We start from the raw sequence: 58,336 nt of genomic DNA, 5'->3' as shown, positions 1-58,336 counted from the left end.
AAGGCAGGGGTTGGGGGGCTGGAAGCCGGGGGGGGGGGGAAACACAGCAACCCCCAGCTCAGCAGCTGCAACCGAAGCCAAATCCCTCCGTCCCAAAAAACATGACCTGCCGCGTTCAGTCTCGCCCAGGAGGTCCCACGTGCGGTTGGGGTGGGCTCAGCCTCTCCTGGTGCCGGGCTTGGAGGGGCCGGGGCAGGTAGGACCAGCTCGGCAGAAAGCCTGGCCCCCCCCCAGGGATGTGCCTCAATCGGGGTGACTAATCCTGGCCCTTCGGCCCGGCTGATTGCTCAACGGGAGTGACAGGAGCCAAAGTGTCACCTCCCTCAGCCCAGGGAGCCTCGGTGAGGCCGTCCCCTCCCAACGTGGGGACGTGTGGGTGCAGGAGCCGGCTGGATTTTGCACCCGTGGTCTGCGGCCGTCCCTGCCCACTGCAGAGCCATTTTCTGCTTCGCCCTGACTGGGAGCAGCGAGCATCGTCCCTGCTGAGCTGCGGGTCCCAATTCAGCCCCTGCTTTCCAAACCCAGGCTGCGAAGAGCCCCTTGGTGCGAAAACGCTGCACATCCTTTCAGGCTGTAGCTCTTTTAGACCTCAGCATTTCTTGGCTCGGACACGGCAGAAGATCCCTGAGCTGAGAGGTTTCTCTCACCTTTGATTTCCATTTTCTCCAGCACCGGCACAGCGCGGCGAGGCTGAGGCTGCAGATACTGCCTGGGTATTAAAATAAAAAAGCCGAACAGCCACAAAAGCTTTGATGGCTCTTGCATAACCCCAGCTTGACCTGACAATACCCTTTTAAGTCACCAAATCTCTCAAAGCCATGAAAAAGCTGCCATAAAATTCACATTTTTTATGATCACGTCTTCCATCCCTTTACAGCAACTACAGGGCTCAAAGATGACCGGGACATGTCCACAAGACCACAAGGCAAGGATGGAGTTTCAGCTCCGGTTACGGTTACATTGGCTTCCAGACCTTCAGCCCCAGGTAGCACTGAAATGCAGCCGCCGGGTTTCAGCCAGGAATACCCAGGGAAGTCCCTTGGGAAAAGAGCTCAGGCACTGACAGCAGACAGGAATTTGACTTTTATATTTGAAATGTCGGCGCAGTCTTTCACTGTGAACTGATCTGGTTAAAGCACAAGCGTGCGTGTGTGTGTGTGTGCACGCACATGGAAGCGTGCGCCTCTGCCCTCCTTCTCCCCCTGAGCTCCTCCTTGTCTCCAAATCCTGGCCACAACGCTGTGAGATGCAGGGAAATTTAGTTTTAATTCCCCGCCTAGCTGCAGTCCCCGCTAAGCAAGACCCCCCTTGCATTTAGATTCACTGAGGCGGTGGTCTGCAACCGCTCTGCTAAGGGCCAAACCGTCCTGAGAGGAAGAGCTGTCTTATTTTATGCAAGGTCTTGGGCAAGACACGATGCTGAGTCTGCACACCGAGCTGGGAGCCGGGAGTTTCGCCCGCTCCCATCCTACGGGCGGCTGCGTAAGCTGCCGGGAGGCACTCGGAGGGCCGCTCGGTGCGGACGCCTTGCTTTTTTCATCGCCCCAGCCTTCCCGATTCACGGCACTGACGGACCCAAGCCGCTGTCTGCAGCGGGGACGGAGAAGGTGGCACGTGAAGCTGGGAAGCTGCTGCCGGCACCGTCGGGAGCTGCAGCCAGCTGGCGAGAGGGAATTACACGGGGAGGAGGGGGAGCCCCGGGATTTGGGATCTGGAGAAGGTACCGGAGAAAGCAAGCCCAGAAAAAAGGAAGGTGGATGAGGGCAGACAAGCCAGCTGCTGGGAAAGGTCCTACATGCAAATGATGTGCTCCAACCTCCCGCTGAGTCACACAGGGTCTTTCTTAATCAAAAGCCTGCAAAAGCCGAGCTTGCAGTTTGCGCGTCGCTGTCAGCGCGCTGCGTGCGCGCCAACCGCCAGCGTTCAGCCCCTGGATAAGGGCGCACGAGGAGTGACCTGCTTTCAGGTCCCACAGTCGCTCTTCCTCACTCCCTCCAGCAAACGCTTTGTCTGTTCTCAGGTAGATCACAGAGGAAGACGACGTCGCAAACACGGAGCCTTTCTGCAAAGCACACAACGCACCAGCTGCTGTGACGTTCCCACCAGAGGCTTTTTAGCCTCGGGCTTTGTAGCACTCTAGGTTTTATTTATTCAGGTTCAGCAAACTCACAAGATGAAAGCGAGACGAAGGAGTGTTTTATTAAGAAAGAGTCCATCATTATTTAAAAAAACCAAAGAAAAACAACCATCTTTCTGTCCTCCTTGAGACAGATCGGAGGCTTCTCAGCCTGGATACTCCTCCGAGCACGAGGCCCAGGCATGCTCCTCCTATGCAGTAAACCCAGAACTTTTGTCTCGAGTCTCACTGCAGAAGAGACAGCTCAAACTGCTTTTTCTTTCTCTGGATCTATCTTGGTCGTGATGGGGAGGAGGAGACTTGGCAAAGGTCAGCCTCCTTTATCTTGCTTCTCTTCTCTTGCTAACCATGCCTTCATCTGGCTAAATCTCTCTTGTTCCTAAGGAAAGACCCGGCTTGCCTTGCACTCAGCCGTCGCCTTTCTGCAAAAACGCTGCTCTGTGCAGCGGGGCTGAAGCACGAGAGGTCAAACCCTTACAGAGAAGGGAGTCCAGCAGCCAGATCTCTGCCTGGACAGGCTTTCACTCGGTCTGAGTCACACCACGCAGAGATGCCTCAAGCTCCTGGTAGGAAAAGGAGAGGTGTCAAAACAGAGAGCAGCTGGGGAAGAGGTGGGTGTGTTACAGATCCATCACTTCTTCTTCCACGGCTTTGTCCTGAGATTGCACATACTTCTCCTGCACTGCAAGCGTGCTGATAACGCAGTAATTAAGGAAAACAAGGGGCTGGGCTCAAACACTCCCTTCTGCAAGGAGCTCTTAACGTTCTCAGCAAGGAACCAGCCCCACATTAGCCTGAAGGCTGGCAGGAACACGGCAGTACTGGCAGCAGCACGCACCACCTGAGTTATTTCTGGCTCTGGCTGATCCCAGACCCGACAAGTACAGGAGAATCAATTGTATGGTTTGGACGAGGTGGAAAGAACCAGTCCAAGTGAGTGTGAGAGAGAGGAAAGTTGTCAAAAGATTCCTCCCACATTCACAGTATCAATTAGCAACAAACGTGGCGGCTTTGGTGTGGACAACCGTCTGCTAAGGTCTGGGCTGAGCCCTACCCACTCCCTACATGCGTATCGCCAAACAGCATCAGATGATGTCAGTAACTGCCAGCCCCACCTCCAGCCTCTCTTCCCCAAGGAAGGAGAAATTAAAACTCAACACAACAGAGGATCGGCGGCGAAGGATACGAAGTAAAGTGGAAATCGGCTCCCACTGCTGCCGACATCAGAGCTTCCAGGCTCCTGTGCTCCTGGTCTCCGAAGGAATAGCCGTTGGCTTTGTCCACCGCCTGCATCACCTGCCGCATGCTCTCCTTATCCTGAAAGGGAGGGAGATGATGCACAGGGAATCCGGTCCTTCCCCGGAAGCAAGAGCTCGCACCGGGCTTCACCACGGATTTTCTCCGAGGCTCTGGGCCACCCACACAGCGCCCAACGCCCCGAGGATGCTGCCGGCCTCCCCGAGCCCAGGGGGGCCACAGGAGAAAGAGGGGCACCCGCTGCGGAGCCCGAATACATGACGGGCTGACACCCTCCACCCTCTTGCTCCCTTTCATCGCCTCTTGTCTCAGCCCATTTACCTTTGTTGAACACTTCTGCCAACTACCAGACTAACGTTTTTTCAGCCCTTCCTCCCAAATGTAGTCCTCCCAATCTTCTAATTATTTTGCGCTCCCTAATTTAACAACGTTTTACGTAGTAATTTGCCCAGATTTGAAATGCAGGCACAGAAGAGCTGAATGAAGGGGGAGTCTTAATTCCCCACCCCAGGACACAAGGCCCACGTAGCCCCAAGCTCACTAGCCTTTTCTTATCTGGCTGCCACAGAAAGTTTACAGGTCTGGGTGTGTTTCACTGTCCTCCTCCATCCCAGAGCCTCTTCACAGCCGAGGTTTTCAGCCCTCACAGCTCTAAGCAGACGTAACTTAGCTGCTACCAAACGTGCTGACTACATATCCGACACTCCCTGTTCTCTCTGCCCCACTCCTGCTGCGTTACCTGGACGTTGAGCGGAACGAAGGACACCAGGCTGTAGTCCTCGATCACCTCCACCAGCTTCTCATTGAGGCGGCGGTAATTTCTGAAGAAGGGGTCGGAAGCTAAATGGTCAACCAAGTAAGAGAGGTCCAGGACCTCTGTGTAATAATCCAGGTTGAAAGCTGCAGGGAAACACCAAGAAGCTCTGAAGGCAATTTGTAAATTGAAAAACCCAGTGAGACGTACACCAGTTCCCCGACCATCTCCCAGCAACACATCCCCGTACCCGAACAGCTAATTTGCAGCCGATGCAGCCCAATTCCACGCGTCTCTCTCGCAAAGCCTCTTACCCAGCTTGCCGTATTGCTCGATCAGGTCCATCTTGGAGAGGACGTTGACGTGGGGCAGTTCCACGTGCAGCATGGTGGCGAGCGAGGTGCAGAGAACAGAGATGAACTTGCCGGGGTCCGTGCAGTAGTGCGAATCCACCAAATGCACCGCAGCCAGCTGGACGGCAAAGGCACAAAGGGACAGCACAAGGTCAGACCCGTGACAAGTCCAACCGCTTGCTTTTGCGACAGCGTGAGAGGTGGCTACAGGACAATCTGTTCAGACCTGACTATAACCACATAGAGTCCCACATAGGGAAAGTTACCACCTACGTTCTAGCTCCTGCATATAAAACATCCTCATATATGAGCACACGTATATATATAGAAGTATATATCGCCACATTCACAGCCATGGACCACCTCGGGGATTCAGGACCCAGGGTGCTGGTGCACAGAAAGGGCTGTGGGGAGGCTTATAGGGGTGCTGAGCTCCACCAGCAGTACTGAAAGACACTTAAACCTGCAACCTGCTCTCCCTTTTCTCAGGGCTTCGTTCTCTGCGGACGAAGTTTCCACGCTTGTCTGAACTCTGCAGGTTTTTTGGGGGTGGGAGGTGGGGTTAACTCTCCTTCCGAACGACACGACTGCCTCCAGATCTCCACCTTCCCCACAGGAACGCTCACGCGCAGCGTACACTCAGGAGCAGTAACTGCAGCACACCACGCTCTGCTGGGAGCACCTATTGTCATGCGGTTTGAAATAATAATTAATAATTAAATTAATGAGCAGTTTGATTCCCTGTGTTTTGTGCAGCTGTAACAATGTGGTCCGAGATCTGTGTTAAGTTACTGCCTGTTACACAATGTTACTCAAAGTCAGGGCTCTATAGTCAAGTGTGGTTGAGTCACAGCTATGCTTCTGCAGCAAAAAAAGCCAGTTTAAAGCTCACAGGCAGGTGTAAGCACTCAAGCGAGCATCAAAACAGCCGTGTAACTATCTTTTTTTAGTAACTACAATTTCATGTACATTTATTTGAATAAAAATAATCTCTAATGTGCAGATTCTCAAGCAAATGACCCTGCCCTTCTTGCTCACACCATCCATGGTTTGCACATTCATGGTTTGGCCCAAATGCAAAACAAATGCAATGTAAGCAAGTCATGGTTATGGGACTCTTCTCACCTGCGCTTCCTCATTTACATCTTCCATTGTGCAAGAAAGCACAGAGCACGTACTACAACGTGCAGAGCGATTCGGCTTGGCTGCAGGAGAGCCAGGTAGGGCCTGAGACGATGCCTGAATTTCTCACAGCGCAGTGCAAAGGGTCCCCGCTCGCCCAGCGCACACGTCTACCTCCCCGCTCCGAAATACAGCACCCGCTCGGATAAAACACACAAGGTCTGCGGAGAGGACGCTGGAGCACAGCGAGAGTGGGTAAGGAAGGAATCCATGTTTCTGTTCATGATAATCCCACTGTGTTAAATGCCCTGAACAAGCCACTCTCTTGCCAATCCCGCCGAGCATAAAATGGGGCAAAATTCCCCCCCTTCCCTGATAAAGCCGTTCTGCATGAAAGGCCAAACAGGTTAGTAAAGAAAACAGTCATTAGTACGCACAATCAAAAGCTCTGACCATGCGGCGTACAGCTCCCGAGCCCCTTGCACAAGCACGCGGGGTGCCAGGTGCCGATCCCAGCTCCCTGCGGAGCCCCAAACCTACCCGGAAATTCCACTTGGCCAACTGTGCAAAGACGTTCTTCAGGGCGTCGTGGTGGGTGTAGAGCTCCACCTGCCCCGGGCAGTCAAACAAGTAGTAGTGACCCCTGAAGGCAGCCAGCTTCTCCTGCAGCCAGTCGAAGTTGGCCTCCAGGTACTCCATGCAGTAGATCAACCCCCCGTTGGGCCCCAGCTTCAAGTTCTCCATCGCGTCGGGCAGGGTGATGAGCTCGGCGATGTCCACGGCACACTGGTAGGGCATCGCCTCGTTGGCGGGGTCCAGGTTCACCACCGTCACCTTGCGCCCGATCCTGCCCATGAACTCCTGCATGCCGTGGCAGTAGGTCGTCTTCCCGGAGCCCGGAGGCCCGATTACCACCTGGCCGAAGGCCAGCGAGCTCCCCTTGCTGCCCTCAGACATGTCGGCTCATTTCCTTCTCCTTCTGTTGGCTGAGAAAGGAAAAACTCCCATTTACCATTTTATTTGCATTTATACGAATGCGATCTGCTGGAATTCACACCCAGGGAGCGGGCGGAGAGGAAGGGAAAGTGCCATGGTGTAACTGCTGCCTCCCGTCACTCCTTGCACAGCCGAGCCGCACACCGGGGCGGACGTCACCCTGTCACCCCCCAGCTGGTGACGCCGGGGCTGAAAAGAGGCGCAAACCCCCAACCAGACCCACGGGGCTGTGCCTGCGGGACGCCGATCCCTACTCCTGCCCGCGTGCGGGGCGAGTTTTACCCTAGTTGGGTCCTTCCTGATGTGGCAGCGCCCACACGTTCCCTCCCTCGCCCCAGCACGTCCCCATGTCCTCCCCTCCGTTTCTCCATGTCCCTTTTCTCCTTCATGTCCCCTCTCCTCCCCGTGTTAACCCCCGCGTTCCCACTCTCCACATACCCTCCCTTCTCCCCACACCAGCCTATGTCCCCTCTCCCACACGCTCCTTCCCCCGCCCCATATCCCCTCTCCCCTCATGTCCCACATCTCCCGTGCCTCCTTTTCCTGCCATGTCCCCTCTCCCCCCATCTTCCATGCCCCCTCTTCCTCCATCCCCCTTCTTTGCCTGCATCCCCTCTTTTCCCCATATCCCCTCTTCTCCCCATAACCCCCTTTCTCCCCATGTCCCCTCTTCTCCCCATAACCCCCTTTCCACCTACATCCCCTCTTCTCCCCATATCCCCTCATGTTCCCCTTTCCCCCATGTCCCTTCTTCTCCCCCATGACACCCTTTACCCCCACAGCCCCCCCTTTATCCCCATATCCCCCCTTCCCCCCATGCTTCCCTTTCCCCCATGCTTCCCTTTCCCCCATGTCCCCTCTTCTCCCCTACGACCCCCGCTCCCCCATGCCCCCCTTCTCCCTCACATCTCCCCCCTCCTCCTTGCCCAGGTCCCGTTATCCCTTATATCCCCCCCCATCTCCCTCATAACCCCCCGATCCCGGTAGGCCACCCCCGATCCCGGTAGGCCGCTCACCGCCTGCCGCTGCCGGTGTCCCCGGCGTTAGGTCCGGGTCGCTGTGGGCCCCGAGCGCCGCGTTCCGGGCAAGGAAAGGGACACCGTCACCACGGCTCCCCCTGGCGGTCGGAGGGATGCGCAACTCCTCCATCGCCGGGACTCGAACCCGGGACCCGGACCCCGGAATCGGGGTCCGGGTCCCGGGTTCGAGTCCCGGCGCCGGCCCTTGTCCCTCCAGCACAACCCCATTCCCAGTTCTGTCTCCAAAAGAAGGGGAAATTATTCCCTGTATTCCCCCCTGACACAGTGATAGCCTTCAGAAAGGTGCACGGGGCCAAGCCGGAGCCGGCCAGCAGAGCGTTCACCAATTCCCATTTAACCCTCCAGTACTGGGTCACTGGGACGAAGGCTCTTCCCCCCCCCCCTTCCACCCAGAAGAGTGCCTGCGTCAGGAAAACGGGGCAGAGCATGTCGGAGAGCCGTGGAAGGAAGCACCCGCTACGCCCGACCGCAGGGAAACGCCTCCCGCAGAATTCCTCCGGAGGCTGCCAGGACGAGTCTTTCATCCCAACGAGTTTCTCCCAGGAGTGTGGGATCGTCACGCCCAAGCAACGCGAAGCTGCGGGCCAGCGGCGAGCTTTTGGCAGGACAGTTACCGGTGCCACGGCTGGCCCTGTCTGTACTTGTCCTTCCCTGGGTCTCAGGCAGCCATGAACTACGAGTTCTGGTTTTTTAGGCTGACCTAGCACACAAGCTTGGTTGATCCAGGCAGTAGTATCGGCTTTAAACCGCCAGTCAGAAACGCAACACCTTTCCCCATTCCCACTGAACAAACAGGACCAGCACTATTTCCCCGCATTTGAATGGTTCAGTTAAGGGAAAAAAACCCACTGAGGCAATTTTTGTTACAAGTCTATGTTTCTTCCAAAAATAAATATGTGAACACCCTGCTCCCAACCCGAGACCAGGAGCCAGCCTGTGCTCGACAGGAGCAGGACCAGTACAAAGGCTCTGTGACAGTCTCTGCTCAGCGTGACTGGGCACTGAAGCTTCCCAGAGCACCGTGTGACGCCCGGACAAACGCCATGTCCTGCCTGTACTTCATAGCAGTGGGTGGCTGGCGCCTGAGCAGTTGGTCACCGCTGTCCTTTGGGTCAGGGTCATCATAGATGGTCGAGATGAGGATGGGAGCGTCCCGCCGGGGCTTTTTCACCTTGCTGAAAGTTGGCAGTTTCTCCCCGTGGTACCTAGAGGGAAGCAGGAAACGTTTGGTCCAACATTGCTGAGGCAGTCGGACACCTCTGTGCATCCCAGCTCATTTCCTTCACATGCCGCAGGGGAGAAGTGCACCAATACAGGGCAATAAGGATTCTTGTCCCATTCCTGGCTGTGAGATTGCTCTAGAACAAGAGCCAGCCCTCACCGTGAAACACAGCACTGCACAAAGCCTCCAAAAACACCCCCAGAGAAGGTAGGGGTGAGGTGCACAGCTACAGCTCAGATCACTTGGGCTTTCCCACCAGAATACCGTAGCAGAGGTGACCCTCAGTCCTCAAGCACAGCTCTCCCTCTGTGTTCGCGTGCTGCATGAACCTGCAAATGGTTCCAGCCCTACTCTAACACCACAAGCTCCTCTAAGGAGCACTGGACAGTCAGGAAGAGCAGCGTATTTAGCTCTGAAGCGCTGCGGCAGGCCCTGCCACCAGCTGCGCAGAGAAAGGCAGATCCCCGGGACAGCCTTACAGTTCTGGTTCGCACTCCGCTCCTTTTGCAGCCAGTTGGCTGCTGCGTCAGCCCAGAGAGCCCGGGCAGAGGCTCTGAACAGAGGCTGGCAGGGCAGGGTTGGGTACTCACCCCAGCCCCCTCTTGCATCTGGGGTTCTGACCCTCGTTGTCCAGAGCTTCGGCCATTCCAGAGTTGCTGCTCCCCAGCCCCAGCCCCTCCGTCCAGCCCTGCTGCTCCAGCACCTTCCTGCCAAAGCCCTGGGAGAGGGGAAAAAACGTCACAGAGTTGCCGGACAAAGCCCATCCTCATCTTCCCAGAACCTTCTGCCCCCTCCCCACATCCAAGACCTCTCCTCCCCCTAACCCACATCCTCTGAGCACCGCCACCGCAGCCTTTCCTGTCCTGCCCCATCCTCTCCCGAGCACGTATCCAGCGCTCACCTTGGTGTATCTCTCGAAGGTGCCAATCTGTTGCCCTGAAACAGACCCGTCCTCCAAGCCGTCCCGCAGTCGCTGTTCCAGCCACATCTGGACCGAGTCCCGAGCATCCTTATCACCTCCATCTAGGGAGAAAGAAGCAAGAGTCAGAGCAGCGCAGCTCAGGAAAGCCGTTCGCTACCGTCATTTCCCCCAGAGCACCACACAACAAGGAGGCAGAACCTGTTCTTTTTGGCAACTCTCACTGCCAGACAAGAAAAACGTTGTTTCAAGTACACTGACGTCTTGGACGCTTTCAAAGGATGACAGAGCCGAAGAGTTCCCCACTGCAGAGATTCTGCAGGGTCAGAATTTCCCGACCTCCCTGGTCTCCTGGGGTGGGGGGTTCAGCTCAGATACCTTTGTCATAGTAGATGCTCATGTCCACATCCCAGTCATCCGCAGTCTGCTCATCAAAGTCTGCCAAGAGAAGGAGAGCGACAGTTTTGGTGCCAGTTGTGGAAGTCTGACACAGAAGAGCTATTTGCTGGTGGCCCAGCTCCCTATTTTCTCTAACAAAATGGGAAGGAAACGGTATTAGAGACCCTGCAAACCACAGCGCTTACGCAACAGGCTGCCAGTAGGACCACTGGGGTCTCTGGCGACTGGATTGAACCACTGCAGGTTTTGTGATCAAGGGAAGGTTTAAAAAGCGAGGCAAGACGCCCATATCTGTCGCTGATCTGGAATATTCGTATGGGGTTATACCTGATTTACCCGCAGGGCTGGGCCCCCCGGCTCGTGGTGGTTAGTTTGTGGCTCAGCGACACAAACACCAACGTTACCTCCATTCTTCTCCTGCCAGTACTGAGCATCCGTGTAGAAGACAAGGCCAGAGCCGCCTTTCTCCCACTTCAGCTCAATCTCCTCTTCAAAGAGCCGCTCCTCCACACGGTCCTGCTTGGTCACGTCCTCGTGCAGAGCCTCGTGTCGCTCCCACTCCTCGCAGGTATCATTGTCCTGCAAAGGAGCCGGTGAAAGGTGGGAGACACCAACAGCACCCAGCCTCCTCCCTGTTTCCCTGACCCTCGCGGCCCATCACAACGCCTTCCCTACGAAACAGCTTTGTCGACAGAGCTCGTCTCAGCCTGCCGTTTTCAGGCACTAACATGACCGGCACTGATGACCTCATTCCCCTGACTAATGCCATCTTCAGAGTCAGCAGACAGAAGTGGTGAAAAATACCACATCACACCCACTTCACAGCATGCTTTCAGCAGCGTACCCAATCTGTAACGCAAAGATGCCCATTTAAGGAGCAGGTGTGTTGTACGTAAAGTCAGCACTAGCAACAAATTAATTCCACCGAGGTTGATCCCTAAAGAGATTGTGTCGGTTCCAGTGAAGCAGCTTGCTGGCACAGACACAGATCAGACTGACAGCTTTACTGCCGCCTGCCCAGTTCTGGGCAGAGCCCTCCGAGGAAGACATTAACCAACTAAGGAACAGCCAAAAGGATGACTAGAGATCCAGGAAACAGAGCCTGTGAGAAACGGCTAGAGGAGTCTGTTTAGTCTGGAGAAGAAAAGACTGAATAAAAAGTCTGTAAAGGAGGGAACAAAGCATTCTCTGTGTCCGCTGTTGCTAGGAGAACCTAATGGGATAAAATTGCAGGAAAGATTTGGCATCTACATTAATTCTGGTACAGCAAAGAACGGGAATGGCTTGCCTCAGGATTGTGCTGCCTCTGTAATGACAGAGGTTTGTGAGAACAGGCTAGACAGGCGTCTGTCAGGTGGAGGGACCGAGATAATCTCCGGAGAGCCTGTCCAGTCCAGTTCTCTAGGAGTCTTTGTCACGAAAGCCATTTTTCTCAGAATGGCTAACTTCAATCACAGGAGCATTCAAGGTCAATCATTCGTACAGCTCCGCGTGTCATTTCCAGCACACGAATGTGCTCCTGAATCTCCGGTCACCTCATTTACAAGCAACAGCAGAGCCGGGCCAATCTGCCATGCAGCAGGGCAGAGATCTGCTCCCGCAGCACCGGCCTCCGCCTATGCTTGCTCCTCCGGACCAAACCCTTTAGGCTCAAGCCCAACCAAACCCTTTGGGCTCAACTCCTACCACCGGGCTCAAGCCCAACCAAACCCTTTGGGCTCAACTCCTACAACCGGCTTGATTTGGACAAGCAGTTTTGGCGGCGTTAACGTCCACGCCGTTCATGCGCCAAGGGGCTCAGTGCACCAAGATGTGAACAACCGTATTTTAACACCGTTTTTAGACAAGCGATTTATACAATACAGTCAAAAGATTAAAAATGAGCTCTGCGAGATTTATATCGGCCCTCCCAGCTTCGCAGCTACAATAGCGAACCTTGGACGGTGCTGGAAAAATCCACTTACGTCATCCGAGTGCGACTCCTCTTCCTCCTTCTCCTGCCCCTCCTCATCTTCCTCAGCACTGGCTGGGTGAGTCACCTCGGATCTTGCCACAGGCCCCTCTTCCTCTGTGATCTCATCCCCTGTAGCAGTGTAAACTCTTTCTTCTATAACTGTCTCAGTGTCCTGGTATTCAAAAGGCACATTCCCATACCTACGGGATGAGCCTGTCTTTGGAAAATCCAGCTGCAATTTCTTGATAATCCGGGGAGGCAGCCTGCAGGCCCGGATCAGCTCCAGAAAAACTTTCAGGGGGGTGCCCACGTTCCCGTAAGGCATGAAGGAAGGGGGGTTGAACTCGGGCAGCCGCTTCAAGTCCGCTTCTGCGACAGATTCGCCTGTGGCCGTCTTGTCCCCGCCGCAGGGCAACGTCTCCGTGCCTGGAGGAGAGAAGGAATGGTTTTGGGGGGGAACTCACGCTCCCCCAGAGAGGGGTAAATCAGGGCCCTCCCGCGCAGGAGGGGGATGAGCAGACCCCAAACCGACTCTTCTTGCCTTATTATGGATTTAAGGCATTAAGGAAAATCCACGAGGGGTTTTAACCACCCGGTGCCCTCACGTCGGCTACTGGGACCCGCAGGGGTGGGATCCGGCGCCCAACGGGTCCTCTGGACCCTTCCAGGCCCATGAAGGGAGGTGAGACCCGGCTCCCCCCCCCGCCCCCCGGTGCCCGGTCGTACCTGTCCCGGGGCTGAGGCGGACCGTGCGGATGAGGCAGCGGCCGGGCAGCGAGGCGCCGCCGGGCCCGACCCAGCGCTTGCCCGAGTACATGCGGACGAGGCGGCGGGCGCGGCCGGGCTGCACGGCCACCAGGCAGGAGCAAGTGCGCGGCGCCGCGGCCTCCTCGCCGCCGCCCGCCGGCGGGCGCTCGGGGCGGTGACGGTAGTGGAAGCAGAGGAAGCCGCCGGCCTCCACGAACTGGCTGAAGTAGGCGCGGAGCTGCGCGGAGCGCAGCGCGGCCGGGATACCGCTCACCAGGCAGTAGCGGGCGGCTACGACGCCGCCATTACCGGCGCTACAACTGGGCGCCGCCATCTTGCCCTAGCGGGACGGCGCGTTACGGCGGCTGGACGCGAGGTGATGACGTCGGCTGCGAGTGGGCGCCTCCTGGTGGCGGGGGAGCGCCCTGCAGCCCGGTGGGGGCGCGGGGGGGGGGGTCCTGGGGGTGGCCGGGCCCCGGGGGGGGGGTGTCACAGGCCTTGGGGGTGGCCAGGCCCCGGGAGGGGGGGTCACAGGCCCTGGGGGTGGCCAGGCTGGGAGGGGGGCGTCACAGGCCCTGGGGGTGGCCAGGCCCCGGGAGGGGGGGGTCACAGGCCTTGGGGTGGCCAGGCTGGGAGGGGGGGTCACAGGCCCTGGGGGTGGCCAGGCCCCGGGAGGGGGGGGTCACAGGCCTTGGGGGTGGCCAGGCTGGGAGGGGGGGGTCACAGGCCCTGGGGGTGGCCAGGCCCCGGGAGGGGGGGTCACAGGCCTTGGGGGTGGCCAGGCCCCGGGAGGGGGGGGTCACAGGCCCTGGGGGTGTCAGGGCGCTGGGGGTGTCCAGGCCCCCCGTGCCATGCAGCGTACCCCTATGCAAGGGGTCCTGGCCTTGCCCTCTTGGCAAAGTCCCCCATGGTGTGTCCCATGATGGAGGGGTGGCCCTGAGGTGTCAGCCCTGCCTCACGGGCAGCGACACCAGTGGGTGCCACGCCGGACAGGGGAGCCCACAGCGATCCCCTGTCCCCAGGGGCTGGTGGGGACCGGTGGCAGGATGGAGACGCCGGGGGCTCTCCCCTGCGCCAAAGTTCGGGGTGACTCTGGCAGCGGGGCTGTTGGGCATCCCGTGCGCCGTGACTCACGCACGCGTCACCGGGCTGCGTGGCTCAGGGCAGCCCCGTGGCTGGCGTGGACCTGCGGAAATCATCCGGTGAGTCACGCGCTCCCTCCCCGTGGAAAACGGCCGTCACGGGGCTGAGATCACCTTGGAAGCCGTCCGTCACCGTTCAGCAGCAGCGGTGAGGGGTGGAGGGACAGACTGGCAAAGCAGTCCTTCCTCCCGCCGGGCTGCTGGCTAACGTCGGAGGGCGTTTCCGTGGGTAGGAGGGTGACGGGGCGCAGGGAGGCTTCGTGCGGCTTTACCCGACCCCTCGGCTGGGTCAGGCACGGCAAACGGGATGGCGTTTGTGCCTGTTGGCAGCTGCGTGCGCGTCCAGGTGAGTCAGAGCATCCACCTCCGACACGGCGGCCGCGCCGGGAGCCCTCGGGCGAGGCTCAACGCCTGGAGGAACGCGTGGACGGGCTGCGATTCCGCCGCCTCTGCGGATTTCTGTCTGCTGGGCGCGCTGAGGGTTTTTGTGCCGCGGGGCTGTTGGCCAGACGGCTCCCGCTGGCAGTGAGCGACGTGTGTCCACATCGCAACGCTCCCTCGCCATGGCGAGGCAGACAGAATTTTATGGAAAGCCCCTTTTCATTCGAGCATCCTTTCCACGCCAGGCCTGCAGCCGGTTTTTCTAATCCCCCCTCCCCGAAATTTAACACCATCTCTAAAAAGTCGCCACCACGTTCCAAAATGTAAAGCGTTTTATTAAAAAAATAATTTACTGCATCTTATATACAAACCGCAAGAACTATCACTTATAAAATACTGACATCTAACTTGTCGCAGAAGCTGCGGGCAGGAGGAGCAAGCTTTCCAGCTCTACGTCCAGGGAGCGACGTTTGGTTCTACCACTAAACCAGCTCCGCTCGTCTCCGCAGCGTTCGCAGCTCGGGGTTCACTTATTGTTGCACAAACGGAGGTAAGCCCGCAGCCCAGAATGATGTGCCATAGGTTTCGGTGCTCTGAGGTAACCCATTGCCCTGCGAGCAGTCCTGTTGTATTTCGTGGCGTTACGGAGAAAAGATACAATCTAAGAAAAAGTAAGAGGGGTGAATCTGCACACCCTGTAAGATTTAGTACTCTGGCTTTTTCCCTCTTGGTGCCTTAGGAAGATCTTTCGTGAATATCTCTAAGATTTCAAGCACAATAGACACACCAAGACTTCACCCAGACCTAATTCCATAATGTTTGCACTCGGTAAGCGATCCCACCGAAGACATGTTATTCAGCGTGCCTAAACACCGCAGAATCAAGCTGTTAGTTGAGGACAAACCTCATCTCTTGGAGTTAACAGCAAAATGCACGTTGATTTCAACGGCACCAAGGATTCATTGAGTAAAAACCGGGACCGGGCTCTAACCCGACCTGCTCTGTGCTCTTGTTTGCAGGTGGCTGAGCCGCTCCGGCTGCAAACAGGGAAAGAAACCTCTCACCCGCACACACGCTCCCCGAAATGGAGACCGGCACAGGCGGAGCAAGAGCTGCTGTAAACGTCTGCCAAACCGGAGCTGTTTCTCCGTGCGCTCTGCTGCAGCCTGGCTGAATCCTCCGACCTTCAGCCCTACCGAAACGCGCAGTTCCCCGCAGAGTTCAGAGCGCTTCTCTTGCTAAATCCCCGCTCCCAGATTCGTTTTGCTGCCCGGCGAGGCGTGGGGAGCATCCACGGGGCCGGCGGCCGAGCGCGGCTGCTCAGCACGCCACGCGTGCCACGGGAGCCAGCTGCCCGCCGGTTATTTCGTACAGCATTTCCGCGATGAGTTCGACGATATCCGCGTTGCCGATGACGGGTCGGAAAAAGAGATCCGTGATGAGGGCGGGAGGGATCGATTTTAAGGTGGAGGCGATCAGCAAAATGCGGGCAAAGCGGCCCTGGTCCTCGGGGTGCAGGGGTTGCAGGACCTCCTGAAGCGCTCTCTGGGCTTCCCGCTGGAGGCTCTCGATGTACAGGGAGGCCCTCAGCCCAGGGACATCTGCCGAGGGAGAGGAGGAAAAGCCGGTGATGAAGGAGGCAGGAAAACAGCCCCAGGTTTCTCCCATTCCCACCCTTCCCCTTCCCCATTTCTCAGGATCTCCGAGGCCGCGCTAATGAGATGTACGCAGCGCTACCGAGACGTAGCTATTCCAGGGCTGCCGTTTGAGGGAGGAAAAGTAGTTAACTGGGCAAACTCATGCTTTACAAAGTAAATCCCGGGGTCCTCTATCGTCTGCAGGGCAGGCAAAGGTCTCTGGCTTTTACCACGACATTTGACAGCCCTCCTCCCCGCTTCCCGGTGCGTTTGGTAACGACCGGTGTCAAGGATAAGGTAACCAGCCCTCTCCGCTCTCACACCTGCCCGCGCTCGGAACGTCTCCAAGCCAAGAGGTGCGCGTTCAGACGCTAACGTGTGCGGGATGCGCTCTCCCGCCGGCAGGCAGAGCCACGAGGGCCGGGCACTCACCGGGATTGAAGAGAATGGCTCCTTTCAGGTAGGCGTATTCCTTGGGGCTCAGGTCCAGGCTCCAGAAGGTGTTGAGGCAGCACTGCAGCCGCTGCACGGCGGCCAGCGTGGGCTGCGTCCGCTCGGGCTCCTGCCGTTTGCTTTGGCCGTCGAGGAGGATCTTCTTGAGCATGCTGGGGGCCGGGGTCTCCATCACCTCGAAGGTCACCATCTCCTGGACCAGTCCCAGGAGGAAGAGGGGGACCCAGCAGCTGTCCAGCAGCAGGAGTTGATCCTCTCGCGGCAGCAGGTGGAAGGAAGGGAGGTTTTTCATGAAGCTGATGGTTTTTACCAGCACGTTAGAGGCCGCCTGGCAGGTGACGTGGGGTGTGCGGAGGCAGACGGTCCGGCGCTGGTGGCAGAGGCAGCGCTGGTGGGCTGGGCTGCGGCCGCCCCGGCTGTGGCTGAGGTTCTGGCTGAGGAGGGTGTAGAGGATGGCGGTGCGCTTGTCTTCGCTGTGGCACTGGCACCTCTCACAGTCCACGTCCATGCCGTTGGTGGTCATAGCTGAGCCGGGTGGCCCGATCCTCGGCGAAACTCAGCTCCTGCTACAGCAGACGGGAGAAAGATGTAAAATCCTTCCCAAGCCCTCTGTCGCAGGCTGGATTCTCCCCGTCCTCCCAGCTCTGCCAGCCCATGGCCGCTCAAACCAGTTCTTATAAGGCTGGGTCACCAGTGAAACACCCCTCCACAGCCTTGACCGCTCTGTGATTAAGCGGTCCTCATTAAAAAAAAAAAACCAACAAAACAACAAAAAAAACCCAGCCGTCCCTGGGCTGATTGGCCGGGGCAAACGAGTTCTCCGCTCGGCGTCAACGGCCGTTTTCTCAATGAAGCGCCAGCGGCGCGGGGAGGGGGACAGCGGGTTGGGCGGCCTTATCGCGATTACCCAAACAGTATAAACAAAGTCATTAACCCAGCCTGTACCATGGCACCAAGGCCCCGCGCTGTCATGGGGCAGCGCTATGTGGCAGGCGTCGCTGCCAGGAGGTTCACACACACACGCACGCACACACACACAGGGCACTCGTCTGGGCCCTCTGTTCAACGGCCTGCGCGCTCCGGCCTTGGAAAGAGCAACCTGGAAGTCGTTTTATCAGCGGCTGTTTGCCTAACCTTGCTGACAGGAGGCTCGTGTTGTTACGGTCGAGGAAGAGAAACCCAGTGAACCGACGGACCGCAGGATTCGATCCCAGGCAGGGCCCATGGGTTCGCGTCTCTCAGAGGAAACGCAGGGCAGGGGAAGGGCAAATTCTCAGATTTTCACCTTGAATGACCAAGTGTTTTTATCCGTTGACCAGCAGAAGTTGAGGCAGGAATTGAGGAGCTTCCAAGCACTGATTTCCAGGGGGGCTGGTGGCAGGGTGAGGGATTCCTGTGGCAGCGAGGGAGAAATGCCTCCCCGCTCCCCCGGGGATGGCGGCAACCCAGCCGGAGGATAGGCCGGATCCAGGCCTTGGCCCGCCAAGGAGGGGGGGACACAGCGGGGAGGGGAGGGAGGGGCGGCGGCGGCACCGCGGCCGCGGCAGCTCCCCGGAGCCCCTTCCCATCACCGCAGCGGGGGCCCGGGGCCGCCCGGGCCCGCCGCCCCCGGGAGGGCAGAGCAAGGCCCGGTCGAGACACGGGGCAGCGCCCGCGGCCCCCCGGGGCGGCCTCTGTCCCCGACCCCGCCCTCTGCACTTTGACCCCTGACCCCCCCCTTCCCCGGAGGTCACAGGCCTCCGCCGAGCTTTCTGGAAGGGCCCGGACAGGCCCCCAGTCGCTATAGCAACTGGACCCCGCGCCTCGCGTCCCGCCTCCCTCCGGCGGATTGGACGCGGCCGTGTCCAATCCGCGAAGAGAGCGGCGCGGATGGGCTCTGGGATTGGAGGATGGGGGAGGCGCGCGCGTGCTTCCGTTGGCGCCTCTTCCGGTTCCGGGCGCCGGCGTGAGGGGTTGAGGCGGCCGGTGCGGCGGCGGTGGTGGCGGGCAGGATGGGGCTGAGCGCGGAGGAAGCGGCGGAGCAGGAGGACCGCTTCGATGGCATGCTCCTCGCCATGGCCCAGCAGCACCAGGGCGGCGTGCGCGAGGTAGCGCCGCCGGGCCCGGGCCCGGGCCCGGGCGCGGGATGGGGCGGCGGAAGCTTTTCCGTATTCCCGGAGGGGAGGGGAGGGGGGGGCGGGGCGGGACCGAACTAGACCAGGAGGAGCGAGCGGAGTTAGGGGTGGCCCGGCCCTCCCCGGGTCCCGGCCCTCCACGGGTCCCGGCCCTCCACGGGTGGTGCACATACGGTACGGGAGGAACGTGTCCTTCCCTCCCTCCGAGAGCGGCGATAACGGGCCAGGCCTGCGCCAGCCCCGGGGAGCACGGAGGATGCTCTGATTAATTAGTGTGATGCTAAGGAGGGGCTGGGGAGCTCCGGCCTGCGCCCCCACCGCGGCCTTGCCCCCCCCCCCGGCTCCTGCCGCCTCCGGGCTTCCCACGTGCGGGCCCCGTGCGCTCGGTCAGGCCGCCGCCACCCCACCGGAGGTTTCGGTGTGCGCAGGCAGCGCCCGTGCCGGGTCACGGCAAAGCAAAACACCGCAGGGGAGGATCGAGTCCCTCTGTCCCAGTTTCCCAGCACAATCACCTGGTAGCGGCCCCCTGAGAGCTGATGGGTTTAGGCTCCACCATGAAGCGCGCTTGAACGTGAACATGGTTCCCTTCCTCGTGGTCGGGGCTCTGCTGACACACCGCACGCTTCCCGCCGTGCTGACTCTTTCTGGGGGTCTGGGCGCTGACCTGCGGGAGGGCTGGGGAGTGTGGGAACATCCCGCTCACAAATGGTTTGGGGAAATGGCCCTCCTAACAGCTCCTGGTGCTGTAGCGGAACCTCTAATTGAAATACTGACAGGACAGAATTCCTGGGAAATAAAGATCCAGTGAGAGTATGGATTTCCACAGGGCTGCCAGTTCATAACTGCTAGTTCATCGGTGGTATCTGGGAGGCAGCTAGTGGTTATTTTGTAAAAATAAACAGGACATGGGGGGAGAGTGAGTTTGCACACTTCGAGGGTTCAGGTGTGCAAAGAAGCAAAATATGGTATGCGTGTATATCTATATACATACATGTATAGATGCATGTATACATACCCACCCAAATTCCTGCCTCAGCTAACAGCTTGGGGTATCGGAGTAGGTGTAGCTCCAAGGTGAGCTGAGAATAAACTGCTTGCCCTTTCTTCACGTAAACCACACAAATGCCTCTTCTGAAAACTGGGAATCCAGGAGCTGGATCTCCACAAAAGCCACTGGACGTTTTCTCTGGGAAACGGTCACGGGGCTGATTTCAGTGTGATCCTGGCACGGACACGGATAGGGAGTACAAAGGATAAAGGCTGCTCAAGAGACACAAGGTGGCTTGGAGTGATCTGGTCTCATTGCTTTTTTTTCTCTCCACCCTTTCTCCCACCCCCCTCCCTGTTTTCTCTACCAGCTTGTGAACACGTTCTTTAGTTTCCTGAGGCGTAAAACGGATTTCTTCACCGGTGGAGAAGACGGAGTAGCAGAGAAGGTAAAAAAACCAAATCCTCAAGCTTTTATGTCTCCTAACTTACATGCCACCCATGTCTGTGCCGTACTAAGACTTCTCTGCCTGAACAACTCAAAGCATTACGGTGCACTTGGGGACTAGCAGCCCGTGATGCTGATGAAGTTCATCACCGAAGCAAGGTAATAACGAGTTGCCCCTATCTGAGCTGAGGCACGCACGATTGCTTATTCGAATGGTACCGACGGCGCGGGGTTTTTTTGCCACGCTCTGGCCAAAGGCTTGTTTGGAAAGCAAATCTGCCAGACACACTGACTTAACGGTGACAGACACCGCAGTGTTGATAACCCCAGGTTACCTTGTTTGTTCATCTCAGAAAAAGCACAAAGTTCACATCTCTGCACAATGCGGCTGCACCTTTGTCTCGGGGCTGCGGTGCCTGGACGGAGCGAGCGTGCTGGGGAGCAAGCCTGCGAGTCCGGGCGGCCTCATTGGCAACCTCAGCATCTCCTATCCAGCAGGTATTCCTCACCCAGCTCGAGAGCTGAAAAATTAAATTGTTTCACTGTAGGGAAATAAGAACCAGAACATTCCAACGCAAACTGGCCAGACTTTCTGAAGATTTCTTGCTTGTACTTACCAGTATAGCCGCTGTTCCCCTTCTGGACTACTGGAACTCCACCAGCAAAGCAGGCACTGCTGCTGTCTTGAATGTGTTAGGGCAGATGTTAATTGCTAACACAGCGTGTAACGTACTCGGTCTAAAGTGGCAAAACTAAGGCAGGTAAGGGATGGGAAAGAGGATGGTTTCAGAGTGAGAGAGATGAAGCCTACTGTCATTTTTCTTAGACTAGAGAGCAAATCTCCCCAAATTCCTGGGGACTCTGTGCTCCCAGGGAGTGAAACCCTGAGTAGCATTTCAGAGATGAGCGCTGGCTGGTGCTTTTGGAGGTCCTGGCTACTGTTGTTGGCAAATCCATGTCTGTGCCCGTAAAAGAAAAGTATTCGTGTCCTTGGGTGGTGCCTGTTAAAATGCTTTATGGTCTTCTGAAAAGGTGCTCAGTACAGAGTCTCTGACACCATAGTAACCACAACAAAAATTGAAGAAGCTGCTTCCCCAGTCCTGCTCGCCCTTTGGCATGAAAGAGAAAGAGGAGAGGGTGGGAAAGTCGTCGTCTTTTCTGGGGTGCCATTTCAGAAGTCCTTGTGGTGTAGAGCGAGGGGGGTGCGGTGGTACGTTGGGAGAAGGGCGGTGTGTGCGCACGGACAAGCTCAGGCAATGTAAATAGTTTGCTCACCGTGGATCATCGCATAGTTAGGAACAGAGGCTGGGAGGTGCACATCTTGAATTCTGTATCCTAGGAGACACTGGACTCGCGTCGTGTAAATAAATCTTGCTTTCCCCTTTAAAACAAAGAAATACTTGGTGGTTGCTTACAAAACTACAAGGCGTGGATGCTTTGAGTTGCTCTGGAAAGGTGCTGAATCCCCCCTGAAGTTTCTGGGTTATATCTAAACCAGTACCTGAAACCCCTGTCTGAGAACTGACTCCGATTCCTTTTCTCGGATTCTGTCTGTATTGTTTTCTGGAGCAGACTTCAGTTCTCATACGTGCTGCTTTGCACAGCGCTGCTGGCGTTATCGACCACGGGGCAATTGCTCTGGCTTTCTGCCTGTGTACTCGGCTTTCCTTTTGAGCGGTACGGCCGTTTGCATCAGAGACCTTGAGATTTTGCTTTTCATAGTCATGACAACGTGAGAACTTGGAGTGAGGTGTTTGAAGCAAAGATTTATGTAGGAACTTGCCCCTAAGTGTAAAACACCGAGCTTTTCAAACGGTTCTCCTCTAAATCATGACACTGAATCTCCGTCTAGTGCCCGGGGAAAAGCCCAGTCGTGGAAAAGGTCAGAAGTAGGTAAAAAAACTTGGATCCAGTGTCTCTGTTCTTCCAGCTGTCCTGGATGTACGGAGTAGCTGTCAAATGGCTGGGTTAGGCATCTGCTCGTCCTGCTGGAATTGCACAAAGGCCAAAACAAATGGAGAATTTTTATTTCTCTGTTATCTCCATGGAAATACACTCCCTGTGTAAGGAAGAACTAGGAAGGGCTACATTTAAATATTTTGAGTTTTCTCCTACTCTAGATTTTCAGTCAAAAGACTAGAGTGAAAATGAAGGGAAAAGTCATAACATCTGTATGACTAACAGATGTTCTCGTGCTCCACAGTAGACAGTAAGTTGGCTTCATTTGGGTTTGAAAAAGCGGTGATTTTTTAAAACCCTTTGATTTGTGCTCCTGTCTTTCAGCTGATCACAGATACCTTCAACCATCACAACAAACTAGCTCAGAAGGAGCGGAAAGAGAAAAAGGCTCGTCAAGAGGCAGAGCGGCGCGAAAAGGCAGAGCGAGCTGCGAAACTTGCTAAAGAAAAGCAAGAAGCAAACGAGCCGAGGATTAAGGAGCTTACAGACGAGGAAGCGGAAAGGCTGCAGCTGGAAATCGACCAGGTGAGAGCGATGTCCGGTGCCTGCAGGTACCATCGAGGTCCTCTCCTCGCTGGCCTGCGTGTAGCTCGGGTAGCTGTGAGTGGTTAAAATGGCTCAGGCTTGTTCCTCTGCAGTGTCTGGACCACCAGACTGGAGCGGGTGGTGCGCTTCGAAATTAAATTAGCCTAGGCTCAACCGTTGCCTTTTCATGTGGGTTCTCCCGTAACTCACTTTGCCTTTCTGCCTTCAGCAAGCTCTCTGATTGTAGCAACACCCTCTGCTACAGTCATCGAGGTGTGAGGGCCAGGGGTGTCTTCCCCTTGGCAGTACCGCTTTCCTGTACCACTGTTCGGAGGGCTGAAAATTCCCCGTCAAGTCTTGGGTGCAGTTCTGAGTCCTGCTCTTTAGTTTCAGCTGAAGAGGCTGAGGCCACCTAGTGTCAGATCAGCAAGTAACACGAAGTGCCAACACTTGTCTGAGCGTGTTCGTTGTCTTTTTAAACAGAAGAAAGAGGCACAAGGACAGATTAACAGTGTCCCAGTGAAACCCTCGGAGGATGAAGGCGAATCTTCGGATTCCAACAAGCAGGTAAAGCACATCTAGGGACTTTATTTTAGGCTGAGAGAAATATATTTCTGGACAACCATGAGAACTCCTGTGAATGTGAGGGGGTGTCCAATCTGGCTTTCTTTAAGAATACACACTTAATTCCCAAAGGCTTCAATATGGGGGTTTTTTTGGCTTTTTTTCTTGTAGTTATGTTTTAACAGAAACACCTATTCATTTCGGGCTAAATTTATGTGAGTATCAAATACGTGCACCTGACCTGAAATTCTTATAAAAACCAAGAATTGTTGTTACAAGTGAAAAACAAATGGAAACTTGCAAAGCTTCTTTCTTTACACTTTAAATTGCTTGCTTAGGAAACAGATGACGAAGAGGAAGATGAGAAAGATAAAGGAAAACTTAAACCCAACTCTGGCAATGGAGCTGACCTTCCAAACTATAGATGGACACAGACTCTTTCAGAACTGGATGTAAGTATTGCCTTATTACGAGGATCTGAGGAATCTGAGACAGGGAATAAGAGCAGGTGCTGGTGAGGATGGTGGAGCCGATGCCCCGTATCTCAGTTGCCTGTGGAAGATTGTTAGTTGCACTTAGCAGCAGCATTTCAATAGCTGAGAGAGAGCTTGGTAACTAAATAAAATTCCCAGCAGCTGTAGTTAACTTTGCCAAACCTTGGTCTTGTTTTAACAAGACATTAAGATCTGTTTCCCTTTTTATGGTCCCCTTGAGGTATTGGCCATCCTGTTGCCAAACTTACTCTTGTATCCTTTCACCTCCCGCTTACTCAGTACCCGAAGGAAAATATTGCGGGCTCTGTCTTACTCCGGTGAAACCAAGGCAGAAAGTCTTAGACCAGTGGCACGAGAGGGTAAGGAGAGGCTTCGCTGCTCAGCTCCTCAAATCTGATCTTTGTCTGGTCCAGCTGGCCATCCCTTTCAAGGTGAACTTCAGGTTGAAGGGGAAGGACGTGGTGGTGGATATCCAGAGACGACGCCTCAAAGTTGGCCTGAAGGGCCATTCGCCTGTCATTGATGGAGAGCTTTTCAATGAAGTGAAGGTGGAGGAGAGCTCTTGGCTGATTGAAGATGGTAAAACAGTCACCGTGCACCTGGAGAAGGTAAAGCAGAATGAATCGGGGAGGATTCAGACTTGCCTGCCTCTTCCCTGGTGAAGTAAGAGTCTGACAAAACCTATGAAAGCCCTGGGCTTTGTCAGCTGAAACAGAAGGAGGGTGCTTATCCTTGGTACAATGTCAGTGATGCTATTGGAAGCGGGGTGTTGCAGGTTCCCCCTGTCTTCAGTCTAACTTCATACTAATCCAGGATATCCAGGTGATTGCTCAGGAGTTCAGGAAAAGCTGGAAGGAAATCAGTCATTTTAAAGTTGTTCCTTAATGGAATAACGCCATGTTTGGACATCTGTTAGTGACACGAAAATCCAGGGACAGACCTTATTGCTTATTGTGTCCCTTCTGGGCCTCTCCAGGTGATGTGTTTGTAATCCCATTTATGTCATGCCACACGTGACATCTGACATGCTCTCAGATTTCCCAGTTGTGGAAATCCAGGCTACCTAAAGTGGTTCGGAATGAAAGTAGTACCCTGTATCCATGGTCAGATTTTACTGATTCCAGCAGCTTTTTCCTGTGACTAAGACATAAAATTCCTAGAGCAAGTCCAGGAAAAATAAAATACTTTTGCTTCTTCATCCTTCAGATCAACAAGATGGAATGGTGGAACAAACTAGTCTCCACAGACCCGGAAATCAACACCAAGAAAATAAATCCAGAGAACTCGAAGGTAAGAACTCCCCCCGGTTTACTGAATGGAGCCTTCTCATAAATGCGCTCACACTTGACTCACATTCAACTGCTATGTCTATTTTTTTACCAGCGTAAAACCAATACTGGGAGTACTGCTGCATATGATGCTATCTTATAACATAAGTGCCCCCAAAACTTCAAACGAATGAAGCTGAATCTATAGATTAGTGTCTGTATAAGTATTTCTGCAGCCCGCGCGCACAGCATAGCGTAACCTCAATGTATTCGTGTTCTCTGCAAGCAGGGTGTATGTGTGGGTTGAGACAAGTTATTCCGATTTTGAGAGAAGTCCTTGCTTTTAGTTGTCAGACCTGGACAGCGAAACTCGCAGTATGGTGGAGAAAATGATGTATGATCAACGACAGAAATCCATGGGCCTCCCCACATCTGATGAACAGAAGAAGCAAGACATTTTGAAAAAGTGCGTAGACCTCATTAATTTGTGGGTATTTGCTTTCCCGAGCCCCTCTCCTCTTCCTCTCTGACACAAATACGTGAGCAGAAAAGAGGTTGGCCTTCAATCCTGCCTGTGTTCACATCTGCACTTACGGAGTCATTGAATTGTTGGCCAACCACCAGTGCCTATAAAAGCCCGTGGGGGTAGAAAGCATAACGGGAAATTCTGGGAATAGCTTAACTCTGGAATTGTCTTAATCTGCTGATTTCAAGTCCAGAAAGCGTGTTGGGACTGGAGGTACCATCTCTACTGAACTTTAACATGGTCTTGATTGTTTTCTAATCTCCCTCTGCTCAGTAGCCCAGATAGCCACCCCTCCCTACACACCTGCCACGAGACGGCTGTCTCCAAGCCAATACCACTTTTATGTCTTTATTGCCCTGTTTGGCATAAATGCACCTTGGCAGAGAAATTACTCACGGAGCTCCCAAGGCCGTTTGGGAAGGCGTGGAGGCAATTCTGGGTCACGCAGCTTCTTCGGCAAGCGCAAACCTACATCTTATCTCCGGGTTGGAAGGAGGATTAGTGTAGCAGGCCTGATTCCTTTTCTTCCTTGGCTTATCTGTAGCGGCAGAAGCTTTGCTCTGATCAGCGCGCCGAGTACAGCGTAGGGCGCAACTGTTTTAGAGCGGAGACCAGACTTCCTTAGTGCCTGTCTGTTGAGTTAGTAGAACGGGAGGTAGCCCTCTCCTCCTGGGAGGTCCGCGTACAGGATGCCTCACTGGCAAGGTCGCTCGTTCAGTGCTCCGGAGGTTTGGCTTGTGCACAGATTGGCTGGTAAAGAACGGATAGGAAGGTTAGACTTTGTTCAGGCCAAAGTAGACTCGGTGACGCCCAGGTGGGTCCTCGTCTCTGCCAGTGAAGCCCTCCTGGCTGCTAAACAAGGACGCTATTCTCGCAGCACACATTTCCGTGGAAATGGGAAGTGGAAACGCTGCGGTGGCGTTTCAGGGGAAACCATGAGATGAGAGCACGGAGGAAGACAGAGGCCTGCTCTTACTTGCACTTCGTGTGTGAATCTTCCATGTGGTTGTGTCTTCCACGTGGTTGTGTCTTCCACGTGGTTGTGTATGCAGGGCAGAGGAGGAAGCCAGGAGCTTCTGTGTGCGCTAATCCCTCCTGATCACTCATAGGCACAGCGTGGTGTTCTCAGAACTTTCTGATGTGGCAACCTGAGTCCAAATAGTCCGAGCTGCTGGGATTGCACTACGTTTGAAATCAGGTTGCACCTAGCCTGAAACCAGATTTCTCTGGTCACGTCCTTCATGAGTTTTCACTGTCGCAGCACTGGAGATATTCCCCGTGTCTCCAGTAATCCTTAAGCTAACAAGTTTGAGCTTAAATCGTAATCTGCCCTCACAATCTCCCCTCTGCCCCACAATCAGTGTCATAGCTGCTACGTGTCCGTCCGAGAGGTAACAGTTAAAGGGTGTGTTTTTGATAATTAATAACTCCCGTGTGTCTGGACTTGCTGACCTTGATGGCTGCTAGGATTGCTGCTACCACTGACCCGAGGAAAAAAATGTTTGTAATATGGGGAGCTCAGCAAAACAGTCCCTGCTGCGGAGGGCATGGGGAGGAAGCAAACTTGATAGTGCAGGAGGTAGGGATGCCTTACCCCCTAAACCAGAGCTGTTCTGTGGCTCCTGCTGACTCGCACCCAAGCTCTTGTCTTTGTTTTCCTTGCAGGTTCATGGAACAGCATCCAGAAATGGACTTTTCAAAGGCTAAATTCAACTGAGCCCTCCCCTTCTCCCCCCTCTTTCAGTCAGCCCGTCGAATGGGGCAGGATAAGTATTGCCGGATATCCCTTACCTTGGGCAAGTAAACACTTCCAGCATCCCCACCCGAGCTTGCTGTGGAGGCAGCTTCATGAAGTCGTCCTTAGTTGTCCTGTGTCGAGCAGAACGCAAGGCCACAGAAGCGGCCTGCAGCAGCTCCAGCCGCAGCCATCTGCGACACTTCCCAAACGGCAGTTAGGAGAGAAGGAGGGGTTAGAGCAAAAAGGGTGTTAGGGCTACAAGAGCCAGGCTGGAGAGGTTTTGGGACATATCCTTAACGTATCGCTTAGCTTCATCTCCTGGCTCTTCAGAGCTGCTAATCCACTCTTTGCCATTTCAGTTTGGCAGCAGGTACTCCCGAGTTTTCACTCCCTTTCCCTCGGCTTTCCTGTTCTCCTGTGAAAAAAAAGGCCAGTTTACTTTGTAAAATAATTCTCCTTCTGCCTCCTTGGGAAGGGAAAACACCAGTCTAAAAAAACCAGCTATTGCAGTAGAGACAGACTCTGCTCCTCCTTGCTGCTGCTTCTCTTCTTGCCAGAAGCGGAACAGGCTGAGCCCCGCGGGGCTCAAGGGGGGGCTCCCATCACAGCTGGAGGGGCTGACCCGCTGGCCTACGCAAGGGAAAGCTGGAGAGCCTGTGGTTGGGGGCAAGGGAGAAGATGTTGGGGGGGTCTTTGGGGGTGCTGTTCTTGCTGGGAGCGTGTCTCCTGCCTCTTTTCCAAGCGCCTCTCTCCCTGCTGACTACTGACAGGCATTGCTGCGTTCTCTTCTGAGCTCCCGCTGACAAGCGGCATTACTCTGCATGTTCGTATCTTTGTTAAAACCGCAGTGCAACATAAAGAAAAAAAAAAAAAAAAGAGTGGCATATTTCCAGGTAGAGCGTGTGATTTCTCCCGCAGAAGGGATCCAGGCTGCCTGCGCAGGCTGGGATGTGAGCTGGGAGGGAGCAGCGCCTGTGAATGAGGGTGCCGGGGGGGGGGGCTGCCTGGGCAGGGGCTGGGGGTCCTGCTCTCTGCAGCCGCCTGTAAATACCTCTCGGGCTCCCTGCTCTGGACTGACGGTCGCTTCCCCGGCTAAGGAGAGGCAGTTGGAGCCGCATGTCTCGCTCGGGAGTGCTGATCACTCCATGCCCAGCTTAAACACTCAGGGATGATCAAGGCTTGATGCTCCAGGCTCCACCTTCCACGTAGCAGCGTGTGACTGCACTGAGGAAGCCACCCTTGCCCCAGGTCTCCTTTATGATGAGCTAAGGAGGAAAGTGTCACGAAAGCCTGGGCTCCCGTCAGTCCTTTACAGGCTACCCTAGATCCCTGCTGCTGTGGTTCTTGCCTCTGCCTCCCCGAAACGTTTCCACCTCGTACCAGAAGGAGTGGGCATGAACGGCTGAAAAACCTGCTTGGGCAAAGTCCAGCCTGGCATTGCACCTCCCGTGTTTGTGGTTTGGGGTTTTTTTTTGTTGTTGAGTAGCAGGACATTGTTTGCATTTAGTCTCCCAGTTTTATAGGCTCTTGGGGTCAAAAACCAGCACCCACCCAGTTGAGCAGTGACCTTGTGGGCGAGCAAGGAGCCAGGTCGGGGCAGCTGCCTCTGGACTGCTCTGCTCTGGATCCTCCCGCCTGTTCATCTTACAGTTCACCCGGCACACGTTTGCCTGTCTGTGCTTTGGCCCTGATAAAACAACAGGGTCTCCCGTTACTGTAAAAAAAAGCCAGACTGTGCTGGCTTTGAAGGTGCTTAGCCCTGGAGCGAGCGTACCTGCCAGCGTCTGCGCTGACCCGTGGCGCGTGGGGCAGGTGAGCTGGGAGGGCCAAGCTGTTCTGGGGGTGTGACGAGCTTCGCCCCGTTCTCAGCTATGCCAGAACGCTGCTGCTGCTGCTCCCTGGAGTTGCCAGAGATCAGAGGAGACGGCTGGGCTCTGCACCCGCAGCCGGATCCGCATCCAGCTGCCAGCCCCTCCTGGGGAGCAAGCACAGGCAGGCACCGGGGCAGCACACGGGGACCAGTCATGAACTGGTGCAGTTCACGGCACCACCCCAAGCCCAACGCGTAGCTTCGTTATTTCCCCGTTACTGCCTCAGCCCTGTAACAAACACCAGAAACCCTGAGCCCGACCTGATCCACTCGCTGGCAGCTGCCTGACTCCGGCAGCACGGCGGCAGCCGTGGGATCAGCGGGTCGCTGTTACACGGCGTTGCGCTGCCTCTTCTAAGTGCAGAGCTCCCTCGGTGTTACCAAAACTGAAATCTTGGGGCTGTTCCTGTCCTCGGCCCCTGCAGGGATGTGGCTTGCGTGAGCCGTGGCAGTGGTCGGGGTAGTGACAACTGTGAAACTCCTGAACTTCCCAGTTCAGGCTGGCACTAGGCTTAGATCTGGTTGGTGTCACTTGCAGGAGGCAGGTTGGGTAGCGGCTGAGAGAAGACAGAGTGAAGACAGAGACAAAGCAGCGGCAGGAACCCCAGAGGAAGCTGGGGGGGGGATTTTTGGGGGGGTGAAGGCACATCATTTTGCCTTTCAGGCAGGTGAAGGGAAAAGGCAAACAGTGCTGAGAGAACGGGGCCGTAACTGCAGCTCCGAACCCTACGGCAGGTGAATGCCCGGGGCTGTGTTTGTGAATGGCGGCTGATCCCAGCACTACCCCTGGACTTCAACCCTTGCGGCCAGCGGAACAGAAGGTGTTTCTCCCGATGGCCTTGTCCTCTGCAAACACCCAGCTGCCACCGACTTTCCCCAGGCCAAGGTGAATCAAAAGCACCCTTTAGCTTCCAAAAGGCAGTTTCCCCTGGAATAAACCATGCTAGGGCAGGACAGCTCCGGTCCGAGCAGCCGCAGAAGTGGCTTCAAGAATGCAAAGCCCCACCTCAATCTGAGTTACCGGACACCACGGACCGCGGCCTCGTCCTTGTGACCACGGCAGGGAAACACCGAGCACCACGAGGGACGTTGCGAACCAAACCCTACAAATACCTCCTTGTCTTGACTCCCAGCACGTTTCCCTGCCCGAGCCCCAGCAGACCGGGGAAGGGCCGTGCTGGGGGGTGGCAGGCGACGAAGGTCCCCTTTGCCTTTCCACGCCTGTGTCAAGTCACCTGGAGAAGCCGTTTTGGTGCTGCCACCCGCCGGAGCCACGGCTGCCAGCACAGCCCAGAGCTCCTCCACCCGCCTGGCTGTGGCTCCCTCGCTGCTGGGCCCCTTCTCACGTCCTTTAACAAGCAAAACCTTGAAGGCATACAGGCTCTGCAGAGGGCTTTCCATATGGTCAGAGTTTCCCCGGTCTTTTTTTTTTTTTTTTTCCTAACAGCAGCTCTTGGCTTAGCTTTTATTAATGAGTATCGCAGCTCAGACCATTTGGGAAACGGCCCAGACTGCAGGACTGCTTTGGAAAGAGCAATGAAACAGCAAAACCCCAAAGAGGGAAACGGAGGCACTGGGTATTTAACGTTCCCGCTTACTTTGCGGAGAAGCCACAGCTCCTCTGTTACTGCTAAGGACCAGGCTGTAAAGAGTTAGGCTCAATCCATCCGCCTTCTAACTTCTAAGCCACACTGAAAAAAATAATTCAGTAGTTCAGGGTGTGGATGGGGAAGATGAGTTTCTTTTTACCACTCAGCGCCTCATGCATCCATTCCCAGCAGTTACTGATCTTCCTTAACCCGAACCCAGGGAACCACTGGCAGTGGGCTGGCTGGGGCTGTGCAGTACGTTGGATCCTACTGAAGTCACTGGACTAAAGAGCAGCGCTTCTGCGGCACGGCGAGGACCCACGCGCAGCGTGAGTCTCTGGAGAGTCTCCTGGCAAAACCAAGCCCAATAAAAATCAAACAATGTCTGCACGAAAAGAAAGGTGCTGAGTCAGGCTCCCAAAAGGAATTACCTGCGCGGAAAGAGCATGTTTACACGCATGCGGCCGAGTAAAGGGCTCTCGTGTTTGTAAGATCTCCACTTTGGGCAACCAACTCTTTCTGCCAGATCACTCAGCAGAACACTCAACACTAATGCTCAGAGCAAAAACCACTCCAGCAACAGCCAAGACAACTTCATCGACAGCAAACACGACCTTCAGCAGACAAAAAAACCTGTGGATTCATTCCACGTGCGGCTGTGAGCAAGGAAACCCACGATCCATGCAGCGAACTCAAAAGCAGGAGAGTTGCTGAACACAGGACTGACAGCAGAGACAGATCAACTACGGCATCATAGTTTTAAATGCAAAGCTTTCAAATATTTCCAGAAATTGCAGTGATCTTGCAGCAGCAGTTTTGAAGCAGCCGGCTAGTTAGGCAGCAGCACTTTGGGGCAGGGGATGAGCTCCCGTGCTGTGCACCCAGCAGAGCCGTGCTGAGCAGTGATCGGACCCGAAGCCTCCAGAAACAATCTTTCCCCGGGGATTCAACGTGCCCAAGAGAAGCAGAAGCAATACTGCGTGTTACAGCCACTCGGTCACTCCAGCTGCTTGAATGAGCACCAAGGGAAGACTAACCTCTTCCAGGAAAAGCACTGGAGAAATTTAGAGAGGAAGGCTAGGTAGAGGACAGAAAAATGTGGCCCAGACTTGCAGGAGGAACTAGCAGGGCAGCTTAGGAGCAGGTGGGGACAGCGAAGACGGCAGTGACACAGCCACGTCCCTGCACAGGGTGCCGGAGGTTGGCCAGCAAGCTGCTGCTGGCAGCCTTTGCTCTATTTCCCCGGGGCCCCAACCAGCCGGTTTGAGAGCTCCAGACACAAAAACATCTCCTCTGGAGACCCTTCCCAGCCGAGAGAAGGCAGCATTTACCTGCTCACGGCTTTAAAATCCTTCCAGGAAACGTGTCTCTTGCACAACTGCAGTGGACTCTGCCTGCTGCTGAAGAGTGGCCGGCCAGATTGATCTTGGTCTTTGTTTAACAAAATCGGGACAGAACAGGCAGGGGACCAGGCACAGAAGGACTCAAGTTTGGGCTCAGTCTTCTGCCTGTCTGCACGGACTAGACAAGAATCACGAGTCCTTAACAGACCAAACTTAAGGAAAAAAAGAAAAAAGGAGGGGTTAGTGCCAATCCTTCACACCATCCACCCTCTTCCCTCGCAGGGGCACCAGGAGAGCGGGTCCTGCGCACCAGGGGGAAAAACCCACCCACGACGACCTCCCTGCTGTCCTCTGCCCAGGGAGGGCGAGGGAAGGTCGGCGGCAGGGAATGGAGCTCTGCAGGTTATCATCGGCTGAGTTTTTGTAGTGAAATTAGTGCAAAACTGGTCCTTCAAGTCACAGGGTCAGGGCCTGAGCCAGCCTCCCTCCCCAAGCAGATCCTGCCCCGCCATCAGGGACAGCAGCCACTCCGCAGCAGTTCTTGCATTTTCTAGCAACACCTCTCTACACCACAGGGAACAAGCTGGAAATTCCACTCCCCCCAGCCCCGCCAGGCTCAGTTTTTCCAGAGCTCAGTTCCTTCCCCTCAGGGAAGGTCCAGGTTTCCCTGCACGCAAACAGGCACTTCCCCAGAGGCTCCTTTATTTGCACCCAGCTTCCCCGTGTCCCGTGCCCCAGCCCGGCATTCAGCCCTCTGAACAACCCCCCCGGGCACGGCAAGCGCTGCCAAACGGATGAGAATATCTTTGTCCACGTGCTGCTGGAAAAGCAGGGATCAGCAACCCCCTGCACAACCTCCCCCCTGCCCGGCCCAGGCTCTCTCCGCCGAGGGATGCTCTCCCTGAACTGATGCAAGCAGGAATGTAAAAGACACAGCACAGGTAAAGAGCACATCTTTTGCTTTATAAAAAAAGACCGAATCAGACATTTAAGGCCAAGGAGTGCAAAAGAATCCCGTAAGACACCACAGGTGCACCAGCTTCAGGGACCATCGAGTTGACAGTCTTCCTCTTAGTGAGTTTTTCGGGGGTTTTTTTGGGTTTTGGGGTTTTTTTTTGCAAGCTTAATCCATACACATTCACTCTTCGTACACAGATTAAACATTAAAAATGTGCTATTGCATCTGTAATAGCGATCGGCAGCTCTCTGCAAGTCCATCCTCGCCCCTCGTCTCCAAATCTCCAGCGTACAGACCACAGAGCTACGTGTCAGTGTGACCCATGCTGACGCCTCAGTGCACAGGTTTAAGTAAACTTGTCCAAATACGTATGTACAAAAATCCATCGAGAAGCAGGAAGCCAAACGGGTCCATCAGTACCTGTTGCATTCAGAAGGAGGTGACCAAACACAGCTCCTCTGGGAGTCCCGGGCTGGCCTTGCTTCAAGTCTCTTCCTTGTATAAACGGGTTTTTTCACAAACCGACAGCTTTAAAAACAAAGCAGGGAGGGGAAGCCAAATCCAAGTCTCAGTCTCTCCCCTTTATTTTCAGAATCTCTCTCCGTCAGTGTCTCAAGGTGTGGTCTCAATAATGTCCGTGATTTATGAAAGCATGCTCTGAAACACGAGCAGTTTACAAAAACAGGCTCTAACAGGGACTCGAACTGTCCGTTTCAAAGGGCTTCTGCCGGTTAAATAAGCCTGACTGCTCATGTGAGGAATTCAATCCTTTCCCCCCTACCCAATCTTTTGAACAGTAATCACAGGCTATGGAATAGAGGCACATTTCAGTTCAATTAAGGCACATTTCAGTTCAATTAAGGCACATTTCAGTTCAATTAAGGCACATTTCAGTTCAATTACGGCACAAAAACATGGTCCACACCAAAGCACGGGGACTATTTTGGTTTCCCTCTCCCCAAAAAACCAGTGGGTGTGTTTATTCTATGGCTGGTAAATTCAACTGAGCGTCTTCTATTCATGTCCAAGGGCACCCGAATGTATAAACAAGTCCCATGGCTTCACGCGTTTACTTTACGATAAACAACCGAGTGGCAACACCAGCAAGATACAGCTTCCTCCTGCTGCAACGCTGCAGCCCTCAAGGTCGCCTGGCGCCGTGCCCTCCGGCTAGCAATACCACATCTCCTGCTTCTGACTGGCTGCTGGAGAGGAGCAAAGGGAAGGAGAAGGCGCCGAGTGCCCTCCGGGGAAAGGCAGGACCAAGCAGATCCTCACAGACCCTCTGGAGACACTCGCAGGGGAGGCTTTCCTTTTGAAGCAAGCCACTTTTAAGGGATTTTCTAGCAGAAGAGTCAAACAGCCCGATCCTTAGTTACAAAAACTTAAAAATGAACCGACTATTTCCCTCACGTGCCATAACCCGAGTTCAAGGCTTGCCCAGCAGTCAGCGTGACAGGGAAACGCAGAGGGCTTGGCAGATGAGTGAGGAAGAGCTGACCGGCACGCAAGTCACAGGTCAACGCGTGCAACCGGTAACACCTCGCGCCCGCAGTTCACGTCAGACTGGCAGTGACTGCAAAGCCGATCCCCATGGGCTGCTCGAGAGGTGAGAGTGGGGCAGCTGTCCCGGCATCCCACCCCTCTGCAACTGGCACTATCTCGGGAGACACGCCAAGAGGCCGAAGATTAAACGAACCGCGTTACCTGAACCTTCTCCTTCCCAGGCAGCAGGATATGACACCAGTAAGGGTCAGCAGGAAGAAGGCAGATCTGGCTACTGCAAACACCACGGATAGAGGACTGACTGACGTTTTTGGGACCAACCCAGCCACTTTAAATAGAGATTTGGGTCCCCAGAGAGCAGGTGCTTGGCCTTCACCTCAGCATCGGCACAAACACAGAGACACCATCCAGTTATTCCCTACCCAAGTTAACTTATGCAATGCCAGAAAGCAAGAACTGTACAGCAGATCCTCAAAGCAGGGAAAGGGCTGGGCCACCGAGGTTGTTGAAGCTAAACGTGAAGTACGGAAATCAGAGAGGCATAAGTTATCTGATACTTCCTTGTCCATCTTCTCCTCCCTGGGCACACATTCCACCTCCCAAGTTCATTAGCTCCACAGTTCACTTCCTTGATGTTCTATATTGTCCAAAAAAAAAAAAAAAAAAAAAAAATATCCAGTGAAATTCAGACAGCAGGAGAAATTTGGCTTCAACAAAGGATCAGGGTAGTCTGAGGGAGGAAAAAAAAATAGTGGCATAGCACACTCCATATTGCAAGAGGAGAAATCTGATTGCAGCAAAGCCTTGGAATGCCTGCCTGCTGCTTGGGTCCTTTTCCTTAACAATACACCTGAAGCAGAGGTGCCCCAGATGAGTCAGTCTCTGTGTCTTGGAAAGAGGAATCTCTGCTTGTTGGAGAGCCTTGAAGAGGAAAGAGAAGAGATGGTGACATTAGACAATGTGAACTACAGCAGCTGAGTGCCTGGCAGTTAGGCAAGCAACTGCCACAAAAGGCTTTGTGTATCGTGAGGGAGGAGAAAGCCACACAAAGCCCACGGGCAGGGAACAACCCTGCCTGTATTGTAGCCATCTTCTAGGACAGATCTGTTATTACGCAGGAGAAAACTTGTCTTTTAGCCCTGGGCTGCTCTTTGGAGCGGAGCATGCACGCCACGAGGATCAGAGCTCAGGGGACAGCCCGTCACTTTCCGCTGCTTCCCTTTTGCACCGTTCCTTTTGTTCCCGGTATAACCCAGCTGTAACCTTAGCCGGTCACACCCCAAATACAGCCCCAAAACTTCGTCAAGACACCCGGAGACTGAAAGCTCTCAGGCCAAGTACTGTGCATGGACAGAGAGCACTCCATACTTGGGTTTTATTCTTTTTCAGAAGGACCAACCAACCCAGGCAGTCTTCTGAGCTCCCTTCACTACCGGAGCTCAAGAGAACTATACCCCTTACGGTAACCTAAGAGGCAGGTGTCAGCTCAGCCTTTGCGGATGGTGAAAACGGAAGGCATTCATAATATGAGAAGTTCAGGGCATTCCCCTCACTCCTGTGATGCTTTTGCAGCTAAGACCCCGGCCAGGTACGTTACCTGCGCTGCTATGCCGCCTCATATTCCTGGCTATCACATCTGCTGGTGTTTCTTCCGATATTTGCACGGCCAAATCTGGAATGAAAGCCAAGAGGGCCTGAGACAGGAAAGGATGGGCAGCTATGACTCAAGAGTAAAGATCCCTGTCAGGGAACGCACAGGGCTCTCCTTCAGAAGGCACCACCCTCAGGTAATGGGAGAGGTAGAGTCTGATTCTTCAGATTGCTTCCACCATTGTCTTCGTAATCTGAGCTTTGTAGTCCCTAAATACCAGGAAGCAACAGCAGCCTTACTGCTAAACTGGGAAGCACAACAGCCACCCGTTTTCCCCCGTTACTTCTGGATGTCTCCTTGCCCCCCCCTGCCTCCCCTCAGCTTTTCAAGGTCTTTCTACAACAAACTCTCCTACAACCTGTTCTGGAGGTCAGTCGCTTCAGGCTGCTCCAGACAAGGAGGAGAGCATCCCTGAAACAGCCACGAGGCACTTACGCTGTGGCAACAGCCCTTCCCTCCTCTTTGCAGGGATATTTACTGGCTGCTCCTCGCCCCGCTGTGTAGAGGAAGTCTCAGCTCCAGGGAGGCACTCTGTCACGGTAGTCTAAGGGTGGCATTAGCAAGCAAAGAGCGCTGGTAGAACACAGGGGAGAGAGCCAGCTTGGTAACTGGACATCCTCTGGCACAAGCCAGCTCGTCTGGTCATACCAGTTAAGTTTGACTCACGGTCTTTCTGCCTAGCTTAAAGGTGTGGAGGAAAGCCAGAATCACGGCAGTAGCAGCAGAATAAGCCCTTATATTGCTCAGCGCAAACTTCACTGACAGTGAAAGATACTATCAAGAAAGCCACAACACGGTGACTGGTGAGAAGCAGAGGTCTCCAGTCATACGTGAGGCCCTCCATTCACACATCCCAGGAAAATAAGCCCAGCCTGAAGACAGACATCAGCTTTCAACCCTGCTCCATTACCACATCTCCACGGCTTTGATGAAATAACCCTCTCGTATTGAAGGGGTAACACCAAGGAACCCGCACGTACCGTCTTGGCTGATGACTATGGACTCTAGCATCGTTTCATTGCCGCTATCGGGTGCGTTGCCTCTGCTGGACTTCTCCTCGTGGCTCTGGCTGGCTGGGATAGAAATATGGGGCCGGACTCTGCTTTTCCGGGTGCTGATGCGTATGATGCCTCGGACCAGCCTGCATTCAGCATCCTGCTCATCCAGGTTGTAGTCCTGAGTTATGCTATTGATGAGGTCCGAGATCTTGTTGGTCTTCTCCAGGAAGACAGTGTCTGACGTGCACTTGGCCAGCTCATCGATCTGGTGGACGCTGAAGAGCTCCGTCAGTTTCTTGAAGATCAGGACGTCGATCTCCCTGCTGGACATGGAACCGTTCAGCTCGCTGATGTCCAGGTCGGACTCGTGGAAGGAATAATACTCCTCCGAACTCCGGTGGCTGCTGGGGAGCGGTGGCTTTTCTATGCTGTTCCTGAAGGGCTTCTCTGGCAGCTGCTCTTTGCAGCACGAATCCGATTCCAGGTGGTGGCTGGGGCTCCTGTTTTGATAGACAGGAATGCCCTTCAGTTTCACATCTGGGTAACTGAAACTGCTACCCATGCTGGACTTTTTGATCGGGTTGCCATTCTTCTCAGCGGGAGAGACGTTGGCGGGGCTGTTTGGCAGTCGCCCATTATAATCTCCGTTCTTTCCATCATCAGTGGAGGTCTCGGCAGGCCCCGGATAGGGGATACAGACACTGCAGTCCTGAAAGCAGCCCCCACAGGTCACTATACAACAGAAAACAGCCTTGTATGTGTTCCAGGCCTGAGAGAGAGAGGAACAGCAGAAGCTCTGGTTTGGGGGAGCCTCTGCTGTACCAGAAATAAAGGTAATTGTTTCTGCCTCTCTCCCGTTAGAGTCTTTGAGGTCAGCTTTGCGACCTTTCCTATCCCACATCTGCTGGGCTCTGGTGCGGCTCTGTTTGATTTCAGACGTAGAGCCGCTGAACACCTCCAAACTGACATCCGTCTCCTTAGATGGTCTGGTCCGCAGGGGCACAGCCTCCTGGCAGGACTGGTTCAGCTGGCGGTGGCTGTTCAGGTTGTGGGGGAGTCCTGTTTTCCGGCCCAGCATGGCTCACCGCTCAGGCACCTGGAGAACAAGAAGGTCTCAAGTCAAGCATTTGTCACCAGTCTCACCTTAGCAAGACGTTGCCCAACAGAGAAGGACCTAACCTTCAAATTCAGTGATTCTCGAGCTCAAATTCAATACTTCAATTATGTACAGAAATATTTTTGCATTAGGACTCACACTGTTCTCACTTGTCACACAGAGAGGGAAGCCAGCCTGCGTTTCAGGGTTCTCCAACTACTCTAGCTTTGCTGCTTCCTTTTGGTAGATGCTTGAATCAGAAGAGAGGTGGTTTTAAAGGACTATTTTTAAGACATCAAAATCCCCGTAGCCTTCAGAAGAGGTTTCCTCAACGCAGCTGAAAGACGAGTCGGGCTCCAGAGCCATTGCTCCAGAGCAATACAGGAGCAGCACAGCCGTAGGTGGAGCCAGCTGACAGGCTCTAAAGGGAAAGTATCTTCTTTTAAACAACTTCCCCTTTGTCTTGCATTCCTTAGGATTAAGCTGGGCCGTGACAGCGCTTATCCACTTCAAAACACACCGTGCCCAGGAGGAGATGACAAGCGATCGATCATTATGCAAGCTGCCAATTCAGACTCCACGTTATTTGATGCTATTCAAATTTAGAGGATTTAGCAATGACGGCGTTACTAACGCTGATGATTTTTGCTAGTCATGCTAAAGCGTGTTACCTTAAGGACTTCCTGAGGAAAACTGATGTCTTCATCTGGATTAAAGAAAAGATCTTGTCAACAAGTTGGTCTCAAGTCACTCCTCGCGGGAGCAAAACCTTTACAAAACCCTACTACAGAAATCCCACAGCAGGCTATCCGCTCAACTGTTTTTCTCGTTGCCACTGTACTAACACAACTGCCCCAGGTCTGCACACAGGAGTAAACTGTTTTTACAGGGTGCTGTGTCACACTTTAGCTCCACAGATCCAACACGCAGAGTTTGCCACATCAAATCTCCCCGTTACGAAGAAAGCTTGGCACCGGGGGATGGTGAGGAAGGTCAGGTCGAGGCTGTCACTCGCCACTTCTGTTGCTGCCGCTTTTATCCCAGACTATGGTGGGCCCCTAAGTTGTCCACGGTTTCTAAGCTTCTTGGCTAACACTGCTTTCACCCCCGAGAGATCCTTTTAAATACTAATTAGGCTAATTAATAAGCAGTGAGAGCCCAGCCATAGCTTAAGTGTTTTTGGACTGTCCCTGCTGCTCTACTATATACTTTCTATAGGGCACCTCAAGCATGAATAAATAAATCTTCCTACCTTGTCAGAGCATTGCCTCTTTTCCCCTTTTTTTAAAAACAAACAGTGATGTTGCTCCCACAAAGAAACAGGCGCAGACTGAAAACCAGGCAGTTACAGCACACCACTGCTTTCCAGGAATATTTTGGCTCCGTTAGCTTATAAAAACTCGTAAGTAGTGCATGTCCCAGGAGCTCCCTTTGCACATTCCTGGACAATATGTTAAATATAAAAGCCCCAGATGCTCCAATTTCGGTGCTGAGCAGGCAGAGCTCCCTAGACTCAGCATCAGCTGAGAGTTTTGATTGCTTTCCCTTCAGAACAACAAGGTTTTTTCCCTCAGCGTCACCATTTTTGTAATGCAGTTCAAAATTGAAAAACAAACCGAAAACATTTGAGCTGATCTAAGCACAGAACTGCTTACCGGGATGTTTTTCTTAATACTGAGGCTTCATCAAGAGATCTAACACATGCATTGCACAGTAACAATCACTTATATAACAATATATAATATTCTGAAATTTCAGAGCATCTTTGGCATAGGGAAGAGTATTATCTCAGCTCTACAGAAAAAGACTTGCAGGCTCAGAGATCAAACCACTTGCCTGACATGGCACAAACCCCCCGCTGCATCAGGCGCCAGAGACACCTCCGGCCCCGAACACGGAGCTCGCCCCCTTCCCATCACAGCTCCTGTCTCTGCGACCACCGGATCACACGTCTGAAGAGTTCCCCAGGAGCACATACAAGACCCAGCTCCTCGATCCAGCGGCTGCTCTGGCCCAAGCCAACGGGCTGGACCGAAACCCGCAGCCAGCTGCTTCACACAGCCATAAACAAAAGCTCGGACTAAAATCCACAGCCGAGTCGATACTCACAAGATCGTTGGGAGCTTTCTCTGTTCTCACGCAGGCACGGTGTGTGAATGGAGAAGATCCTTCTAAAGAACTTCAGCATCTGCCTCAGAAGAGCGAGGAGGGATTCACAAACAGTTTGCGTGTCTAAGAGTTAGCCGGGGTCTAAGATCTTCATTGTTCAGAGGACAGGAGTTCCTTTGAAAGTTTTTAAAAAGCTAAATTAAGTTGTGAATCTACTTAATAAAGTCATATCGGTTTGCCAGTAACCACATTGCCACTGTCGTTAGAAGCTAGGGAAGTCAAAGCATTAACTTAAAAAGGGGCCAGGGACCTAAAGTTGGGATATGAGATTTACACATAGATACAACTTCTCTTAAATATATGGAAGCATCAATAGCTGTTAAGTTTTCTAAGCAGCCTTGCCAGGAGCTGAAAGCCGCCCCGTAAAGCTCCCGGACTCCTGACTGCTCTGCTGGCACCGGGCAGCGATAGAGACCCTGGCCCAGAGTAACACGGATCCGGCCTCGTCTCTGTGCTCCTGTATCCTCTCTCTCACCTACCTGGGATATAAACAACCCGGCCAAGGAACTGCCTCTCGCCAAACGCTTCCCCGTGCCCCCGGCCCAAAACACCCCCGGTTCCAGCTGACAACCAGGACTCCACCACTGTGCAGGTAAACAAGATTTGCCCCTTCCTTCTCACAAATGAAGTGCTGCGAGGGGGGGAGACCTGCCTGGGCACCAAGCGGAGGCCCCTCTGCCTACCCTGGGCCCCCCGACATCCTCGAGACTGTGGATTTTCAGGAGAAGAGAAGCTGGCAGCAGAGAACAGCCGGCTTCCAGCAGAGCCACTGACCCGTCCCGGCCAGGCCTGCCCTTTCCCACCCGGGCTCCCCACCCCGCTCCCCCCTTAGTTTTTCAGCCCTCAAAAGCCAAGCCGACCCCAGCCGGGGCCGGGGAGACCCCACCGCCCCCCCCCCCCCCCGGGAGAGCTCCTACCGACACCAGCCCCCCAGGGCGAGGGCAGGGAAGGTCCCAGAGCAGGAGGAGGGGACAGAGCGGGGGAACAACGACAGCACGGGGACCGCTGGTGGCGGGGGGGGGGGGGGGGAGGCCTGTCCCCCAACCCTGGGTGGGGGGCCGGGGCGCACGGCCTCGGGGGAGGCCCGGGGCGCACGGAGAGGGAGAAGCCGGTCTTGGCGGGGGGACGGCACCCGGGGCACGCCGGTCTCGGGGAGAACCGTAGGGATCCCTGGGGTAGGGGGGGGGCAGCGCCCGCCCCTCCCTCCCGCCGTCCCTCCCTCCCTCCCTCCCGGTCGCGGCCTGCTGCTGCCCCCAGGCCCGGGACGGGCGGCCCCGCCGGGGGAAGGGCCGAGCAGCGGCGGGGGGCGCTGCCGGCGGGCCGGGGCCGGGGCCGGGGCGGGGTCGGGGTCGGGGCCGGGCTCCCCCCACGGCGGCGTCGCGGCCCCCCCCGCCCCGGCGTTACCTGCGAGCCAGGGAACGGCGTCCGGCCCCGCCTCACCTGGGCCAGGTGAGCCACGTGACCCGGCCCGACGGGCCGCCGCGAGGGACAGCAGAGTGCGGCGGGCGAAGCTGCTCCGGCCCGCCCTGCCCGCTCCCCGCACCCCCGGGCTCCCCATCCCCAAGGGTCTCAGTCCCCACGGACCCTTGTCCCCACGGATCCCCGTCCCCACGGACCCCTGTCCCTGAGGACTCTGTCTCAAAGCATCCCTCTGCCCGAGGATCCTCATCCCCAAGGGTCTGTCTCCCAAACTATCCCCGTCTCTGAGGGTCCTCGTCCCCAAGGATCCCTGTCGCTGAGGATCGCCTTCCCCGAGGATCCCAGTCCCCAAGGTCCCCATCCCCAAGGATCCCTGTCCTGAAGGATCCCTATCCCAATGGATCCTCATCCCCAAGGATTCTGTCCCAAAGAACCCTCGTCCCTGAGGATCCTGTCCCAAAGGATCCCTGTCCTCAAGGATCCCCATTCCTAAGGATCCCCATCCCTGAGGATCCCTGTCCCCGAGGTTCCCTGCCCCAAATGATTCCCACCTCCAAGGATCCCTGTCCCCAAGGATCCCCATCCCTGAGGATCCCTGTCACTGAGGATCCCTGCCCCAACGGATCCCTGTCCCCGAGGGTCCCCATCCCGAGGATCCCCCCCCGATCTGCCCTGCACTGTTCCTTGTCATTTTAACTCCCCTGCAGGCAAAATCCCCCCCAGTGCTGCCTGCGCCGGGCAGCACCTCCCCGCCGAGGGGCATAAAGCGGCAGGCGTGGGGTGGCCACATGCGTCCCCTGGGGTCCCACGGGACCTGCACCCCGGGGAGACCATCTCACCTGTGCCTCCCCGGGTGCTGCCTGTGGTTTTGGGTGCCTCACGCTAGAGTCGGGAGCCCGTCCACCCCAGGATGAACCTCCACCCAGGCCATGCCCAAGTGCTTCAACACCCCCAAAGCCTTCGGCCACCCCTCCTGCCACCCAGCCCTGCTCTCCCACCCGGCTGCAGCCGCAGAAGGACCTGTGGAGAGTGATTTCACCCTCTCTGCTCGGCACCCTGCGAAGCAACAATGTCGTCCGTCCCTTCTCCTGCTGGGAGCGGTCGTTTCTGCCCAAGTTCCCCTGGGGACAGCGGTGGCGCAAGGGGAATGCATGCTGCAGGGATGCTCAGCACTCCCCGGGCACCAGGGCTGCCGGGCTCAGCCCATCCTGTTTGCTGCCGCTCGGTGACTCGGTGGTTCTCTCCAAAGAGCTGGTGATTCACTCTCAGGGGGTCGGATCCTTCCCTGAAGGTTTGGAGGAAAGGAAGGAAACCAGGAGAGAAAGCGGGCAGCAGGGCAGGCAGGGAAGGAGCCTGGCAGAACCGCGGCCGCGCACCGAGGCTGCAGCCGGAGCGGCAGCCGCTCGGCTCAGATGCACCAGCCGGTTTCCGAGAGGAAAGAGGAGAGAGAGAAATCAATTTAAAGGATGGTGCCAGTGCCAAGAAGCTCATTCCTTCTCTAAAGGGCACAAAGACTGCGTTTATTTATTTAAGCCTCTGGCACAGGAACATCGTACTTAATTCCAGTCGGTGTCATTTCCCTGGCTGGGCTTTCATTTGTGTGTAACTCAAAGCACTTCTTGGAAATACGTCGTCTCCTTCTTTGCCAGGTGCCTTGAGCATAGATCCCGGCCACGAAACCTGTCCCGGTGCTGCCCCATCGAGCCTGGCACTGCCAGGATGAGCTGAGCAGCACGGTGTGGCCGGCCCCCTGAGCCCAGCACCCTGCTGCTTGATGCCCCTCGGCTCCTGCATTTTCCCCGTGCCCCATAACCTCCCAGCTGAGCTGTCACCGTGTGCCAGGGCTCCGGTCCCAAACTGCCGCTGCCAGTGCTGTTGGGTCCAGGATGGCGGGGCAGGGAGCTGGGTCGACCCAGGAGTCCTGGGGCTTAAACCTGAAATCCATACGCAGGATTCCTTCCCTTAAACTGGGCCAGGATGAGAGAGCAGCGCCTGGGTTCCCCCCTGCCCTGGTAACTGGGACACCGCGGGAAAAAACCTGCAGAGACACTGGGAGAGATGGCACTAACATTAATTATTTACTGCCTATAATAAGGCTTCACTTTTCTGGAGCACATCCCAACGTGGGGCTTTAAAGAGGCTGGAGATAAGAGGCCAGCACACAGCCCTCGGCTGTGTCCTCCCGCAGGGCTGCCCTACCCCAAGGCAGATCACGGCCGACGCGGGGCTGGCTGCCCGCATCCCTGGGGGAATACCGGGGACCAGCACCGGGCCGGCTGCGGGATGCAGCGCGGTGCCCCGTCCCGGCGGCTGGTACCTCCATGTGCGGCTGCGGGTGCGGAGGGTCGCTGCCGGGAAAGGGAGAACAACGCTCTCAACGGGGCTTTTGCATCAAAGAGGTTTATTCTGAGCGCTGCTAATTTCAGACTCCTCTGCTAAATCATTAATAGCTCGTCAGCCCAGGCAGAGATCCCGCAGCAGCATGGGAGGGTTTCTGGGACTCGGGCAGTGACTTACCCTGAGGGGCAGGGGCATTTCTTGTATTTTTCTATTATTTGCCTTTACCAGCCTCTGTCTGCTCATCTACCGGGATGTGCTATGGCCGGCTGGGACAGCCTGGGGACACAGCCACTGCGGGGGCTCAGCGACACCCTCAGCCTCACTGGCCAACATCCCTGGCCCATCTGGCCCCTTCTTGTTTCTTAAGCTCATGTCCAGGCACGGCTGCTCCCCGTTTCCATTTCGTTCTCTCACCCTGGACCAGGGACTGGAGCAGCACAGGCCTGGGGGGTGACCCAAAAAAGCAATTATTTTATGAGCAGGTGACTGATGGAGCAGGCACCTCCAGAGGTCCCTCCAACCTCAGCGATTCTGAGGTTCCACTTGGGGGAATGGGGGAAGCTCACTGCAAGACAGACCCCGGCCCTTTCCCCCTTTGGGGGTACCCTTGGGGGTCCAGGTTCCACCAAAGCAGAGCAAAAAAATCAGAGAGGAAGATGTTCTGTTCCATACCTGCTTGTCCCCACAGTTTCTTTTGCGTTGGAGGCAGAGGGAGCAAGAGGAGAGCTTTGACCCTGAACCTACGATGGAGCAGCACCCCTCAAATCCCCAAACCCCATTTTATAGCAGCATTTCCATTGGATACGTGAAGACAGCTCAGCCTGGGCTTCAGCTTCCCTACAGCCTGAAATGCAGCCTGAAGAGCTTAAGCAAATGTCGTGGCCGTGTCTCCGACACCGGGCAGCGGAGCTGCAGTGGGAGCCGGTGGACGGGCAGGGAAGGGACGAGCAGGCAGCGGGGGCCGGGAGCCGTGACGCAGCAGCCTCTGACGCTGCTCCGGTGTCTGCCAGACGTGTGGCAGCACTGGCAAGAGCAGGAATGCGACGCAAAGCACAAGGGATGGGGATTTTTTTCCCCCTAAGGTAAGGAAAGCAAAGCTGCCACCAGCCCACGTGGGGCGGAGGTGACATCCACTGCAGGCCTGGACGTGGCTGTGCCTGGAACAGATTTAGGCTGGGGTTTTTTTTTTTTGGCTTAGGCTTTTTCTCCTCTCTGGGGTTGGGATGAGACCTCGGCACCCGGTTCCTATCATCCCTTTTATCCTCTCTGCTGCTCTGATGCAAAACACAAGCGGGCTTTACCTCACGCACCTACGTGGAGATGCAGCTGCTGACGTGACGTCCCGGCAGGAGGAACCCCAAAAAACAGGCTCCTTGGGGGGAGCAAGGTGGCAGCGGCACCCTCCCGCTCCAGCCCCCTCCCCGTGCCCTCTTGGCCCACTCTCAGTTCTATTAACGCCGTCTTAAATGATAATGACGTTGGCAGCGACGTTGCTGTGACAGTCATGCAACCAAGGACACGCTGTCCTGGTGCCACGTCCCCTGCACCCCAAGGCTGGGGCACCCCAGCCACAGCCCCGGGGGAGGGAGGGGAACGGGGGCTGCCCCTGCCCTTGTCCCTGCCCCAGGCTGGCGGCTGGGGCACCAGCATCCCCCAACCAGCACCAGCAGCTTCTTAAGCTGCTTCTCCCAGGGGCTGCAGACATGAAACCAGCCGTTCCAGTAACCCATCCCAGTCCAGCCTTTCCCCCTAACCCTTCCCAGTAAATCTTCCCAGTATCCCTTCCTAGCCCAGCCTTTCCCAGTACCCCCCCCAGCCCAGCCTTTCCCACTAACCCTCCCCAGCCTTTCCCAATAACCCCTCCAGTAACCCTTCCCAGTAACCCCCTCCCAAGTCCAGTCTTTCCCAGTGACCCCCCCCTCCCTCCCCAGCTCCGCATTTCCCAGCGACCCCCCCCAAGCGAGGGCAGTTTTCCAGCGCCACGAACTACTGCCGCCACCGGGCCGGTGCCGTGCCGTACCGGGCTATACCGAGCCTGGGGCCGCGCCGGTGCCGTACCGAGCCCAGGGCCAGTGCTGTACCGGGCCGTACCGAGCCTAGGGCCGTGTCGGTGCCGGTACCGGTACCGGTGCCGTACCGAGTCCGGTGCCGGTACCGAGCCGGGACCCGTGACGGTAGCGGTGCTGTACCGAGCCATACCTAGCCCAGTGCCGTACCGAGCCCGGTGCCGGTACCGAGCCGGGACCCGTGACGGTAGCGGTGCTGTACCGAGCCATACCTAGCCCAGTGCCGTACCGAGCCCGGTGCCGGTACGAGCCGGGCCCGTGACGGTAGCGGTGCTGTACCGAGCCATCCTACCCGTGCCGGGCTGTACCGGGCCGGGTCGTGCCCCGCCGGACCCGTGACGGTAGCGGTGCCGTACCGAGCCATACCTAGCCCTGCCGTACCGACCCGAGCATACCCCACCGGTGCCGGGCTGTACCGGGCCGGGGTCGTGTCCCTCCTCCCCCGCCCCGTACCGGTGCGGTGCCGGTGCCGGTGCCGCCCCCGGCGGGGCCGAGCCGTACGGAGCCGGCGCCGCCCCCGGGCTATATATCCTCACCGCGCTGCTACCCCGCTCCACGTTCCCGTTCCCATGGCGGCAGCGGCAGCGACGGATCCGGCTGCGGGCAGCGAGCAGCGCCCCGATCGCAGCGCTACCAACACCGGCGGCACCACCACCACCACCACCGGCGGCGGCACCGGCAGCAACACCGCACCAGCGCACCAGCAGCAGCAGCAGCCCCGGGTCGGTGGAGCTGGCGGCGGCACGGCGGCGGCTGGTGGCGGCGGAGGGTCGGCGTCGGGCGGCGGCGGAGCTGGAGGGCCGGGTCCGGCAGGTTCACTGCGCCCTGCGGCACGCCGAGCTCCGCCTGGCCGCCCGCGCCGAGGCCCTGGGCCGCCTGGGAGCCGGCGTGGCCCAGGCCCAGCTGGCGCTGGCGGCGCAGAGCCAGCGGCTGCAGAAGGGGCTCCGCCGCCGCCCCCGCCCCCGCCCCGCCGCCCTCCTCGCCGCCGCCCGCGCCCTCCGCAGCTGCGTCCCCTGGGCCCCCGCTCGCCCCCGCCCCACCGCCCCACCGGCTACCGCTGCCCGCCGCCTGCCCGCCGCGCCCCGCAGCCCCGCCTAGGGGTGGACGGGGGAGGGTCTGGGGGGGGGGGGGGGGGGGGGAGGTTTGGGGACCCGGTGGGGTCTGGGGTCCTTGAGGGGGTCCTGGAGAGTCCGATGGGTTGGGATCCTGCAGGGTTTGAGGGTCCTGGGGGACCCTACAGGGCGTGGGGGGGACCCAGCGGGTCTGGGGTCTGGAGAGGCTGATGGGGGACTGCAGGGTTGGGGGTCGGGGGACCTACAGGCGTGGGGGGACCAGCGGGTTGGGGACCTCGGGGGTGGGAGGGGGGGGGGGGGGGGGGGGGGGGGGGGGGGGGGGGGGGGGGGGGGGGTTGGGGTTGGGGGGCGGAGGTGGGGTGGGATCCTGCAGGGTTTGGGGTCCGGGGGGACCCTACAGGGGTGGGGGACCCAGCGGGGTCTGGGGTCCTTGAGGGGTCCTGGAGAGGCTGATGGGTTGGGATCCTGCAGGGTTTGGGGGTCCCGGGGGGACCCTACAGGGCGTGGGGGGACCCAGCAGGGTCTGGGGACCCTCGGGGTGGCCTGAGGAGTCGGATGGGTTGGGACCCTGCAGGGTTTGGGGGTCCCGGGGGACCCTACAGGGCGTGGGGGGGACCCAGCGGGGTCTGGGGAACCTCGGGGGTGGCCTGAGGAGTCGGATGGGTTGGGACCCAGCGGGTCAGGAGGGCTTAGGGGTCCCAGGGGGATCCTGCAGGGTGTGGGGGGCCCCATGGGGTGAGGGGACCCAGCAGGGTCTGGGGTCCTTTAGAGGGTCTTGGGGAGTCTGATGAGTCGGAGACCTGTGGGTTTGAGGGTCCCAGGGGGATCCTGCAGGGTGTGAGGGGTCTGGGGGACCCTATGGGGTGGGGGGACACAGCAGGGTCTGGGGACCTCAGCAGTGGCCTGAGGGGTCTGATGGGGGGAGACCCTATGGGATCTGGGGTTCCTTAGGGGACCCTGCGGGATTGGGGCACTCCAGGGGACCCAGCAGGGTCTGGGGAACCTTAGGATGCCCTGAGGAATCTGGGTGGGGGGGGTCCCTGGGGGACCCTGGGGGTTTGGGGTGCTTGAAGGACCCTGCAGGGTCAGGGGTCCAGGGGCATGCAGTGAGCTGGCAGACTGGGGGGGGGGGGGGGCAGTGAGGTTGGGGGACCCAGCAGGGTCTGGGAACCCCCATGGAGTTGGGAGACCCTGCAGGGTCTGGGGTGCACGAGGGACCCTACAGAGTCTGGGGTCCCTGGAGGATCTTGCCAGGTCTGGGGTTGTTTATAGAGGAATCTGCTGCCAGCACCCCCAGCCCACTCTGGGGTCACCTCCCCCCCCAAAGGCAGCAGGTTCAGGGCAGCCTCTATGGGGCAGGACCCCTTCCCTGTCCAAGCCCCACTCAGGTCCCCGAGACCCTGGGCCAGCAGCACACTGGTGGGACTGGGCCTCACGCTGGGGCTTGGCTGCAGCCTTCACGTACCCCTGTGCAAGCCTCAGTGGGGGAATCGAGCGGGCTCGGGGGTCACCCCACTTCCACCATCCCTGGACAGTGATTTCGGCTCCAGACTGTGCAGCCCTGTGGGGGCAGAGAGCAGAAGAGGACTGGTCCTCGCGATGGCACCGGCACCGTTTGCCTCCCACCAAGCTGGATTTTTGGGACTGCTTTAACGACTGACCAGGCGGGTGACACCTGAAGCCTCCCCGTGCTTCCAGCAAGAGTCCTTGGGCACCCCAAAAGTCACCCTGCAGCAGAGCCTGTCACTGTGGGCACCGGAGGGGTGAGAAGGCACGAAGAGGTGGAGGTGGGCTCAGGACGAAGCACCCTTCTCCGGGCAGAAGGCTTGTGCAGGGGCCCTGGCATTGCTGTCCCCATCGCTGTCCCCATCTCTGCCCCGCCAGCCCTGAGCTGGTCTCAGGACGGAGGGCTCGGACCTGACAGCATCATCCCTTCCGCCCCGGGAACTGCAGCGGTTCAGCCGGCAAAGCCCCCCCACGAGCTCGCTCCTTCGCCGGGCACAGCCGCAGCGTTTGCCGTCCCCGGGCTAACGGCATCCCTTGGCCAAGCCACCGACGAAACGGGGTCTCGCTTTGCTGCGCCAAGCTTTCGCAGTGGCTTTCCCCAGAGGCTGCACGAATCCTTCCCTCCTGCTGGGAAACCATAACTCACCCCCCTTATTTTTTTATTTTTTATTAATTAAAAAAACCCACTTGATTTGGGCTGGGGTGGGGGGGATTTCACTGACTCATGAATGTGCCGCGACTACCTTGGTGTGAGACAGCAGGTCTGTTGTGTAATCCTCGCTTCTCGCCTCTGCGCCGGCTGGTGCTGCTGCCGGACTCCTGCCTGTACAGTGCTGCTGCCGGACTCCTGCCTGTACAGTGCTGCCTGCACTGTGCTGCCCATGCTCCGCAGCAGGACACGAGCAGAAGTAAACTTTGATATATTTTATTCATTACACGCGGTGTCCTTAGGTGCTGGCTGAAATATAACTGAGAGGGTGATTAGAATGGGGATTAGCAAATAAGCCCGGCAATGGCATGTAATTAATACCAGAGTGGATTTCTCTGATTATTGACCTCTTCTCTCCTCCGGGTTTGTGGGGATGTGGAAAATGTTAGGAGCTGCCTGCAGCAGAGTGCCACTGCGAGTGTCCGGGGTCTCTGCCAAGCGCTGCAGATGTACATATATATACACACACACATACAGACATAGTCTGTCCTGAAAAATTCATATAAGGTCACAAATAAGGTACAACTTGCCCATGAATGTGTGCAAAAAATAGGTGGCAGAGAAATATTTGAGCTACCAGCATGACTTTATGGTCATGTGCTGAGGGGGATGTGTCTTTCTCCTATTAATCTCTGTTTTCAAACAATTATTTTTGGTTTTGTGCTACCCTAAGAGGAGCTCACAGATGCTCTGACACCCCGTATCTCCTCGATGCTCCCTAATTTCTGCCCTTTCACTAAACTGCTGCCTGCTGGAGGTTTTCCCATGCGTGCACAGCCGTAATCCCAACCAGGAGGTGATTCCCCGAGCCGGGTGGGGAGTTTGCTGCTAATAGCAGCTTACAGGTCTCAGCCAGGAGAAGGGACACATTATCTCTCCCAGGCTTTCAATTAATAGTACGAAATGCACAGCTTGGGCTTAAATCCCTCGATTTCTTTCCCCTCCCTGCTGATTATTTGCAAATCAGCTTTTGACCTGATTAAAGCAGAACCTACTTAAAGGAAGGGCAGGGAAAGACCTTAAAAAAAAAAAAAAAAGTCAACTCCATTAAAACAGTAAGACCAAAATCATTCATAATCCTTCGATGCAACGGTTCCTCCCTACCCTTCGATCTCAGTAAGGTTACGGTCTCATCACACTTGGTGTTCTGACAGTATCTTTAGCTGGAATATGACATCCATTGCAATTCACATGCTTATTCCCATTTTCCTACCGGATGGGGGAGGCTGATGCAGTTAGTGAGGACGGGAGGGTTGGTGGAAGGGCAAGAAGGAGATCCCAGATGCCCTCGCAGCTCCACCCGGCAAATAAGTGCACGTTTAGCTGAAATGAGGATACCCGTCTGCTCCGGGTGCCCAGGGAAAGCCACACGCAGGATTTCAAAGGATGGGGAAAGGCATTTGGGGTGCCCTCTGTCTCCCGGGGCAGGGGGATGGATGTCCCCCCCCGTTTCGCAGGAAGAGCAGCGAGTGCAGTTAAACCGCGCGGAAGGGTGGTGGGGAGGGAGGTTGTGGCCACATCTGAGACCCGGCTTTGGGAGTGGAGGAGTAACGGCAGCTCCCCACGCTGATGCTGGAGCGAGATGCAATACCTGTTTCAGGAAAAAGAATAGAAAGAAAGTAAAAATTAACCGCGGAGTCCCGTTACACGGTGGCTGCTCGTGGCCAGGATAACACACTTGTGGGACTGCCTCTGCTGCATGGGAGCAGCCATCACCTCTTGCATCCTCACGAGTCCCTGGGCCGTGGTTTTGGGCAACGTCTCTGCAGGTAAAGCGTCATCCACTGACTTCTGCAGCAGCTCCTGCAAGATGCTACTGCTTCCCAACCTGCTGGGGCTCCCCAAAGCCATGCTGTGGTGTGCAGCGAGCCCCATCCCTGTGTGCCAGGCTGCGGACGTGGCTGTGCTGGTACCCAGACATCCAGGTTCGCTCTCTGGGTGGACAAGGCTGGTCCAGCCACCAGCCAGGAGCCCCCTGCAATGCCAGCTGGGCATCCTGGTTTAGTTTTGTGGGTGACCTAGCCCGTGAACCCCCGTGCCCCGTACAGCACAGGAGCTCCGTGCTACCCCCAGAAAGCTCCAGCTGACACTGTCACCGGGCTGCTCACACATGATGGGGACAGCAGCAAAGTCCTGCTGAAGGGTCCTGGGCCTGTTTGGGGCAAGAATTTTGGGGAGAAAACCCCACACCACCTCCAGCACAAGGTCAGAGGGAAAACCCAGAGCAGCAGCCTCATCCTTCGCTGTCTGCCTTTGGGAGCATCCCCTGCCCCGGGAGCGCAGGGCTTTACGTAACCCCGCTCGCCTTTCTGCCCTCCTGCCAGCAATAACATTACATAAATAGCACCAACACTTGTTGGTTTTATGAGATTATTTTGTTACAGACTTTCTGGGAAAAATAAAATTAATATGTGGCGTGTTAATACCTAAGCCCAGCTTCTCTCCTTTCCGCTGTTAATTCCTTCAGGCTAGTCCCAATGAAGCGTGTTGGCACAATGCCGGTGCCAGGGAGGGTTGGCAGGGCTGCAGGCACAGAAACTCCCCAGAGCCGAAATTCTACCGAGAAGCTGGTGTGAGAGTGATGGAGGGGGGACAGGGACTGGGTGAGAGTGGTGGAGAAGGGGAAGGGTTGGTATGAGAGCAATGGAGGGGAGGACAGGGATGGGGCGAGAGCGATGGAGGGGGGGACAGGGACGGGGCGAGGCGATGGAGGGGGGGACAGGGACGGGGCGAGAGCGATGGAGGGGGGACAGGGACGGGGCGAGAGCGATGGAGGGGGGGACAGGGACGGGGCGAGAGCGATGGAGGGGGGGACAGGGACGGGGCGAGAGCGATGGAGGGGGGGGGGGGGGGGGGGGGGGGGGGGGGGGGGGGGGCGATGGAGGGGGGGAAGGGACGGGGCGAGGGCGATGGAGGGGGGGGACAGGGACGGGGCGAGGGCGATGGAGGGGGGGACAGGGACGGGGCGAGGGCGATGGAGGGGGGGACAGGGACGGGGCGAGAGCGATGGAGGGGGGGGACAGGGACGGGGCGAGGCGATGGAGGGGGGACAGGGACGGGGCGAGGGCGATGGAGGGGGGGACAGGGACGGGGCGAGGGCGATGGAGGGGGGGACAGGGACGGGGCGAGGGCGATGGAGGGGGGGGGGGGGGGGGGGGGGGGGGGACAGGGACGGGGCGAGGGCGATGGGGGGGGACAGGGATGGGGCGAGAGCGATGGGGGGGGGACGGGATGGGCGAGGGCGATGGGGGGGGGGGGGGGGGGGGGGGGGGGGGACAGGGATGGGGCGAGGGCGATGGAGGGGGGGGACAGGGATGGGGCGAGGGCGATGGAGGGGGGGACAGGGATGGGGCGAGGGCGATGGAGGGACAGGGCTGGCCCCTGAATGTCCCCAGGCCAGGTCCCAGGAGGCCACCGCGGAGGCCCAGAGTCTCTCCGGGACGGCGTCGCAAGAGGGCACTGCAGGAGCCGCCTTCCACAGCCCAGCGCCGCGCAGCAGCTCCGCGGTGCCGGCGGGGGACCGGGCAGGAGGAACGCGGCTTCCCCCCTCCAGCCCCGGCATCGGGGATGTGTCCCCTCACGCTGGGGTCCCCAGCCAAGCCTGGCCTCACCCCTGCAGCATCCCCCCCCAGCTCTCCCCTCCCCGCAGCATCCCCCCCAGCTCTCCCCTCCCCGCAGCATCCCCCCCCCAGCTCTCCCCTCCCCGCAGCCCAGCGTTTCCCTGCACAGAGCGCAGTATTAGCACTTAAAAGACATTTCCCCCAGCCCACCACCTCCCCCTTAACCCTTTCCTCCTGGGACAACCCCCCCTGCCCCCAGATCTCCATTTCATGCCCTCTCCCCCTCCAGTCTTTACTCCTTTAAGAGGCCGTTACAGCCCCAATTAGCCACAGAGGGTGGGAATTGCCCCCCCTGGCCCCTGATTTGCCCCTTTGGGCAGCTGAGCCCAGCCTGGACTCCCCCCGGAGCTTTCTTGGGGGGCTGGAAGTCACTGCACTGGGACTTTGGCCTCTTTCTGTCCTCTGGCCAGAGCAGCCGGTGCCCGGGGGTGTCTGCAGGGGCTGGGTGGGTGACCGGGGCTGGGAACACACCTGAGCACGGTTTTGGCTCCTTTTGAGCCCAGGGGTATTGTCATCTTCCCCCCCATCAGCCCCCAGGACAGGCACCCTTGTCCTTCAACCCCCAGTTCGGCTGTGCTGAGAAATGCTGATAAATCCCCTCTTTTCAGTTCGGTTGCCCCATGCCTGCCCCCCCCCCCCCCCCCCACTGAGGACCTGAGACCCCCCTAGGCCCAAGGGACAGGGGGTCACTGTGGGTTTGCAGCTGCCCTGTCCCCTGGGTGAAGACTGGTGCAGGTGGGGGACGCTGTGATTCGGGTGATGGAGGTGGGAGCGGGCACCCTTTTCCCCACCACCCCATCTCCCCCTGCCCCAGCACCCCCAGCCCGGTGCAGCTGGTCCCCATGTCCCCACGCAGGGTCTCACCCTGGCTCTGGTGGGCTTCCAGCTCTCGGGAGCCTGTTCCTGCTGCGCGTGGCTGCCAGGCTGGCTGCCCTGCGCTCGCCTTACTGTGCTAAGCGCGTCTTGGTCCAGTTCTCTCTTCCCCGCTAAAGCTCTTTAAGTCACTGATCTGGTTAAACCTTAGCAATCGGTTTGTTTTGCCCTGCAAGTTAACGTCCCTAATTCCTGCCCGGCTCACTTCTGCCGCCCAGCCTGCAGAGCCCCCGCGCCCACGCGGGACGGTCACGGTCACATCGCACATCTTCCCCTGCTCTTGTCCTGGGTGATTTTGACCATGGCAGCCCCACGTGGAGTGGGGTCCCAGGCAAATGCCTTGGTTGCCCCTGTCTCAGCCCTGGGGAATGAATGGCAGCGTGATGGCACGGGCAGGACGGTGCCCAGCATGCCCAGTGTCCCCAGCTCAGCGCAAGCAGGAGCAGCTCTGGCAGAAAGATGCAGCCAGAGATGGGTCGGGGATGCTGCAGAGCTGGGCAGCTTCGGACCGGGGTGCAAAGCCATGCCATGGGGTCCATGTGAGCCTGATGGGTCCCCCAGCATGAGGCTGACCTGCCACGTCTCTTGGGGTCCTGCCCCACGCACCCCACTCCCCGGCAGAGCTGGGAGGAGGCTTTGCTGTGGTGCCCCCGCTCCTTGGCACGGCTCCCTTGTGGCATCCACCCTGCAGACCTTCTGCTCTTGGGTGGAGAAGAGCAGCAGAACGTGGCTTGTTCAGCCTCATCCCCCTCCCCACACCCCTTCCAAATGTTTGGGTGTTGAGAAAGGTTTTCTCCAGGCTTTTGAACCCTTTTTTAAGTGAATCATTTAAGGGAAATCGGGTAATTAATCCTGCTACGTGTGGGCTCGGGGCTGTGGTTTCTCATGGCCTTTCTCCTTCCAGGAAGGCCAGGCTGGAGGAGGCCACTGGGCAACAGCCGGGACCGTCCAAGCTGTGATTTTCCAGGGTTCAAATATCTCTGCCTCTTGCCTCCGTCCCGGGCTTGGCTGAAGCACCCCGCGAGCCTCCCGTCGCAGAGCGGCGTCTCTATTTTCAGCCCCGGCTGCCCTAATCCGATCACACGCCTCCGTCTGCGCCGCAGCCGGCTCCTTCCCAAAGCCCACAGGTGCTTTATGTTACCAGCTTGGGCAGGATCCGACATCTTCTCCAAGGGCTGTGTCTTCAAAAGAGGGGAGTTATCCTCCCGCTCCTCCCCAGAGCTGATCCCGAGCATCCCAGCACCTGCACAAGCCCCTTCCCTACAGCACCCGAGTTTCCCTACACCCACAGCAGCCAAATCTGCGGCAAGCCCTGGGAAGGGTGATGGAGAGAGGACTGCACCCCAAAATAGCTATATAACGTGCAGAGCAAAGGGCAAGGTGCGGGCGAGCGGTTTCGCCTTGCTCGCTGTCCCATCTCATGCACAGCAGGGCTGGGGGAGGCGGGAACAGATCCCCCCTGCAACCCCTAATAGATATAGATATACATATATATATATTAAAAGCAACACCCCACCCTGCAGTAGGGACGTACAGAGCAGAGATACTAAGGGAGACAACCCCTCCCCTGCACGTTTCGTTCGGCTGTCCCTGCTAATCCTCAGCAATCCGACATGACGGGAGACCTGGAACCTGACCACAGTTCGTTAAGGGATTTAAAGAGATTCATTGCCAAAAGCACCACTTATTGCTTGCAGCCCCCTCCCTGCCTGCTGCCTCCCCCCGGGAAGACCCGGAGATCCCTGGGCTGTGTAATCCAGGGTGTCCGCGAGGACCTCCTAAAATTGCAGCGGTGTAATCCTCAAAACTAACGAGTTTGGGGGTTTGGGGGTTCCCTTTCCAGAGGTGGGGGAGCAGAGGCAGCTCCGGGTTTTCACCTGTGAGATGGCGGCACGTCCCGGTTCCCGCGTGTGGTTCTTATCCCCCTGTGCTGGTGCGTGTCTGCGAAACGGGTGGCCCTCTGACCTTGGCATCCCCAAGTCAGGGTTTGCACGCTGCCGTGACTCAGGGAGGTGGAGATTTAAGGAAAAAAAGCCCCACATTTGTCCAACCCTCTGTTGTTTGAAAGTGGGTTCATTCAACCAGCAAAGCTCATTTGGCAGAGCTAAAAATGGAGCGGTTTTTGGGGGTCTTGAGCGATCCCAGCGCAGGGGCACACGGTGCTGGTTCTGCTGCCCAGCTCCCGTGAAGGACCGAGCTTCTGGAGCACCGTGAGTGTGCAATGGCAATGCTGAGTGGCTCTGCCATGCCTCGAGCACGGAAGGAAGGAGGGAAGGAAAGAAGGAAGGAAGGAGGGAAGGAAAGAATGAAGGAAGGAAAGAAGGAAAGAAGGAAAAAAGGAAGGAAGGGGAAAGAAAAGCAACCCACATCCCTTCTTTCTCTTCCCTCTCCTGCACCCGCAGGGGTGGTGGACCCGCAGCACCAGTGAGCTCATCCCCGTGCGTGGGATGGCTGACACCAGGAGCCTCAGCCTCTTCGGATGGAAATAACCCCCGGGCAGGGCGCTGCGCCTGCCGCCTGGCGTGGGACCCCCAGGCACCACGAGGCATCGAGACCCAGCGACGTCCCCAGGGTGCGTCAGCCCAACGCCTGCCCGCCGACCTCGGCACCGCTGACGCGCGGCCAGGCTGACGCCGGGGACTATATCGGTCAGTGACAGGCAGGAAAGGAATCCGCGGAGAGAAGCCAAGCGCAGGCTCCTCTCGGCTCTCCCCGTCGCCTCGCCTCTTATGGAGAGGAGCAGGAGGGAAGAGAGGCCGGGAGCAGCTCCCATTATGGAGAAGCCCTGGGGAAGCCCTGGCTCGCACGGGCACCCAGCGGGGCCCCAGCAGCCTCCGTCTGCCCTGGCAGGACACAGCGGGGACAACGTGCTTGGGATATGCCATAATCCATGGGGACAGCCCCAAGACACAGCTTAAAGCTGCCCGGCCACAGTGAGACAGGGGGTCCTGCCCTCGCCACGGCCGGTCAGGGGAGGTGGGTTTCCCCCAGGAGATGCACTGGTTACCCCCAGGTTTTAGGCAGCTGCCAGGCACACCGGGAGCTCCCCGTGCACAGGCAATAAAGCGCACAGGGATTTAAAAACCAACAGGACCATGGGCAGGGCTGACACTTTTACATTACAGCCGCTGCCTCTTGGAGAGGAGGAGGAGGCGGAGGAGGAGGAGGAAGAGCTCACACCAGGCATTGCTGACTTGGCTGGGAGCAGCCAGGCCATTAACCTGGCCTCACCCTGAGGCTTTCTGTGCTCCTCATACCTAATTAGTGCTGACCCTTGATGCTCGGGGGTCAGCCACTCTCTGCCAAGACGTGAGCAGAAGGACCTGGTGGGTGGTCACGGGGTGCTCGGTGCCGCTGGGTGCCCCGGCAGGTCAGGGCTGGGGCCGGTGCATCAGCCTTCGCCTTTCACATGGGCTCGTTCCCTGATTCCCACATCATTTCCAAGAAAAACTGAGGGGATGGGGAGCGCACCGCTCCCAGCGCCCAAGCCCAGGAAATGGCTGCGGTGATGTAGCAGCATCGGGCCCATGTCGCTGCCCCGGCAGTGTCAGGGCAGGAGGGATTTTCGGTCCTCAGCTGCTGCCTGAGGACCGCAGGATGGTCTCGTGTTGTAAGCGATAGAAAATGATGCTTTAAGGTACTGCAGCCACAGGGAAAAGCCTCAAGATGTGAACCCTGGAGAGACTAAATGGTAGATGGGAACCCCCCCAAGCACAGCGTTGCCACCACGGGGGTGAGGGGCCGGGGGCGTTTTAGGGTGGGCTGTGTGGCACGGCCACGGTGTGGCCGATGGCACCAGCGAGGAAGGGCGTCCGGCGTCCGATGTGCAATGCCCCACTCTGACAGCTCGGTGCTGCCACCGCGCAACGTTGCTCAACTTCATACACAGAAGGATTTTGGGGTAGATTTGGGGTCCTTGGGGACCACAGGAGCTTCGAGCATCTTCGGCACAGGCGGTAAGGCAGAGCCCCGGCAGAGCCGGGCACCGGTACAGCCCAGGTCCTCCCTGAACGCCCGTGCCCTGGTGCCCAGTGGGGTTTTCCAGGGCCAGCCGAAAGCGATGCCCCTTTGCTGGGGTGCAAATTAAAAGCCTCTTTGTGCAAACCCGCAGAGCATGAAGAGGTTCGAAACCTGGGCAGTTCAGCACGGCGACAGGTCAGGGCACGGCTGAACCCCCACGGACCGAGTCTGGCTCCCCGGGAACCTCCCCCCGGAGCCGGGGAAGCAAATGCTCCTGCTCTTTCCCACGTGTTATTGCACTGTGCAAATATTTGCTTTGGAAAGCGCTGCCTTGCCCCGAGCCCCGCAGCCAAGGCCGGCCCTGGCAGGAAGGCTGCTCGCACCAGGCACCGAGGACGGATCCTGCTCAGACGCAAAACCGTGCTCTTTATTGAAGGCAAACACAACCGGTCCG

At 57.0% G+C, this 58,336-nt stretch overlaps 5 protein-coding genes across 7 annotated transcripts; 1 reads left to right on the top strand and 4 right to left on the bottom strand.

Moving 5' to 3' along the window:
• Positions 1-2,174: 2,174 nt before the first annotated feature.
• Positions 2,175-7,673, bottom strand: GPN2 (GPN-loop GTPase 2). 3 transcript variants are annotated; one of them, XM_050909901.1, is made up of 6 exons: positions 7,636-7,673; positions 6,164-6,609; positions 4,463-4,619; positions 4,134-4,294; positions 3,324-3,454; positions 2,175-2,830 (listed from the first exon to the last, which is right to left on the bottom strand). In XM_050909901.1, the coding sequence occupies exons 2-6, from the start codon at positions 6,578-6,580 to the stop codon at positions 2,758-2,760; spliced, it is 939 nt and encodes a 312-aa protein (XP_050765858.1). In that variant the 5' UTR covers positions 6,581-6,609; positions 7,636-7,673; the 3' UTR covers positions 2,175-2,757. The 3 variants fall into 3 exon arrangements, with proteins under 3 accessions (XP_050765858.1, XP_050765859.1, XP_050765857.1); XM_050909902.1 differs by lacking the exon at positions 7,636-7,673 and adding an exon at positions 6,902-6,920; XM_050909900.1 differs by lacking the exon at positions 7,636-7,673 and having other exon boundaries at positions 6,164-6,856.
• An 850-nt stretch (positions 7,674-8,523) lies between these two features.
• GPATCH3 (G-patch domain containing 3) lies at positions 8,524-13,234 on the bottom strand. The gene is made up of 7 exons (XM_050909894.1): positions 12,880-13,234; positions 12,164-12,579; positions 10,604-10,778; positions 10,179-10,238; positions 9,783-9,904; positions 9,472-9,599; positions 8,524-8,864 (listed from the first exon to the last, which is right to left on the bottom strand). The coding sequence occupies exons 1-7, from the start codon at positions 13,232-13,234 to the stop codon at positions 8,645-8,647; spliced, it is 1,476 nt and encodes a 491-aa protein (XP_050765851.1). The 3' UTR covers positions 8,524-8,644.
• Positions 13,235-14,745: 1,511 nt separating this feature from the next.
• Positions 14,746-17,072, bottom strand: NR0B2 (nuclear receptor subfamily 0 group B member 2). The gene is made up of 2 exons (XM_050909903.1): positions 16,493-17,072; positions 14,746-16,024 (listed from the first exon to the last, which is right to left on the bottom strand). Exons 1-2 carry the CDS (start codon positions 17,034-17,036, stop codon positions 15,744-15,746), a joined length of 825 nt encoding a protein of 274 aa, XP_050765860.1. The 5' UTR covers positions 17,037-17,072; the 3' UTR covers positions 14,746-15,743.
• A 1,423-nt stretch (positions 17,073-18,495) lies between these two features.
• Positions 18,496-27,815, top strand: NUDC (nuclear distribution C, dynein complex regulator). The gene is made up of 9 exons (XM_050909897.1): positions 18,496-18,600; positions 19,986-20,063; positions 22,346-22,546; positions 23,030-23,113; positions 23,449-23,562; positions 24,018-24,212; positions 24,811-24,894; positions 25,220-25,338; positions 27,064-27,815. Exons 1-9 carry the CDS (start codon positions 18,505-18,507, stop codon positions 27,113-27,115), a joined length of 1,023 nt encoding a protein of 340 aa, XP_050765854.1. The 5' UTR covers positions 18,496-18,504; the 3' UTR covers positions 27,116-27,815.
• Positions 27,816-35,087: 7,272 nt separating this feature from the next.
• KDF1 (keratinocyte differentiation factor 1) lies at positions 35,088-40,409 on the bottom strand. The gene is made up of 4 exons (XM_050909895.1): positions 40,257-40,409; positions 37,034-38,147; positions 36,000-36,074; positions 35,088-35,323 (listed from the first exon to the last, which is right to left on the bottom strand). The coding sequence occupies exons 2-4, from the start codon at positions 38,127-38,129 to the stop codon at positions 35,241-35,243; spliced, it is 1,254 nt and encodes a 417-aa protein (XP_050765852.1). The 5' UTR covers positions 38,130-38,147; positions 40,257-40,409; the 3' UTR covers positions 35,088-35,240.
• Positions 40,410-58,336: the final 17,927 nt, after the last annotated feature.

This window comes from Gymnogyps californianus, chromosome 22, assembly GCF_018139145.2.
Source record: "Gymnogyps californianus isolate 813 chromosome 22, ASM1813914v2, whole genome shotgun sequence".
In the NCBI taxonomy this organism is placed as follows: domain Eukaryota; kingdom Metazoa; phylum Chordata; class Aves; order Accipitriformes; family Cathartidae; genus Gymnogyps; species Gymnogyps californianus.
The sequence above is the reverse complement of the archived record's forward strand: the minus strand, read 5'-3'. Positions and strand labels throughout refer to the sequence as shown.

Bases quoted from the DNA above. Each gene is read 5' to 3' on its own strand.
- GPATCH3 (XM_050909894.1), bottom strand. From the start codon at position 13,234: ATGGCGGCGCCCAGTTGTAGCGCCGGTAATGGCGGCGTCGTAGCCGCC. The intron at 10,779-12,163 runs GTAAGTGGATTT...GCTCCTTTGCAG, and splicing joins AGGAGTCGCACTCGGATGAC to GACAATGATACCTGCGAGGA. The intron at 9,600-9,782 runs GTGAGCGCTGGA...CCCCTCTCCCAG, and splicing joins CCTTCGAGAGATACACCAAG to GGCTTTGGCAGGAAGGTGCT.
- NUDC (XM_050909897.1), top strand. From the start codon at position 18,505: ATGGGGCTGAGCGCGGAGGAAGCGGCGGAGCAGGAGGACCGCTTCGAT. The intron at 22,547-23,029 runs GTGAGAGCGATG...CTTTTTAAACAG, and splicing joins TGCAGCTGGAAATCGACCAG to AAGAAAGAGGCACAAGGACA. The intron at 23,114-23,448 runs GTAAAGCACATC...TTGCTTGCTTAG, and splicing joins CTTCGGATTCCAACAAGCAG to GAAACAGATGACGAAGAGGA.
- KDF1 (XM_050909895.1), bottom strand. From the start codon at position 38,129: ATGCTGGGCCGGAAAACAGGACTCCCCCACAACCTGAACAGCCACCGC. The intron at 36,075-37,033 runs GTACGTGCGGGT...CTTTCATTCCAG, and splicing joins CATAGTCATCAGCCAAGACG to ATTTGGCCGTGCAAATATCG. The intron at 35,324-35,999 runs GTAACGTACCTG...TTCCTCTTCAAG, and splicing joins GAGGCGGCATAGCAGCGCAG to GCTCTCCAACAAGCAGAGAT.
- NR0B2 (XM_050909903.1), bottom strand. From the start codon at position 17,036: ATGACCACCAACGGCATGGACGTGGACTGTGAGAGGTGCCAGTGCCAC. The intron at 16,025-16,492 runs GTGAGTGCCCGG...CTCCCTCGGCAG, and splicing joins AGCCATTCTCTTCAATCCCG to ATGTCCCTGGGCTGAGGGCC.
- GPN2 (XM_050909901.1), bottom strand. From the start codon at position 6,580: ATGTCTGAGGGCAGCAAGGGGAGCTCGCTGGCCTTCGGCCAGGTGGTA. The intron at 3,455-4,133 runs GTAACGCAGCAG...CCTCCCTTTCAG, and splicing joins TCGTTCCGCTCAACGTCCAG to GATAAGGAGAGCATGCGGCA. The intron at 2,831-3,323 runs GTATCCTTCGCC...CTGCGTTATCAG, and splicing joins GCCGATTTCCACTTTACTTC to CACGCTTGCAGTGCAGGAGA.